A 55,821-nucleotide genomic window follows, 5' to 3' on the forward strand; every position below is an offset into this window, starting at 1 on the left:
AAGGGGATCTTTGACAGTGCCTGGTGGGACTCCTCAGAGGTTACTTCTTAAGAGCTATATTCAATTTGGCAAACTGTCATGCACGCCCGTCCTGTGCTGCCAAATGATCAGATGCCCAGCAACGCACTTTCCTTATTTGTTTCCCCAGGAGCCCCCACACTGCATTCCCTTGGGTTAGCGCCAGGGCTCATCCTTGGAGGCAGACTAGGGCAGTGGAGCCAAATTGAGAAGAGCCTTTATGCTGAGTCTCCATCATTGGGCCAATGCCCACCCAGCCAGCATGCAAGGGGATTATTATTAGAAGTTTGTGTGTTTGTCGTAGGGGAAAATATAGGAAAGGAAAGAGAAAATACATCTAGACTCCAGGCTGCAGAGATAAGATGGGGGATTAAGTGGGGTCTTGCTCTATGGACACTTTTGTCTTACAGCCTACCTTAACATCAATGTAGCTGATTTTCACACTATGAGTATAATTCACATCCTTATTCTTTAAAGAAATTATTTTAGGACTATGCTTTTAAAATTAAAATCTTTCTTTTTGAAGTCATTTGTATTGAGATATGATTTATATACGGTCTAGCTTATCCTTTATAGGTGATAATTACGGTTTTTTAAACTTCACTTCCTTTGTCCTATTTATGCACATATCCACCTAACCACAGGCTGCATTGCAGCTAAAGTTTCAAGAGCTTTGCTAAGTGTATGCAGTTCAATAGCCTCGTATATTTTAATGATGTAAAATCAGCATCTTATAGACTAGGCTAAATTTCCCTTTTGATAATTTTCTTCTCTCAGTTCTAGTTTGGTTTGTAAGAGCTCACACTTTTTAGGGGTACATTTTCTTATGTATTTCCTGGGAAAAAAAATAAACTACTAAAATTGGTCTAAGAAAATAGGCTCATAGAAAACGGACACTATAAATTTTTAAAATGAACTTTAGGTAACATTATAGCTTATAGATTTGCCAGCTTACTTCTTTTGTCATCTTGGTTCATGTCTCTCATTACTACATAAACAATATGGAAACATATATACAGAAGGATGTTATTCTAATGAGCCCATTGTATTTCTGATAGGCAGTTCATGGTCCACCTCCCTTCATTTGCAGCATTGTCCACCCCCTGATTGCTAGATTATTTTGATGTTACTTTCTATAAAATCTGAGTAGGATTCAATATGCTTGAGATGCAGTTTGAATTTTCAAGGTGTGGACAATTTCTTGTGGTTTAATAATGGTCTTAACCCTGCTGTCGCATCTCCAACTTCTAGAATGCAGATCTTCTACAAAGCCATGAAAGGATTTCCTGTATGTCTTTGCTCTTCCATATATATTGTAAAAGAATTCCTAAAACTCAGGGACACAGGGTCATACATATATTATTTTATGTTTTCAAACTAATGATATTAAGAAAAATCTTAATTTTGAAGCCTGAATGTGTATGTGTGTGTGTTTCCATACTTTCTCTCATATTGCTAGGCAAATAGCACAATCTTTGATGCCATTTTGGACAGTTTTGTTTCTTCTTTATTTCAATGTCATTTAGGTGGCCTTTAGACTCTATATATGAGCTTCAGAATCAGTTTATAGACCTGAAAAATCCTGTTGGATTTCAATTTGGATTAAGCTGTTTAAACAGAAAAAGGGGAAATGATGTGGGAGAATCTTCTGTTTGTGTTGATTTCATTTGTTAATAAAGAAACTACCTTGGCCAGCCCTTAGGTGGGTGGAGTAGACAGAACAGGAAGAAGGAAGTTAGGTAGATGGCTCAGACAGTCGCCATGCCTCTCCTCTCTGGGGCAGTCGCCATGAAGCCAGCCACCAGGACAGATGCGATGAAGCTCCAGCCCAAGATGGACATACGCTAGAATCTTCCCGGTAAGGCACCACTTCATGGTGCTACACAGATTATTAGATATGGGTTAATCAAGATGTGAGTAAGAGGCTGAAACTAATGGGCCAGGCAGTGTTTAAATGAATGCAGTTTGTGTGTTGATATTTCGCGTGTAAAGGTAGCCGGGCAGGAGCCAGGCGGCCGGGAGCCAGGTGGTGGGATGCAGCCCGCCGCTCCATCACTACATCCAAACTAAAGTATGTGTTTCAGAATCCTTTGCATACAAGGTAGGCAGGTGACACTGAGGTAACAAGATGCCAGCAGAAGTTGTTGTGCGGGGCTTCCAGAATGGCTTATTATAAAAAAAAAAAAGGGCAGACTTCATATAGTACCACAATCTGGGGGGGGGGGGGGCAACTTCCAGCAGCACAGGGCTTTGAGAGGAATTCATGGAGTCATCGTAAACTAGGCTTTTCTATCTGAGGGGGCTTTAAGAAAAGAAACACTCACACACTCTTTCAGTGGCTTCCTTCTTTATTCTTTGTTCTCACTTGTTCTTTCTCTGTTCTTCCTACTGTATACTTTTTTCCTACAGCTAATAGATCCCCCAAAAGTTTTTTCAGGCAACATAGGAATTGCAGTGTGGTTACAGTCTATTTTTCAAGTGAATGATTACAATGAATTAAAAAAAAAAACAGTAAAAACAAGCATGCTTTCCATATCCCTTACATAGTTAAACATTTTGCATACTATGGGTGGAAAACAAATTATCACAAGAACCCACATAAATTCATACCCAAGCAACTTGTTATAGATAAGCCATGTGGGAAAATAAGGTGTTCTTGTCAGGTCGTTTACTGGCAGGTTCATTTTGCAGTTACAAAGAAAAGGCCAATTACTCTTTTACTTATCTTTAAAAGTAATCTTATAAGGAGTCTTAAAGGAACCACAAACCTAAACATTTATATATGAAAAAGAATCAGTCAGCTATACTTTAAATCTTTAAGGTCATACCCAGTCATCAATAGTTTTTATATCAGGAGATTGAGGGCAGAAATGTGTATAAGGAATTAATCATCACCTTTGGTCATCAACCAATCCTAGCAAGAAAGGTACATCAGCCAATCAATGATAATTGGGATGCTTTGTTCTTGTTCTCTGACCTTAACGGATTTGGTGTTCAACTCTATGCTTTTCTAAAACTTCAGATTGTCCTTGTTGCAAGGGAGAGAGCCATTTGTTCATCCTGGCGCCCAGCTAGCTTAGCCCTGAAATAACCACATAGAAACTGTGTTTATTAAATCACTGGTTGGCCTATTAGCTCTAACATCTTATTGACTAACTCTTACACCTTTATTTAGGCCGTTTCTATTAATCTATGTATCACCACGTGGCAGTGGCTTACCAGGAAGAATTTAGCATGTCTGATTCAGGCTGCTCCATGGTGTCTCTCCCTTTCTCCACCTTTCTTTCTCCCAGCATTCAGTTCTGTCTCCCCACCTACCTAAGTTCTGCCCTATCAACTAAGCCAAGGAAGTTTCTTTATTCATTAACCAATGGAAGCAACACACAAACAGAAGAAAATCCTACACCAGTCTTCTTGGGTTTTTTGTTTTGTTTTTTAACCTTAAAACTATTTAACAAAAACATCTTAGTCTAACTTTGTTATTTTCAAAGCTTTGTTTCAGCTATGATGCACTCTGGAACCTGTAAACACATTTCCCAACATTAAGGTTAAAAGATTTTAAACTAGCTGGGCTACTGGGACACAACTTTTTTCTTAATTATTAACTTGAGTTACAATCTATGCAGCTCCTTAAGCTCCTTAGGTGAAATTCACAGACCCAGACTGTGAAACATACTTGCATTTGTTTTTATTCATCAAAACTTTGTATAAGCTATTATTATTATTATTGCTTTATACAGTACAGCTTAGAGAGGGGTCATATTCTCGACAATCCACATATAAAAATGTCCAGTAAAATGGGATGTTTCCAAGAGATATAAGCACATTATATTACAGGCAGTGGAGCTCTCCCCACTTCCACTCACACCGGAGAAAGAGAGCTGTAGCAAACATGTAAGGGCGCAGCAGAAGCAAAAGACATTCCATGTGTGCAGTTCCATGGTCTTGTCTAAACAAGATTAGCCCATTGGAGAATTTCCTCCTGGTGGGCTGACACCTGCTGCTCCTCTGGCATGGCCACTGGCAATGTAGCACCTTTTCTTTTCCCAGTGCCCTGTTTCCTGCTTAGAGTACTGGCCGGCCAAAGAAACTAGAAGAATCAAAAGAATTTCAGAGAGCTTAGCCTTGATAGTCCTGAGCTTAACTGTTCCAGAAAGCCATGAATTTCTTCTCTTATGCTTTCGTATCTTTTACACCCCTTGGCGAATTCCCTTATGGCTTCTTTGGTTGGTTGGTTTTGTGACAGGATCTCTTGTATACAAAGGCTGTCCCTAGACTTGATTGTAGCCAAGACTAGCCTTGAACTCCTAATCCTGGTACCTCTACCTCCTGAGTGCTGGCTGGGATTATGGGCATGTACTAGCTTTTGCTCTTAATCAGTTATAACATTTTTTAAAAAATTAATCTTTTGGATATTCAGTGCATCCTGTGCAAATATAATCACAATTTTTGTGTTATTCCTCTCTTAATTTATGCATTATTTTCCCTTCTTTTATTGTATTTTTTGTGACATTAAGAAAAATGTTGAGTATTATTAACGTATATTGTTGCAATAATACGCTATTACTATATTGTCTATTCAAACTTGTGACATATAAGAGGATGTATAAGAGTATCTTTACCTTGCTCTTGTCTTTATATTTATAAGATATTTTATATTACAAGTTTTATTTTTGAGTGACATAATAATAGTTGTAAACTTTCATGTGAAATAATATATCTTGAAGCATAGATATTCATTTATTGCATATTTGATCTTATCCAGTATAATATTTGTTATATATTTTATAGTTAGTTTGATAACAATTTTAATAACAAAATGAATGAAATAATTCAACTTCTAGGTATTCCCCCAAGAAATTAGATGCATGTTTTAAAATATTTATTTTAAATTGTGTGTGTGTGTGTCTGTCTGTCTGTCTGTCTGTCTGTCTGTCTGTCTGTGTCTATATCTATATGTGCATGTGAGTACAGGGTATGCAAGGAAGCCAGAAGAGAATGTTGACTGTCCTGGGCCTAGAGTTATAGACAGTTATGAGTCACCCAGGGTTGGTTCTGGGAACCAAACTCAGGTTCTCTTCAAGAGAAGTACATGCTCTTAAATTCTGAGCCATCTCATCTTCCCTTGAATATAAGTTGATACAAAGGTTTATGCTTGAAGATCACAAAAACACTATCCATCGTGGCCCACAGTGAAAATGGTCAAATACCCATCACCTAGCAGGTGTATAAACAAACTCTGGTATGTGTATTTGATGGGATGCTAGTTCTGTAGAAAGAGATGCAGTAGTGGCAGGTGCTGCAATGTAGATGAACCTCAAGGTTCTATAGTAAGTGAACAGAGCTAGACACAAAGGTTCCATATTTAATGATTCTGTTTACATAAAACGCAGCATAGGAATACTGCCATCTTTATTCTTTTTTAAAAGTCATTTTTATTTATATATATCAGTGTGTGTCTGTGTGACTGTGCACCATGGGAGTGTAATGCCTCTGGAGATGAGAAGGTGCTCATCCCCTGGAGCCAGAGTAGCAGGCAGGAGTAAACCTGCCAGTGTGAGTTCTAGGAACTGAACCCAGGTCCTGGAAAGGCAAGAAGTGCCCTTAGCTGATGAGCCATCTCCCCAGCTCCTCTTTACTATTTTGCCTCAAAAAATTATTATAAGATTTTTCCATAAAGTTAAATGTAACTATATTTTGCTTTCATTGCCTTACAGTATTATGTGATAAATATAATTATTTACTCATTCAACTGTGGATGAATTTTTGGCTATTGGGAATTTTTTTTTGCTAGAACTTCAATTTTGATTTAATTTGTTTGCCTTTATTATGTGACAAATAGCACCACTTGTGTGATGCTTAGAATTAGTTGAGATCCACTCTTTAATATCCTTAGTGAACTTTCACATGCATTGAATGTGATTCGTTGTAAGAATGCATAGAATTTGGCAGACTTAAACAACTGTATCCCCTTTCTGTAACATTCTTAAGGGACTGTCATTTAGAAGCTCTTCATGCTAATTTGAGATCTTCAACACTTAGCTCTTTGTACAGTTTTACCTTTTCTGGAAATTCACATAAATGAGATCCTGCAATGGAGCTGTTTATGTCTGACTCTTCTGTCCATGCTCCTGGTGCATCTCTCTTCGTTGCTGGGTAGTGGGCCCCTGTATAGAAAAGTCACACCTTGCCCTCTGTGGATTCTTCCCAGCACTGTGAATACACTCCAAGTTGCTGGGTGGCCATTTGTTTTCATGTCTCTTGGGTAGCTACCTGGGAGCTGAATCTCTGTATGTTCAACATTTCAGGAAACTGCCAAATTCTTTCCCACGGTGGCTGGACATTTGTCATTTCCTCCAGCAGTGAACAAGGGTTCTGATTTCATTCCCTGTCACTTGTCCTTGCTGTGCTTCCTTTGGTGGCGTCCAACCTACTGGGCGTAAAGTGACCTCTCACTGTGGCTCGAATCTGCATTTCCCAAATGAACAATGATTTGAATGTTTTTATCATGTGTCCATTTGCCTATTATACATACGTGTATATGTATTTGCAGTCACTACATAGTTAGCCTGTCATCTTCTTATTGTATCAGTTGCTGGTTCTTTATATGTGCTTTATCTATGAGTCATTTATCTGACAGATGATTAATGGATGGTCCCTTCCTATCTGTGGAAATGTTTTAATTTCTAAGTTAATAATAATAGTTTTTCAGTGAAGCTCAACTTGTCAATATTTTCTTTTATATTTTTGGAGTCAGATTTTCCAAATTTATGTAATGCAAAGTCATAAAAATCTTTCTTCTTTTTTCTTTTAGCTGTTTTGTACTTACAGTTCTTTCATTTGCAACTGAATCTTCTTTCTAGTTAACTTCTGCTTATGAGTTTATAGCTTAGTTTATTTCACCAGTGAATGGTTGGTGCCATTTGCTAAAATGTCCATCTTTCCTCAGCTGATGTGCCTTGGTATATGCTAAGTGTTTGGTGTATGTTTTCTTATTTAGAATGGAAATGATCTGCTTCTTTAATTTTAAATTTTATTTATTTTGTTTTATGTGTTTGATTGGCCTGCATGTATGTCTGTGAGCCTTGGGTGTGCGTGGTGCCCTGGAGCTGGAGTTTCAGGTGGTTCTGAGCCACTATGTGGGAATGGAACAGGGTTCTCCACTACAGCCGTCAGTATTTGAACCACTGAGCCAACTCCCTAGACCTAATGATCTGCTTCTTAGGTGAATACCTGTATGTATTTCTAAATTCCAGAAGCACTAAATACACAGCGAACACCAGCCTTGTGCTTGCCCGGCATCCAGTCCTCAGAATCACAGGATAGGTGTCAGCTTTTGTGTCTTTCGAGAAGTGTTGTAGGTAAATAAACAACACACGTATTCTCCCCCCAACACTGTGTACATATGAATAATATTTTGTGAGAGCTTTAGATGGTGCTTCAATTTTTTTCATGATTATCCACTGAGAAGGAAAAAACCTAATTAAATTAACAAAAATAATTAAAATCTAATTAGCTTTAATTAAGTTTAATTTCCATCTACATAAAGAAGTGAAGTTCTAAGGGTTAAGATTTAATTATATTCATTTAAATTTAAACTATCTTTGTAGAGAGAAATTAAATGCTAACTAATACAAGTTTCCAGGCAGTTGGACTTTGGAAGTAGGGCAGAAGACCAACTGTTATAACATTTGAGATTATTTTTATTCCACTTCCCTTCATGGGGTCAGCATCATTCTCAGTGAAATTATGTATATTAGGTATGTGGAGAGCATGTAATTTCCCTTATTCGTGCTATGAAGCTTTGTATTTACACTTTAAAAGATTTATTGTATGTGTGTGGATGTCTGCACAAGTGTCTGAGGTGTCTGTGGGGTTCAGTAGAGGGCGTTGGTGCCCCCAAAGCTGCTCTTATAGGTGGAAGAGCCAGCTGCCTGACATGAGTTCTGGGGATCTGAACTCTAATCCTCTAATACCTCAGCCACCTCCCAAGCCCCTGCATTTCCTTTTTATTATTATTTTTTTTATTTTTTTGAGGCAGGTTTATTCTGTAGCTTTGGAGCCTGTACTGGAACTAGCTCTTGTAGGCCAGGCTGGCCTCGAACTCACAGAGCTCTGCCTGCCTCTGCCTCCCAAGTGCTGGGATTAAAGGCTTGTGCCACCACCGCTCGGCCTGCATTTACTTTTAAAATTGTTACTTGTGTTACTGAAATTATACATGTCTTCATCTGGGGGTAGTTGGTGTGTTACTTTCTAGTGGGCATAAGTTTAAATTCTTCCGTATGTTATTGACAAATGTATTAGATTGGTTTATCTCAAAGGTATGTTAACCTTGTGGAAATTTCTGCTTGTTACCTCTGCCTGGTAGAGTGAATCCTTTAAAACTCAAGTATGGACTGTACTTGTTTTGTACTGTTTGGCCTTGAATTCTGTTTGCTCTGATGTCAATAGTGCTTTCTTTGCCTTTACACTTTGGTAGCACACATGCAAATTGGTTTTTCCCCTATCCATATTTTTAACCTTCCTGAGTTACTTTATTCTGCATCTAACTTTTAAGAGTCCAACTAGCTAGTATGGTTGGATCATAATAAAATACCCAAATCTTGAATAATTAGTATACTGATAAAAATAAAAGCTGCTAGGTATGGTGGCATTCTCTTTTAATCCCAGCACTTGGGAGGCAGAGCCGGGCACGTGTCTGTGAGTTTGAGGCCAGCCTGATCCACATAGAGAGTTCTAAGTCACCCAGGGCTACACAGTGAATTCCTGTCTCAGCAATAAATAAATGAGATAGCCAAGTAGTGAGTTAGAAAATCCATCATGAGATCCTAGTAGTGGGTCAATTTTAGGAATCAAATTGGCTTGTGTGTTTTAATGATTTATTAAGTGGTTAAAAACCAGTGTAACTGAACTGGTGTCATTTCCTATAATTCTATTCAGGCCACCAAACCTCTGTAAACCTGAGCCTGTTTATCTTTTAAAGAAGAAATTTGTTTTTGCTTTTCCACTCCATTTGAATATCAATTTATTTAGTAATACATGTAAAGTATTTTAAATAGTACTTGGCAGCATTGAATGTACTTACTAAACAGTGTATTTAAGGCTGTGTAAAGGAGGGGGTGTATCCTGTGGGTGATAATGGAGTATTGCTGCCGTGTTTTAAATAAGGAACTGACTTAGGGTTTGTTTTAGTCACAGCCGTGCCAGCAGCACCGAAGATGGATCAGAGGACCGAAACAGAGATGGAGGACCGACTTAAGAGCGAGTAGAGGACCCAAACTAAACCATCAGATTTCTGGGGAAGAAGAGAGAGATGCAATGTTCAAGTTGTAGACGTGACTGACCTCTCTGCTGGAGGAATAAAAATAATTCTAGGTTTCAGAAACCATTTGAATTGGTTCTGCTTGAAGATAAATAGAAATAAATGGAATTTCCTTGAGTCAAAAGAAATACTTCCCATGGGAAGAAAACAGACCTGGAAGTAGCAGACAAAAAGTAGAGAATTTTCTGGACGGAAAATTGCAATAATGAACTCAAAGAACACAAGCTTCCAGGAATAAGATTTTGCCATGTCAAAATAGATTTTTTTTAAAAATGTGGAGTTTAAACAGTATGAAATTACTGAAGACAGGTTGATCATTAGAACATGATTAGGCTTCTTGTATGTATGTTAAGTTAGTATGTGACAAGAGCGGCCATTTGTGTCACTGAGGGGAAAGAAAGGACAATTTAGTAAGCATGGTTGAAATTTACCAACGAAAGGAAAACAGTTTCTTCCTTGCTTGTTACTATTTCTAAAAGTCAGCTGTAAAAGATTTGAACTCTTAGACCTGAAAACAAAGAGAAAAGTGGTCAGAGCCGATGAGAGGGTGTATAGCTCATGCCTTGAGAGGAAAAGAGACCCCTTTTCCTTCAGGGCTAAGGATCAAGCTAGATCTGTTCACATAGCAGGCAAGCTGTGACCACTGTACTATATACCCAGCTCAGCAAGGTCTTTAATAGGGCAAAAATACCTTCTATTTATGAAACTGACACTCTCAAAAACTAAAACTTCTCATTGAGTAAAAAAAGGATTCATCAACAAATTGGAAGATAAATGGAAGCCTATTGGGGAAACTATTGCCAATGCTTATCAAATGGAGCATGTGTGCACTCATATTCAGAAACAAATCAAGAAGAAAGGGAGAATCATGTAAATAGAAAGCAGAGGTATAGGATAGAAAAGACGGTTCTCTGAACAGGAGAAACTAATGACTGGGAAATTAAAACATACCAACCTCAAGAGATGCAAGATGGAATGGATTCTAGAACACAAGGGTATTTGACCAATCAATCAGGTTGACAAAAAAAAAAAAAAAAAAAAAAAAAAAAAAAAAAAAAAAAAAAAAAGTAGCTAATGGTGGCATGTAGAGGGTGAAGTTTCATCTGCTGGAAACAAAGGTGGAATAAGACTGCCAGGGCGCTGAATCTTTGAAATCTGAAGTTACATAAGTCTATTTCTCATTTTCTCCTGGGAAAGGACATCATGGTTCTGGCCGTGTGTTTCTTCTAAACAGCAAACTTTGGGAGACAAATATCTCTTCAGTGACTTTGCACGTTTAATTAGGTGACCACCTGTTAAGCGAAGGCGCTGATGATGTGGTCAGTGGTTGGAACTGGACACTCATTTTAATCTGAGATTTGGACCGCCACGGCACATTTTCCACTGGTTCTCTGAGCTACAGTACTGAAAACCAAAAGCCCTGTAGATGGTCGTGAACCATGCAGGAGCTCTACTGGGTCTCTATGAGAAAACTACATCCAGAGATGTGTCTTGTGATGGAATAATCGTTGTATATCTAGCCCTTCTCCAGCACACAAATAACTCCTACATGGGTCCTGTGTGGCAGCTCTTTTAAGTCAGAAACTCTTCCAAGGTCTGGCACACATCCCTGTCCTTGCTATTCTTGCTAGTATCCACTTACAATTAAGCCCAGGGTAAGCGTCAAGTTACTGTCTCTAATGATCCTGATGCTCTGAGAGGCACTACCAGACATCAGCTTGCAATTCCTAAGATTCCCTCGGCCCCAAGAGTTCCTCTGTTTTTCTCCATCCGGCGAGTAAAAGTAGAGGGATTACTACCGTTCAGACATCTGTACGTGTTCTGGGACGGAAATGAAATGTTAGCTTGTCTTCCACCAAAGGAAACAACCTGCTTTTCAAAGGTCTCCTTGGCACAGATATGTTATTTAGCTCCGTCTGTGTTGGTGAATGTACCATTAGTTTGGTTTTGGGGGGGTTGGTGAGTAATATTCCATTGTGAGGATGTACAATATCTTGTCATCTTTTCTGTCAAACGTTGCTTGTTGTTCTATTGTTTTGTTTTAGCTGTGATACAGTCTTATATATTGCCCTGATATCTAGATAGACCTGAACTCAAAACTTGTAGACTTAAGTGATCTTAGTCTTCCCAGTAGCTGGGACTATATGCATGTACTACCATGATAAGCTTGTTCAAATATCCCTTTGCTGATGAATATTTCTATTACCTTTCTGTGGATATAGCTTTTGTTTCTCTTGCTTAAATAACAAGAAGTGGGATTTCTAGATAAAAGAGCTAGGAGTGTTTTTGTAAGGAATAAGCAAACTTTCTTTTTTAAAAAATAAACTTTTCCACCCTCCTAGCAAGCAGTGTCTGCAAGCTGTGGAGGCTCAGAAGCCAGTCGAGCATCTGCCAGGGTTAGTCTTTGTAAATTAGTCATTCCCTCAGGTTTGTGATGGAGTCTCCTAAGGATTTTGTTTCCCTGCACAAATATCTTTTAATATAGTTATTAGATCTTACAGTATCTTCTTCATGAATTGTCTCATTTGCCAAGTTTTGTTGGATTGTGTTCTTTTCATTGTTTTATATGGGGATTCTTTATCTGAAAGTCATCTATTAAATACATGTATAACATATATTTTCTCCCAGCCTGTGGCCTGCCATTTTTGTTTTCCCAACAGTGCCTGGATGATCTGTTCAGTGAGCTTTAAATTTTCTTTTAATATGATAGCTTTAATTAATCATATTTTTGTATTTTATATTTGTATGTGGTGTGTTATTCTAGATCTTTTGCTGTCAGCACAGAGATGTGCATCTGTGCTTCTTCTAGGTGGTTTGATATTTTTTTTAAGATTTGTGCTAAACCTATTATCTGTCTTGAAATAGTTCATCATTTTTATTCCCATATCCATATATGAGAATTGATTCAGCATTACTTTTTGTAAAATTTTTCTCTCTAGAGTGAGTTGGATCAAAAATTTAGTAAAGTATCATTTGACTGTATTGGTATTGGATGTATTTATAAAGCTCTCTATTTTGCTGCATTTGATTTTTTTTAATTTTAGTGTCTTTTTCTGTCAGTATGTACCTTGATGTATAATGTCAAATTTATCATGTAATTATTACAAAATGTCATCTTTATTTTTTTATAGTAGATAATTTTTAAAGCCCATCTTATCATCTATCCACAGGGCTCTTTGTATTTATCTTGTGGTGGCTGTTTATTATATTTCTATTTCACCATTCTTTTATGTTCAACCTATTTTTATTTTGGCACAAATCACCTTTATTTGGATCATGATTTTTTAAATCCAGACAGACAGCCTCTATCTCTTAATTGATTGTTTAATCCATTCACATTTAATGTGTTATTTAAATGCTTTTTTCTTGAGTGCTTCATAACATTTTTGTTTCTCTTTTTTTCTTTTGCTTTCTCTTGCACTGTCTTCTAATATAATTTTTTGTGTGATAATGTGAACTAAACAAGGATTCTATGTTGTGGGACAATGGTCTGTACTCTGTCACTTGTATTTTAAATAAATGCTGATCGGCCAGTAGCCATGCAGAAAGTATAGGCAGGGCGACCAGGCAGGAAGTAGAGGCAGGGCAATGAGAATTCTGGGAAGAGGGAAGTTTCAGTCCACAGCTGTCACCCAGAGCAAGCAAACTGTGTCTGCCTTGAAAAAAAAGGTACTAAGCCATGTAGCTAACACAGATAAGAATTATGGGCTAATATAAGTTGTAAGAGTTAATGAGAAGCCTGAACTTATAGGCTAACCATTTTATAATTAATGTAGACCTCCGTGTATTTCTTTGGGATGAATGGCTATGGGACCTTGGTCAACAGAATGGTGTGCCAATGTGGAGCTGACCAAATCCACTAAAACACCTGAGAGATCTTGGGAAGTTATTCTAGATAGAAAAGAATAGAGTTAAGCATGGCTTCTTGATAGCATCACTTTCTTGGGTGGGCTCTGCTCACTAGAGGCAAGAGCTCTCATTTAAGAGAGGCTTCCTGAGTCAGCTTTAGCTGCAAAACCTTGCAGCTCTTTTAAGAGGTCCTACCATGAAACACTTAAATGGTGTTGATGAAAAGCTGACTGAATACTTTTTGGTGGTGGCAGGGACCATAGAGTTGTGGCAATAAACATGGATCTGGCCAGTACCTCTGCCATAAGGCTAGACTCTCAGAAAAAAAGCTAAGGAATGGGCTGGATCCAGCTGTCAAAGCCATAGCTTTAATTCTAGCCATATCGCATAGCAAATTAAAAACTCATGTGGTCAGAAAAAGAGATATACAGTAAAGATAGATTCAAATACAAAGAAAAACTCTAAACAGTTTACTGTATGTTTAAAAATATATGTAGGCTTGAGAGGAAAAAAAGAATAAAGTCCTTAAAAGATAAAAAAAGAGAGTAGTTGGGTGTGGTGACACATACCTTTAATCCTAACACTTGGGAGGCAGAGGCAGGTGGATCTCTGTGTGCTCAAGGACAACCTGGACTACAGAGTGAAATCCAGGACAGCCAAAGATACATAGAGAAACCTTATCCCAAAAAGCCAGAAAATAAAAATAAAAATAAAAGAAATAGAGGTTAAAATAAAGCCACATAAAGATGAAAAATACACGGAGAGTCTAGATACTATATGTTATTGTGTGGTCTTTAAATTGTTTGATGACTGAGGAAGGAGCAAAAGCTGCTAAAAGACACTTGATTACAAATGCTGCTGGATATATATATATATATATATATATATATATATATATATTGCTTTGATTTTAAAATTTAAGTCAAAAGATACGTTACATTGGAGAAGAGATTTTGCTTTTATTTCTATGGGAAATGAGGGACTGTGGATTCATTCTGCATTAAGAAAAATCAGGTTTGATCAAGGAAGACCCCCTGAGAAATCTCTAAATGGCTCAGATGTCTGAGTTCTACATCCATAGCAGTACAAAGACTGCTGCCTGAGATGATTAAGCCTCACAGGATACTCCAGTCAGGACTTTATCATAATTCTAAATTTTCTTTAGGTTCCCATAAGATTATCAGCACCCCCAACCAGCAGGAAGTAGCCTGAAAAACTATGCCCACATTACCAAAAAATGGATTATGGATGTTTGCCTTGGTTTAGAATGTTGGTTACAAGACATTATGGATAATGGTCAGTAGAAAAGCTAAACAAAGGAGATTTGGTTCAGAGTTTTTGTTTAAAAAGAGGGGGGGTAGTGTTGTGGGTCAATGGTCTATACCCTGTCACTTGTATTTTAAATAAACACTGATTGATCAGTAGCTGGGCAGGAAATATGGGCAGGGTGACAAAAATTCTGGGAAGAGGGAAGTTTCAGTCCACAGTCATCATCCAGACAGAGAGGAAGCCAGACAGAGCAAGCAAGATGTGATTGCTTCGACAAAAAAGTTACCAAGCCACGTGGCTAACACAGACAAGAATTATGGGCTAATACAAGTTATAAGGGTTAATAAGAAACCTGAGCAAATAGGCCAAGCAGTTTATAATTAATGCTGACCTCTGTGTATGTCTTTGGGATGAACAGCTGTGGGACTGGGCAGGACAGAAACCTTGATCAACAATCCTGTACATGGAGGAAAATACTCTGTCATTGAGCTACATCTATAGTTTATAATATAATATTTTAACTTATTTAATGACTTTTTTATTCTTTGAATTTTATGTTAATTATCGCTTTGCAGTTTATGATACGTGCCTTAACTTATTGGCTTTAGATTTTTATTAGTTCAGTTCTTATAATAATGTTTAAGAGTATTTCTCATGCTGCTTTATTCTCTTCCCCCATTTTGTCATTTTATTTTTATATGTAATATATTGCTTAATGTTACAAACTCAGAAATACATTGTTAGAATTATTATTTTACTATTTGCATTCATTTCGTTGCTCAACACAGCTTTGCTCCTATAAGCCTCTTTTGTGCTATATTGCCAAGTGCATTACATTTATTTATGTTGCATGCATTTATGATATCCATTTGTGGTTACAGGTTTAATAATACATTACATGGGTAGTCTATTATAGTTTTTTATACGTAAGAAAGAGGAAGTAAGTATCATATCTATATAGTCTTTTAGGGAGTATGTAGGAGTGGTTGTGGGGGTGGGGATATTCACATATTTTGGAGGCCAAAGGAAAATGCCGGATATCCTGCTTTGTCAATCTCTGTCTTATTCTGTAGAAACATAATATTTCATTGAATCTGGAGGTAGGTTGGGGGTCAGAAAGCCCCAGTGATCTTCCTGTCTGTGAGCCACACAGCCCTGGAGTTACAGGTACATACAGCCAAGCTTTTTACATGGGTGCTGGGGATTTGAACTCGGCTCCTCATGCTTACACAGCAAGTGTTTTCCCCCTACACCATCTCCCTTAGCCCTTACAGTCTTTTTATTTGTGGGTGTGAGTTACCTTTTCTCTATTCAGTTTAAGATTTTCCTGGTATGGTGGTTGATTCCTGCTGACACTGGGAAGTTTTCCATTACGCTTTGGGTCTCTGGAACTTATTTAAACCTTAAGCTAGATCTTTGCAACCTTGCTGCGGTGAGAAAAAGAGGGTGGTGCCACTGGCTGTTTCCAGGGTTGAGGATCAAGTCTTCATTCCCTTCTGCTGGCACCAAGGGGGCCACTTTTTTTTTTTTTTACATTGGTAGTTGTCTTACTGCTGGGGAATGGCTCAAACGATAGTCATAATCTTCCTCTAGGTGGCTTCCGACAGGAGGTAAGAAGCTTGCTGCTCTCAGGTGATGGGCAGGAAGGGTCATAATGTTATTGCTACTGATGCCATGTGACCTGTTACTAACCAGGGGTGACGACCCCCATCTTGCCAGCTGGCCACATTGACAACACTCCACTGGCATAGAAGCACCTTTTTCCAATTTCATAAAGGTGAAATACAGGTTTTGCCTTGAACTTTTGTGGGAGTGGATGAGGTCATGCTTTTTGCTTCATTTGATTTGCACAGAATATTTTTTGGTTAAAAAAAAAAAAGTCTTCTGTTTTGCTAGGCTGCCCATTTCTTTGTCTTCTACCTATAGAAAATAGCTTCTGTTGGGGTTTATTCCCCACTATGCTTTCTCTACCCCCTTTTTTCAGGACCTATTGGTTGTCTGCTCCTTTAACAGCAAGACTAGGCATGAGATGAGAGGCAGAAAAGCCGATCCCGTAGCTAAGGACCTTTAAGCTCCATCTTCTCTCTGTCTGCTAGAATCTCCGTTAGTGTGAAGCGGATTATCTGGGGGTGTTAGTTGTACTTACTGGGAAAAACGGGTAAAGAAACAAATAAGTCCATCTCCTCAGAAGGGAAAGTTTTCCTTACTAAGTGTATGAGAGAGAGAGTTAAAATATTCTCCACTTTTAGGCTCATTGTTAGGTGATACGTGTATACTTGGAGCAGGACAGAAATGAAGCAAATCAAGGAGATAAGAAGTACCAAAGCCAAGGTAGAGGTGCCAGATTCTCCTGGAGTTGTAGGCCATTGGGAGCTGCCCGACCTGAGTGCAGGAAACTGAACTCAGGTCCTCTGCAAGAGCAGTGGAGGCCCGGAGCATCTCTCCAGTCCCAAGATTTTCTTAGCTGGTTAGCTGGTCACTTCAGATGAAGTGTTAATTGCAATGAGAACATTTGTATACACTGAGATTTCAATATATCCTGGGCTTTGCATGCACGCTGTCTTGGTTCAGGAAGCTGTAGCTATTTGGTAATGACCCAGGGTGATGAAAGAAAGGTAGAGTATCCTGCGTGCAGTCTGAAGTCATATGGTGTGGCTTTATTCTAGTAGACACAGAAAGGAGGCTGAAACCCACCCAGTCTGTGAGGAAGTTGAGGAAAAATCTTAACCAGAACAAATGTGATCTCTAAGCTTGCTGCTTTAAAGAGAGGCAGAAAAATCGACCTACATATAACAGAACCCACTCTTCACTCTGCTTAAGCAATCACTTACGTAGTCAGGAGACAGAATAATACGACTGTTGCCTAGGGCTTGGGGGTCAATAGGTTAACTCTACAGAGCTTAATTAAAATTTGATAATAAATGCCTACTCTACATCAGACATTTCATTAGTCTTCATCATGGCTGAGGTGAGGTATTCTTCATAATTATTTTTTAGGCTTTCAAAATTCTCGTCTGCTGAAGCAAGCTCCTCATTGCTAATTAGGTTTCCCAGGCAAAGGAAGAGGATTTCTCAAAGTGGCCTCCTCATTAGAAAGGGATATCTGCCACTGGAAAAAAGGAGAAATTGGCCTTTTCCTACCTTATTTTTTCAACATTCACCCAATAAAATCAAAAATTTGAGGTTTCAAGAAAGTATTAAAGAAAAAAAATCACTCAATGGCTATGATAAAACGCTCTTTTTTGAGAGTATGAAATGAATTCTCTTTATCTTTCCTCCTTAAAATGTGTAAGCTATTAAGAAAAGTCAAGTTCTGTCCAAAGGTCAACATGAGCATTCAACTAAGTGTGCTATCCATTCTTCTTGGAAGGGGAAGGGTTCTAAGGCGAAGGGTTTCTCCTGAGATGAAATAAAGCAGATATCCACAACGTAACCTAATGTTTTGAATATTGTGAAACTGACTTCTCTCGCACTTCCCCGCCTCATCTACATTGGCGTGGGAACCTGCATTAGCTCTGCTTTCTCATTCGTTCCACCTGGGTTGCCTCGAGTTAGGGCTCGCCTTCTGAACTGCCTTAACAGACTCCATCTTTTCTAGCCTCCTCATTCCTCACGCTGTACCATGATCAGAGCTAGTCAACTGTTTTCCTTGTGAAATCAGAGCCGTCTGATGCATGCCCTCATTCTTCAGTGCTGTGTGAGTGACCATGCCATTCACTGTCAGCCCCTCCTTTTCTGTGTCTGGCTTCACCTGCTGCCATTTGCCCATGATGTCTATGTCAAAATACTGTGGATCTCATACTTGTTTTTCTCTTACAGTGGTCGTCTCCTTTCCCCTATTACCTGATAAATGGCTGCTCATCTCTGAAGAAGGAGCTCACAGTCTCCTCTGAGATGTCTCTGTGGACTCCTGAGTATCCCTTTTCTCCTTGTCATGTTATCTTTAGACCTCTGTCTGCGAATGTATACCCTTCCGCATCTGTCTCAAGTATTTGTCCCCCACCCTCTCAGCTGAGTTCCTCAAAGATAGGGATAACTCATATCCTTGGTGACCATTTTTGTACCAGACACATACTCAATATTCAGTAAAGTTGGTTGAGTGGTATTCCTGTCTCTGCACATAGTAGGCACCCAACAAATGTTTAAGAAATAAGTTGGTCTCCAGAACATCCTGGAGTTTATCGTTAAAGGACAAATGAACCTTTTGATTGCAAAATTATCTGCAGATTTTATTTAGTTGATATACAGGATAGTGACAAAGAACGTCACATTTTGTGATTTCTTCTGTCACCTTTCAACAGAAGAATGGATTACTCTTCACTTATGACTTTGGTGTGGACCTCTCGGCTCTTCACCCGCAGCTTGTTGACCTGGGACTCGGCAATGTCGGCCCGCTCCTCAGCCTCCTCCAGCTCATGCTGGATCTTGCGGAACTTGGCCAGGTTGACGTTGGATTGTTCCTCCTGTGAATGGGAATGCATCGGAAAGAACAAGAGTTGACATTTCCTGCTTGCTAATTTGCCTTGTTGCTAAAAGAAGCTACAGGATTTGCTTCATGAATGGGAAAGTAAAAGGTCCTGTCATTTGGTTGCATTCTTATTTGGGGCAGAACCTCCCATGGATTTGACTACATAAATGAGTATGCTTGCAACCCCTTCCTTAGTCTCTTTCACTTGGCGCCTTTCCTGGCAAGCTGGGGATGTGAGAGTGAGGAACTATACAGAGGCCACAGAAGCAGGAATGTTATTCAGTCTTGTTTCTGCAAACCAAACTTTAAAGAGAGGACACAGCAGTGATATTGGGTACCGAGAGCCCCAAGGAACAGGGAAGCCCTTACTGAATGAGAAAGATTCATGTTTTATAAAGTTCAGAACTGGATTTAATCCTAATGTTAGGGAAGGCTTAGAATAATTCAGGCCCTCATTTGCATAGTCCCTGTGAATGCTGGGATCTTGGAATGTTCTAGATAGTGAGAATAGGGCAGTGGCGGGGCATTTCTGTGTTAACTCCTTTAAAGCGTTACTTGATGCAATCTCAGAGAAATAAACTAGAATGTCTAAAGCTCTAAGAATTTGCAGCAAAATCTTGGTTTTCCAAATAAATATTCATTTTCCAAATTAATTTGGGGCTCCTGGCCTGTTCATTGCCTTAGAAGAAAGTCCCTTGAATGAGAGGGACTTGGGTCCTTCACAGAACCGGACATGGTCCTGGAGCATTCCTTTCCTGTGGAGATACTCACCGCCTCCTCAGCTTGTCTCTTGTAGGCCTTCACTTTAGTCTGTAGCTTGTCCACCAAGTCCTGCAGCCTGAGCACATTCTTGCGGTCCTCCTCCGTCTGAAAGGCCCAGCAAACACAGAGTGTTGTCAGCTGACACTACCCTTCCATCTTTATTTTCCCAAACACGGGGGTTGGAGGGGCTGGCAGAGAAGGGAAGGCCAGTTACCTGGTAAGTGAGCTCCTTCACTCTTCTCTCGTGCTTGCGAAGACCCTTGACGGCTTCAACGTTACGCTTCTGCTCGTTTTCCACCTCGTTTTCCAGCTCTCTCACCTGGAAGAGAAGAGCGTGGGTAACAGTTTGCAAGTGGAGAGGAGCACGGTTAACATTTTGCCTGTGGCTGTTCACACGCTCAGGCTAGGAGCGGAAAGAGCAGGCCGGCACCCACCCTGGCCTCCAGTTTCTGGATCTGCTTCTTGCCACCCTTCAGCGCCAGCTGCTCAGCCTCGTCTAGACGGTGCTGCAGGTCCTTCACCGTCTGCTCCATGTTCTTCTTCATCCGCTCCAGGTGGGCGCTGGTGTCCTGCTCCTTCTTCAGCTCCTCCGCCATCATGGCGGCCTGGTGAGTGATAAAACGGAGTTAGGTAAGGGCTGACAAGGCCCAGCGGGATTCAGGTTCATCACCTCCGTCTTGCCCTCTGCTCACATCAGTGATGGCTTTCTTGGCCTTCTCTTCTGCGTTGCGGGCTTCCTGGACGATGTCCTCCATCTCTCCCTGGATTTGGGAAATGTCTGTCTCCAGCTTCTTCTTGGTGTTGATGAGGCTGGTGTTCTGTTGCAAATTAAAAAAAAAGAAATCTACATTTAATAACATTTATAACTAGTTATTAATACCTAAATTGCTGATAATTAGAAATGTTCAGAATAAAAACAAAATTAGAAGTCATTTCCAAGTTTGTGGCTTTTTCTACCTATTTCCCTGGTCCTAAAACATAAATGATTCCATGTAAAATTTAATCTCTAGTGCCAAAGGGATTTGTTATCCATGGAACTTGTAAACACAGAGTAAAATCTTCCTGCTCTAAACTGCTGTGTAGCACACAGCTGACGAAAATAACTTACCAGTTTTAGCTGCTCATCTGTATTGGTTGACTCTATGTCATAAGTTCATAAATAGCATCCTTATTGGTACAAAAGGTGGGCCAATAATGAATTCCCGTGCTTTTGGAAAGTTAACAGTATTTGAAAGAGCTAATTCTAGATAGTCATAATTAGTAAGAAAAGTGTTACATAAAATTAATTTGATTTTTAAAATTATAATATTGATTTGAACTTTTTCATAATTGCTGATTTTAGATAATTACAGTGTTCAAAATAGTCTGTTACATAGGTTTCTTATTTAAAAAGTAGAGGGCATGCATATTAACTAAAGACAAAAGTAATACATGCTCAGTAACCAGAGACAACCATTAATAACACTTTTGCTTACCCTTTTGAATGTTTTTTGTATACATTTTGCAAAAAAAAAAAGCTAGGTGATACCTCACCTTAATTTGCTTTCTTCTTTTACTGTTTTGTGGCTAGCTTTCAGAGGCAGTGAACGATTCATAAGGTCATTGCAAGGACATACCACCATTTACTTAACAAATGCACTGTAGAACACAAGTGGTAGCTAGCACTAATATGGCTCCAGGAATTTGAACCCAAGAGTTCTTTATAGATCCTGGGAGGTTAATTTTAGGTACATACATGATAATAAATATAGTGATGAGTTATTAGTTTTACATTTTTTTACTGTTTGCTGTGTAGAGTTTCAAAAGATAAGACAGCCACCAATGTTGTACGCGTTACTCCTCATGGGTGGTCTTCTGTGCTTCTTTATATAAGCTCCAGATCCTTCCAAGTCCACAAGTTCACCAGGCCTTGAGTGGACTTGTGAACTGTCTATGTCTCAGTACATACTTAGATCGTTCTGTACATTTCCGCAAATTCTGGGAAGGTATCCCTGCTTTTTAGTGATATTTTGTTTATGATTTAACAAATAAAGCTTGCCTGAAGATCAGAGTGAAAAGCCAGCCACACTAGTCAGTGACACAGGCCAGGCAGTAGTGGTACACACCTTTAATCCCAACAGCCACACTAATTAGCCACAGAGGCCGGGTCATGGTTGTGCATACCTTTAATCCCAGCACTTGAGAAGGATATAAGGCATGATGAGACAGAAACTCAATCTCTTTTCAGTCTGAAGACTTTGTAGAAATAAGTGCTCTCTAGTGGCTGATTGCTTTACTTCTCTGACCTTTCAGCTTGAACCCCAATATCTGTCTCTGGGTTTTTATTATCTGTGCTACAATAGCCAACATTACTTGTACATCTCGTGAACATCCCTGCAGACTGCCTTTAGCTTTAGGGAAGGCATTTGATAAGCCTGGTCCTAAACCTCACCTGAGTGTGCAGCAGCTGCACCCGCTCACTGGCGTCCAGAAGCTCCTGCTCCGCCACTCTCCTGCTCCTCTCTGTCTGCTCCAGGGATGCCCGCAGCTCCTCGATCTCAGCCTGCATTAGGTTCGCTCTGCGCTCAACCATGGCCAGCTGCTCTTTAAGGTCATCCTGGCCTCTGAGAGCATCATCCAGGTGCAGCTGAGTGTCCTGCACAGAAATAAGAGAAGCTCTGACTTGTGTTCCAGTTAAAGTGGATTCAGATTTAATATCATGCTCACACCTGGATCTTACTAACACAGAGCCTGATTCATTAGGGACATGGACAAGTACCATTAATGACATGATGTTTTAGTTCAGATCCCAAATCATAAAAACAATCATGGATAAATCTATGAAATTTTGTATCAGGAAAATATCCTTAAAAACCAGTTAACCTGATTACATTATTTTACATATTTAAGAAGGAAGTCCAGGAGCCAGAGTTGGTGGGTCATGCCTACGGTCCTCATACTAGGAAGGCTAAACAGTCATCACTCTGTCTCCACATACTTACCACTCATTTTGTCTCCGAGGACAAAGCAAATTCTCTCTTGGACCTTTCAGAGAGAATCTGGCATCTTCCCAACATACAATTTTTGTATCTTGCTACCACACTGCTCTGATGATTTATGACCCGTAATTTTCCTAAAATTTTAAGGCTTGAGCTCTACAGCAACACCTTGCCTGCCAGCACAGTGTGGCTTCACCCCAAGGTACCTTCAGCATTCCTTGTGTGTTCCTGAGGTTCCTGATCGCCTCCGCAGCCTGGCGGTTGGCGTGGTTCAGCTGGATTTCCATCTCATTCAGGTCGCCCTCCATCTTCTTCTTGATCCTCAGGGCATCGTTCCTGCTCCTGATCTCCGCGTCCAGTGTGCTCTGCATGGACTCCACGACTCTGAGGTGGTTTCTCTTCAGCTGATCTATTTCTTCATCTTTTTCAGCAATTTTGCGGTCAATCTCAGATTTCACCTGATTCAACTCAAGCTGGATGCGTAGAATTTTGCCCTCTTCATGTTCAAGAGATGCCTTAATAAAAGTGACATTTTGGTGACCTCGCTATGGTGACTTCTCAAAGAGCCATTGAGCCCCCTCCCCAGACTTTCACATATCTCAGCTTAGAGCACTGATTCTGCACCTGTGACGTATATATGACAGATTTTTTTTCCTTGATGACGAGCATTGTCCCCCTAAAGCCCACACAATGGTAGACTCAGCTGTCATTCTCTTTTTAGTCTGTTTATAATGGATAGCTGAGCAAACAAGGTATATACCTCTGCTTCCTCCAGAGAAGCCTGTAGTTCACTCTTTTCCTGATCAATCTGCTTCTTTATTTTCTCCAGCTCATGGATATGCTTCCCTCCCTCTGCGATCTGCTCAGTGAGGTCAGAAATCTCCTCTGTGGAAGAACAGATGAGAGGAAGAGGTGGGAATGGTGGCAACAAGGGAGGGTCCAGCCAGGGCTAAGGAGGATGGGGAAGGCTGGGACTCACGTTGCAGATTCTTGTTTTCTCTCTTCAGAGTCTCAAGTTGATCCAGAGACTCCTCGTAGGCATTCTTCACCTTGAACAGCTCGGTGCTGAGAGACCGGGACTCCTTCTGGGAGGCTTCAAGCTCAGCCTGAGTTTCCTCATACTTCTGTTTCCATTCGGCTAGGACCTACACGCACAACATCAGTTAAACTCTGAACCCAGCCATAACACCCTTCCTCCCAGGGGGGACACTTCACAGATCACGTGGACCACCTTGTCAAAGTTCCTTTGCTTCTTATCAAGTGCAGCGCAGGCAGCATTGGACCGCTCCACGTCAATCATGAGGTCCTCCACTTCATTCTGGAGCCGCTGCTTCGTCTTTTCAAGAGAAGCACACTTGGAATTCACAGCTTCTACGTGTTCCTCAGCATCCTGCAGACGCTGGGCCAGCTTCTTCCTGAGGAGGTAGTCAGTGTGAGTGACCAAGGGAAGAATTGATTACCACAGTAAACTCTGCCTAGCTGCTGATTAGGAAAGCATGTTTTCCCCTAAGACATTTTATTTCTGTGTGCCCACAGGTTTTCCCAGAATTACTTCTTAGAGTCCATTTTATCCCTTTCAGAACTCTGATTTCCCAGGTGAGTTTTTTTTCCATCTCAAGTGTTATCAAACATATCTACAAAACCAGAGAGAAGGAGGAAGCGGGAGGGCTCTGAAGCTGAATTAACCCTGACAGCTCAGTAGAGGATACATTTGCTCAATAATGTTGTGATTGAATGGGAGCCTAGACATTATACAGATGGTCCTCTTAATTATACAGATATGGAAATTGTGAAATTATTGATGATTCTTTGCTGCATGAATATTCTTTCCTATTTTTCCCTCACTTTTCCTTTGCTTTGGTTTCTTTCTGTCTAACTCATTGAAACCCATACTTGGCCTCCTCTAGCTCCTCTGTGCGCTGGATGGCATCCGTCTCGTATTTTGTCCTCCACTGGGCCACCTCGCTGTTGGCCTTGGACATGGCCCTCTGCAGCTCAGCCTTGGCCTCCTGCTCCTCCTCATACTGTTCCCGCAGCAGGTCACAGTCGTGGCGAGCTGACTGCAGGGCGTGGGCCAGCGCATTCTTGGCCTAAAAAAAAAAACCCCAAATTGTATGGTGTGGGCTTGTGTTCTGATTGCTGATAGCCTCTTTGTGGAGTGAGTAGTGTGGCAGGTTGCCCAGGTGAGCATCAGCTCAGGGCTCTCACCTTCGTCTCCTCCTCTAGCTGCCTCTTTAGTTCCTCGATTTGTTGTGTGAATGCTTGTTTGCCTCTGGAGAGCTGGGACACCATAGCATCTTTTTCATCCAGCTGTCGCGAATACTCACCTGAGAGGGAAAACATCAGCAACTGGATTCTTTTGTCTCAGCCAGGAGTGAGGCGGGATAGCATTGGACCCTCCTTACTTCACACAGTGTGAACAATGTCTCCAGAGTGTTAGGGCACTGCTCTCTTTGGTGTTTTAAGATTGAGGGAACAAAACTCATCTAAACTCAAGGCATAACTTTTGCCCCTTTGGTTAGAGCTTCGAGTCATGGCTCTGTAACCATCTTAGACCCTAAAGATGAAGGAGTAAGAAGTCATAAATGTGCACACACTGTACAAAGCATGAGTCTTGCTGCCCAAAGGGGCCCGACCTTCCATGCTTGCTATTCCAATGGCAGCAGCGCTCACGGACTGACCTGACTCTGTGTGTAAGCGCGCCTTCTGGGTCGACAGCTCGTTGATCAAGCGCTGCTGCTCCTCCTCCTTTGTCTTCACTTCGCTCAGCTGATCCTCCAGGGTGCGGCACATCTTCTCAAGGTTCCCCTGTGGCGGGAAGCAGGGCAAGGTGACACATGTCTACTCAGAAGGCTGAGATTTAGAGATCTGTAACTGTTTATGACAGGCACAGAATCTTATTTATGCTGCTGTCAAAGCCTCACACAGTGTTGGGGGAAGCAGCACAGGAGCTTCGGTTACTGACTAAGTGAATATGTGCACATCAAAACTGGGTTCCTCTCTTTGGGGAAACATGAACATTATTTATGGCCCACGTCATGAGGAGGGGACTTTTCCTTGTCATTGCATTATTACTGTTGTGGCCATAGCAACAAAGTTGAAGGTGATTTTGAAAAATAAGATGTATACACTTGAGGAATTCCATCCAGTACAGCAATGTCAATCAGAAAATCTCAGATTACATGCAGTGTGGCTGGCTAGAGTCACATACAGTATATAGTCACTTTCAAGTATTTCAGATAAATCAAGAAGTTAGGAAAGACCTTAGCTTTGGAGACAGTCTCCATATTACTAGCGAGGTCATCGATCTCCATCTTCAGCTCGCTCTTCTCCTTCTCCAGCTTCTGCTTGACCCGCTGCAGGTTGTCAATCTGCTCCCCAAGCTCAGCCACGCTGTCCGCGTGCTTCTTCCGAAGGGCGGCCGCTGTGGCTTCATGCTGCAGGGTGGCCTCCTCCAGGTCCCTGCGCATCTTCTGGAACTCAGCCTCTCTCTTCTTGTTCATCTCGATCTGGGCAGAAGTGGCTCCGCCAGCTTCCTCCAGCCTCTCGCTGATCTCCTCCAGTTCCCGGGAGAGGTCAGAGCGCTGCTTCTCTGCTTTGGCCCTGGAGGCCCTCTCTGCCTCGATTTCCTCCTCCAGCTCCTCAATGCGGGCCTGGGGGTGGCAGGAAGAACAGACTCAGCTTCTTGGGTCAGTCACGTTTCTCCTGATGAGTTAGACTGATGGAAGCCATTGACTTACCTGCAGCTCCTTGATCTTCTTCTGCAGCTGCATGCCGAGGGCCTGCTCATCTTCGATCTTGCTCTGCAGATTGCTCATCTCAAACTCTTTCCTAATTTAACAGCAATACATTAGCTTATGGTCAATTTTACTTTTAGTTTATGGTCAGTTTTACCCACAGCCTTATCTATGTATAATTGAATATTTTCATACTGCTGGCCTTAAAAGAGAGAGAAGTACTTATTTTGCAAGTCCGCAAAGTGCCATGTTAATGAAATGAAAAACCAAAGTTGTCATTGTTTTTTACCCCATGTGTCATTAAGCAATAATTGAGAAACATTTAAATACATGTTGCATCTGTGCTGACACAGTGAGAAGCCAGCCCTGAATTCTATCAAACTTACTTTTTAAGCTTCTCATCAAGTTGCTGTTTATCATTTTCTATGTCCATTGTGGATTCTTGGGCCAATTTGAGGTCCCCCTCAAGCTTCCTCTTCGCCCTCTCTAGGTCCATCCGAAGCTTCTTTTCCTGCTCCAGTGATCCTTCAAGCTAAATGATAAAGGATTTTGATTAGGCTCTCAAGCATTGACCCATATGTCATTAGTCAAATACTCAAGAAAAATCTTAAAAGAAAACAAACAGCCAGAAGACTCCAAGTCTGAATTTCAAGGCTCATGGAGACCACTGATGGCTTCGTCTCCCCACCGTTTCTTTCATCCCTTCTAAGGAGAAAGCTTATCTTTCATACTCACATCGTCCACTTGCTGTTCAAGCTTGGTTTTGGCTTTGGTCAGAGTGTTGACTTTGTCCTCCTCTGCCTGCAGGTCATCCAGGGTCTGCTGGTGGGCCTCTTGGAGGGCCTTCTTCTCCTTGGTCAGCTTGGCGATATTTTCGTCCAGGCCCGCCATCTCCTCCGTGAGGTTTTTCACCTTTAGATTTGAAGAGATGGTAGGAATGCTGATGAAAACGTGTCTTGATAAAGGACATGAGAATGTAACTTCTTAGGACAACATTAGCCTGACATGGAGAACAGCAGCCAGAAGCCTATATAGGCTGCATGACTGGATACAATGGGAGATAAAGGTAAACGCAAAACCATGTTATTATTGTAACTTTATCTTTCATGTTCTGGAATTTTAAGATTTAAGGTTCAGTACTAAATGAATACTTGTGAATGCTTTAAAGTGAATAATAAGTTTACCTTGTTTTCTGTGGCATGCTTCTCCTTCTCCACCTTGGCCAGGGTCAGCTCAAGGTCGTCGATGTCTTTCTTCAGCTCTGAGCACTCGTCCTCCAGCTTCCTCTTCTTGGCCGTCAGCTCGGCATTGATCTCCTCCTCGTCCTCCGCTCTCTCAGTTAGCTCCTTGATCTTGGCCTCCAGCTGGATTTTGGTTTTGATCAGCTGGTCACACCTTTCCTCTGCATCAGCCAAGCCATCTGCTTCCTAAGGGGAGGAATAGTGACTTTTCATTTGTATGGGTTCCTATCTGCAAATACACACTCATGGATGACTACAGCTGGTCAGTGGATAGGCCATTCAATTGCCAACGTAAAAATATTAAATGGACAAAATGCAAATATCTTTATCTGCTGATCAAACAGAATAACTCATTCCATAAGTATCCATGTATAGAAGGTAAAATCAGGAAAAAGTAGTTTTGTTGCAAAAATATATAATCTACTAGCCCTCAGTCCTTTTGGAAAAGCAATTTACTAATTCTCGGATTCGTTTTTTTTCCATATTCTAGTTATTCAACAATATTAATGAAAGAGAATATTCTAGTATAAGAGATGCTCCATACAGAAAGGAAAATGCCTAAAAGATATTTTCTTGACTTTATTCACTAGTGACCAGACTGTGAAAGAAACACAAATGAACACAAGCATCATGAATGTGTGTATAGGATACACATATGAACATAAGTATCATGTGTGTATATGTGTGTGTATGATGCATGTATAAACCTAAACATCATGGATGTGCATGTGTAGGAAGCACATATAATTTAAGCATCATGTATGTGTGTGTAGGATACAAATAGGAACATGAACATCATGGCTGTGTGTGTATAGGATTCACATATAAACATAAACATCATGGATGTGTATGTGTAGGAAGCACATATGAACATCTGCATCATGGATGTTTGTGTTTAGGATGCACATATGAACATCAGCATCATGGATGTTTGTGTGTAGGATGCACATATGAACATAAGCATCATAAGTGTGGCTTTGCAGTGTTGTTTCTTTGGGTCTGAATCTTAGTGTTTTTGAAAGGCAGGAAATCACAGCAGATTCCTGGATAGGAATCATTTACTCTGAAGCCTGGAATTGCTCGTACTCAGCTACATCCTGATTAGGCAATATCAAAGAGCTGTGTGCCACCTCCGCTACTCACAGCTTGAACTTGGAGCTGCAGGTCATTTTTTTCTTGCATCAGAGCTACCATCTTTTCTTCCAGTTCCTTCCTTTTGGCCTCTGACTTAGCCAGATCCTCTTTGGCTTTCTCGAAATCTTCCTTCATGGTGGCCATCTCCTTCTCGGTCTCTGCGCTCTTCAGCAGGGGTTTGATCTTGAAATACAGCTTCATCCAGGGCCAGTGCTTCACATTCATGAAGGCGCGGACGTTGTACTGGATGCAGAAGATGGACTCTCTGTGGAAGGAGAAAAAGAGATCCAAATGGGCAAAAATGTGACAAGTGACCATCACAGTTGCAACTGAGCTCAGTGATGAAAGTGGCTGTGTTCCTCACCTCCTCTCCATCATCTTTTTGAACTCCACCCTCATCAAATACCCTCTGCACATGGCTTGAGTGCGCGTGATGAGCTGAGCCAACTTATCATCTCGCATCTCCTCTAGAGTTCCCAACAGGCCAGCTTTAAAGAAAACCTTTGCAGAGAACAGTTAGACTTGTTATGGCCACCCACACACAAACTCTGAAAGTACTAAATGTATGTCAGCAATTTGGACCAGTGGTACCTTGGTGTGGCCAAATTTGTACTGGGTGTGGTCGATGTCAATAGAGCCTAGAAGCTTCTCGGAAGCCTTCTTGCTGTCGATGAATTGACCTTCTGGGATAGCACTTGCATTCAGAACTTTGTATCTGTTGAAGTGGAAAGCAAATTTAAAACATGACTTTTCTTTACCAAGAAATAAAAGACAGAACAGTAGTCACTACTCTTGAAAAGATGAGTCAATCAAAAAATGGCAAACCAAATGACATTTAAAATTTAACACTGCTCTATATAAGACATTGGAAGATGTGAAACAAACCTCTGCTTGAAGTCTGCATAGAGGATCCTGCTGGGGAAGCCCTTCCTACAGATGCGGATGCCTTCCAGCACACCGTTACACCTCAGCTGGTGCAGGACCAGTTCATGCTCCATGGCACCTGGAAAGGGGAATACAACTCTACAGCCATCTAAAGAGAAGCCACACTGAGGTTGCTCTGCGCATGAGAAGTGTCTTACCAGGGGTCTTAGTTTCATTGGGAATGAGGCAGCGGACAAAGTGGGGGTGGGTGCTCCTCAAGTTGGTCATCAGCTTATTTAAATTCTCCTATAAAGCCATATGGAGAGATTTAGAATAACTATTAGCGGTATCTTTCCTCTACCACATTCTAATGAGCTATCATCAAATCATGATGACCAAAAGGAAGCCTATGTCTGGAAGGTGGATTTCTAGAACACTCCTGATCATACAAAATAGTCCATTTCAGATTGTTTTTCTCAAACCCTGCCAACCATAAAACTCTTGTATTGAGACTTTGATCATATGGAGTAGATGTCTCGAACACAGTGGGTGTTTTTTAATGAGGGTTTGATTTTATGTAAAATCTCCTCACTACCAAGTCTTTTATATTTGAAACGTGAGGAAATATCTCACGCCTTCATTTTGTTAAAAAAAAATTCCTGAAGTATTTTTCAGATTGAAAAAATATACTACTACTTTTCTCCCACTTTTACCATAAGCATCCTTTAAAAATCTCTCATTAACTATAGTTTCATTATCTTCTAAGTGTAAGATTCTACTGTACCCTGAAAAGAGCGGACACCGTCTGGAAAGATGAACCCTTCTTCTTGCCACCTTTCTTTCCACCACCACCCTCTGAAAGACAGAAAGGAAAAAAATGGAGATTACTCGCTGCAGCCTTTGAGTCCTCTTGTGTGCACCTGTGACAGGATGGCCACGTTTCCCCAGGAGCCTGTGGCACTCAGTCCCTTTCTGCCTTCCAGAACTCATCTACCTTAGTTCTAGAGGAAGAGACAGTAACCACTGGCATGGTTATAGAGACCCAGGGAAGAACAAAGATGTGCACAACTTGGAAGATATGGGTGGGTGATGGGACTCCCTGACTCCATCCAGAACAGCAGTGTCTGCTTCGCTTCCTGCAGGATATGCTTAGAAGACAGTGGAGTAAGGTCCTGTCCATGCACACATCCCTTAGAACAGGCAGAGTTGCATGCTTGCTTCTAGGTAGTTGAACTAGGCTCATCAGCAGAGATGTGTAATTTCTATTTTCCCAGGTCCGCATGTTGTCATTTGTACATCGGGACTTCAGATACTTAAGGGAGGAAATACAACCTTATTCTGTTCACCTAGTGCTGTGGTCCTGATGAAGGGTTTCCTTATCTCCAATTTAGCTGGACCCTTGATGGAAGCAGTAGTTTTGATGTGGAAGAGCGGCTGGTACAATCAGCAGCAAATCACTGAACCTTCTAAATCCACTTTCTCACTGATAAGCAAGGCTGTGGACCGAACAGTTCCTGATGCCTATGTACCACCGTTGTTAATACACTTTCATTCCACTCACGTTGGCCTGAACTTTCAGAGTAGATTTTGCAACATTTGTTTCAGTGACTCTCAACCTTCCTAATGCTGTCACCCCTTAATACAGTTCCTCATGTTTTAGTGACTCCCAACCATAAAATTATTTTTACTGCTACTTCATAAGTGAAATTTTGCTACTGTCATGAATTGTAATGTAAGTATTTGTGTTCTGTGATGGTCTTAGATGACCTATATTGTCTCTGACAGATGGTGTATTTCTGTGTTGGAATTCTTAGAATGAGTTGATAGTATAAAAAATTACCTGCTTCAGCAGCTTGTCCTCCAGAAAATAGGAAAGCTAGAGTCTTCAAGCCAGATTTCTGGTACAGCCCCACCACAGTCTCATTCAGGGGGTCCTTGTTCTTGTCCAGCCAGCCAATAATGTTGTAGTCTACAGTGCCCGCATAGTGCACCAGCGAGAAGTGGGCTTCAGCCTTGCCTTTGGCTGGCTTGGGCTTCTGGAAGTTGTTGGACTTCCCAAGATGCTGTTCATACAGCTTGTTCTTGAAGGAGGTGTCTGTTGCCTTGGGGAACATGCACTCCTCTTCCAGGATGGAGAAGATGCCCATTGGCTAAGTATTAAAAAGGGGGAAGATAGTGATGAATCCTTTAGAAAAGAGTGTCAAAGTAGTTTGTGTGTTTGGCACAAACCTGAAAAGAAGGCATTCCAAAAGAAGAACTTGGAATTATGTATTAAACAGATGAGATCCTACTTATTACTCCCCTCTCCTAACAAAATATAACAGTTATCTTCTGAAGAATGCATAAGATATATGTTGCTAAAAGGCTTAGTTTAAAAGTTCATCTGTAGCATCTGGCAAATGTGTTCAATGAGTAAAATTAAGTTCTAAAAGTACCCTCTCAAGGCTCAGTTTTTATCCTGTGACTATATATACTCATATGTGTTCTGAATACTTCTTTCTCAAGGTGTAACATCCTTCACCACAACTCTAGACATGGGAAAGATGTGAAAAGGATAGACTATGTTCTGATGACCAAAAATGCAACTTCACCAAGAAGGAAGTGCATCTCCTTTTGCCTCATGAAAACTCTTTCTACTCCCAGCTTCACCTCCCATCTCTATGGACTTAAGCATTGATAATATGTTGGTTTTGTTCATGAAGCAGTTTGATTTTTCTGAGACAAATTTAATATGAAAGACTGAAAGCATTAGCATTGATGATGATATGAATTCACAAATTCATTCTCAAAAATCATTTTGATAATCCAGAAGTTGAAATACTAGTGAAGGAAATAGTTTTTCTTGGGACTGTATAGTTTTGTAGTTTTGGTAAACAGTGGAGCTAGTACATTACCAAATTAAGATATTTTCTTAACCTGTGCATCCTAGGGTTTTTTTCAAAATTTTATGAGTTTTGATCTGAATATTTGAAAATTTCCTAGCTGGCAATTGCATTTTATTTCTACTTTATCATTCTTTCAGGAGTTTCACATAGCTTCTTTCTTGGTACCATGACAAAATCCCAGTGTGTGTGTGTGTGTGTGTGTGTGTGTGTGTGTGTGTGTGTGTGTGAGAGAGAGAGAGAGAGAGAGAGAGAGAGAGAGAGAGACAGAGAGAGACAGAGAGACAGAGAGAGACAGAGAGAGAGACAGAGAGAGAGAGAGAGAGAGAGAGAGAGAGAGAGAGAGAGAGAGAGAGAGAGAGAGAGAGAGAGAGAGAGATGCTTGGAGGCCTATGGAGACCACTGAATCATCTCTCCAGTCCCAAGAACCCAACAGTTTTAAACAATGAAGTTGCTTAATGAGTTCTAGATAAATATGATACATCTGTTGCTCTAACCTAATTGGATTGATTTCCTTAATTACTAATTCCCTTAATTACTTAATGGGAAAAATCAGAGCTCATTCCCAGGGTAAGGTCAAATAGAAGTTTAGTGAATTTACTTGGTAGTAATCACAAGTAAGGAATGAATCGATGAATACAACATTACTGTCCAATCTTAACCATCTATGCACTGCCTTGTTATATAGTATACATGGGAGGATACATCATAGTCACACCAGGATTAATAACTGTATTTTCATCCCTTTCTTCTATACCAATTAAATCACATAAGAATAAAACTGAGAAAGAAAGAAGCCCATGGTATGTGCCTTTAATCCTAGCACTCAGAAAACAGATGGAGGAGGAGAATCTCTGTGAGTTTAAGGCTGGCCTAATTTTACATAGTAAGATCCAAGTCAGCAAGGGTTACATGGTGATGCCCTATGCCATTAAAAAACTCAGGAAGTGTGAGATTATAACAGTTGAAAATGTGAACTGGTTGAGCAGTGCTGCGGTACACCTTCAATCCCAGCACTCAGGAGGCAGAGGCAGGCAGATCTCTATGAGTCCAACGCCAGCCTGGCCTACAGAGCCAGTTCTAGGACAGCCAGGGCTACACAGGCAAATACTGTCTTGAAAAACCAGAGAAAGAGAGAATGTGAATCTGTGTTTTGTACGTGCATGCGTTAGAGTTGTTAGTAACAGATCACCTATGCCATTCTGAGGACACCTATGACACACAGGCACATCATCAGATATCACTAATTACTCTTTGAGAATTGGGATTGTCAGTAAACATAGTAAGAGAGACAATTTGTTGTTCCTGTTTTAAAGTCTGAAAAGTCACACAGACCTTCTCGATGAGCTCAATGCAGGCAGCCAGGTCCATCCCGAAGTCGATGAACTCCCACTCGATGCCTTCCTTCTTGTACTCCTCCTGCTCCAGCACGAACATGTGGTGGTTGAAGAACTGCTGCAGCTTCTCGTTGGTGAAGTTGATGCACAGCTGCTCCAAGGTGTTGAACTATGGGAAGACATTAATGTAGGAAATTGGTCATAAATTCCCTATTTGTATCTATGAGGCAGTTAATACATTTTCTTCAAATTTTGAGACATTTAGGGTTATTATATTGAAGAGGTAGGCCTTCAGAAAATCTCTTAAAGGATGTTATAATTCTAAATCGTTAAATCCTCAAATGTTTTTTCAAGGAACAATATGAAATCTTGCATATTGGGCAAAATGCTGTTAAATAGGAGATCTTTGAAACAGTCATTGAGGGTAATGTAAACAAGTGTTTCTATGGTGATGAGCTTGAATCCAAGATCAGTTTTTTTAAAGATTTATTTATTTATTTATTATGTATAAGGTATTCTCAGTACTCTGCCTGCAGGCCAGAAGAGGGCACCAGATCTCATTACAGATGGTTGTGAGCCACCATGTGGTTGCTGGGAATTGAACTCAGGACCTTTGGAAGAGCATGCCGTGTTCTTAACCACTGAGCCATCTCTCCAGCCCCCAAGATCAGTTTTGAATGAGTGTTCATGGTCCTTCTTTGAGACTCTAGTCCTGCAAATGTAGCATTCTCTCTGTTCCGTTCACACTCATTTCCTTGTTCAGATCCCTCCACCAACCCACATCAGCAGGAATTTGTGTGTTTTGTAGGTTGCATTTTGTAAAGAGTGTTTCCAGGGCTCCAGCAAGATCAGTCAAGTGACTGCCAATGTGTGTTTGCTAACTGGTTCATTACTCACATCAAAGATCTCAAAGCCAGCGATATCTAAGACGCCGATGAAGTATTGCCTGGGCTGCTTGGTGTCCAGCTGCTGGTTGATGCGGGTGACCATCCATAGGAACATCTTCTCATAGATGGCTTTGGCCAGGGCGCCCACAGAGTTGTACACCTTCAAGGAAAGTATTGGTCAGTTGAGTTGTTTGAGCTGGATACAGGGATGACCTTTTGAGTCCCAGTGGTTCAAGTGAATCAGGGGCTTAGATCACACTCACCTGCTGCACTGTCTGGCCTTTGGTGACGTACTCATTGCCGACCTTGACCCTGGGGTAGCACAGGGCTTTGAGCAGGTCAGCAGAGTTCAGACTTGTCAGATAGGCGGCCTTGTCAGCCACTGCAGGAAAGAACCAAGAACAGTGGAACTGACGGCGACTTGCACAACTTCATTGCAAATGATGAAGTTGGTGACAATGGATTTACACAAACAGTATGGTGCGAAGGTTGTGAATTCTGCCCAATTCTTTATGTCTGAAAAGCATGGCCACTCTTCAAAATAACTTTATTCTTTTTTTGTTTTGGTTTGGTTTGGTTTGGGTTTTCAAGATAAGGTTTCTCTGTAGCTTTGCCCCTGTCCTGGAACTAGCTCTTGTAGACCAGGCTGGCCTCGAACTCACAGAGATTCGCCAGCCTCTGCCTCCAGAGTACTGGGATTAAAGGTGCACCTGACTCAACTTTAGTTATTCTTATACTGTTAAGTTGTAACTTGGAGAGCCCATGCTCTGTGTGATATTTAAAATATAGCAAAAGTACACCATAGATAAAAATTTGAGAAACTCTAACCCAGGGGGGTAGGAAAGGGGTCAGAAGGAAATTGTGATTATTCACTGGAATAAAATGTGCTTTCATCAAAAAGCAAGTATTTTCTTATAAAAAGCGAATGAGGAATGACTAGGGGTGAAGATGTAACTCAGGACAAGGCCCTGGGCTCAGTATCACCACCATAACAAACACTCACACACACACACACACACACACACACACACACCCCACAGGGAAAAAAAACAGAACAGTAGAATGAACAGAAATAATAAAGCTCCTATATATTTGATCAATTATGTAAACTACCAATGTGTTATTTCCTCTCCCTAAAACTTCTGCCTTTCATTAGAAAGACAATACAATCAGGTCCCCACCTCTGAAAAAGGCTCATCTCAATGGTGACAGCAGGGTTGTTACCTTCCGTGCCATCTGGCTCAGCTTGCTCTTCCCTTTGCTTTTGCTTGAATTTCATGTTCCCATAGTGCATCACGGCACCTGTGAGCTTGTAAATGGCCACCTTTTCATCTGCGCTGAATCCCAGGATGTCCACAGCAGTCTGTTGAAAGAGTTGAATTAGTAACAGTCATTACAGTGGTCAGCTTGCTCAGGACACTAGGGGTCTGGCTCCCTGCTTCTCAGTTCCACTTTGCCTTATATCTGACAAATACCTTGATGGCTCAGAAGTCGAGTTCTTCCCCTCTGAGCCAATAGAAACATCATTTGAGCAATGCAGGTGCTAAGGACAGCATGTGAATTAGCCACACACTTTCTTGTCTTGTCTCCCAGGACATTTCTTCTTTTCCTATGTTGTCCTAACTTAGTGCTCAGCCCCAGCCTACCCTTCCACCTTGGTAGATATAGACAGTCCATCATGAGAATGGCAATGGCTCCCAGTTTCTCCACACGTTTCTCTGATAGCAGGTCACAGCTTGGCTGGCCTTGGGGTGCCTGGGCATGAACTTTACTGACCTTTCTCTACTCATTCAGTGAAGAAATATTTCTGAAGATAAATTTGTTATTTTATTGAAATGCTTTCTGTCTCCCACTCCCGTTGGGTTTTGGTTACTTTCTTGGCATGTTAGCCATGCTAAACACTGATGTGGCTTTTAGAGGGAGCAAACAGCGATGCAGGGACATGAAGGGTGTCTCTCCTGAGACTTCCTCCTTTCTTCTAGTTCTAGCTCACTTTCTTCTAGACTACCCAGTCTTAGAACTACATATTATTAACAAGGCCCTAGAGTGAGGTCGCTACATTTTTTAAAACCTGCCAGACTAGACAATGGGATATGTCTCAATTCCATGTCATTTTTGGAAATATGAACATAACAATATGTTACAGTGAATAAAATCTATATACGATAAAGGCATACACATAGGTTATTAACTTTTTTAAGAAAAATTATGTTTTAAGCATCCTTCAACTCTATCTTGATGGGATTGGGCTACCAGTGTTGAAAATATTAAAGTTAAGAATAATTAAAGATTGTGCAGAAATTGAAAGAAAGTATAACATGTATCAAATTTATGTATAAAGAAAATAAGTTCAAAATATGATAACCTTTAAAGAAAAGAGACAGAGAAGGAAAGATTCTATAGTTTCAGAAATAGATGTAGAAGTTCATGAAATACCCAAAAGAGTGTTTTTGAAGTAGTCAACTCATTTTTCCTAGTGATTAACAAGGGGTGTACTATTTGTAGGCATTTATTCAAAACGAAGTTGACCTTTATAGCTAACTATGAAGAACTTAACCTCATGTTCTGTTATAAAAAGTGGGAAAATATTATAGCTTTTCTGAGATTCCTGGGTACAGGGGCTGACATGTGCAAGTATTGAGCAAAAAGTGACCAGCACCATAAAGAGTACAAAAAAAGATCCAGCTCTTTGAGGGATGCCAGGTACCTAACATATACTGCAGATATTTGAAATGTAAATACATGCGGAGGATGGCGTTGAAATATTCTGTGATTTCTCTTCCAAGTGTAAGGAAGCCTGAACGATAACACTGTCTGACCCACTCGCTGCTGGTCCTTTTCACGCTGATGGGAGGAGAGCGCTGTGTACTGACAAGGGTCTTGCTAGCTCATTCCTCTTCTCTGTCACTTACATCTGTGGCCATCAGTTCCTCCTGGTCGTCGATGCTGGGCACTGTGATTTCACCTTGGCTGACGTAAGTGAAGTCGTATGGGTTGGTGGTGATCAGGAGCATTTCTGGACGCGTGGGGAAGAGAGTGAAGAGTTACCTTGGTCATCACCATGCTTCAGAGGGACAGCGTAGGCAGGATGGAGACTTTCTCAATGGGAACAAACCAAGATGCTCCTTACCAATGAGCTCTGGCTTCTTATTGGACATGATTTGGTAGAAGATGTGGTAGCTCCTCTCAGCCTTGAGCTGGAAGGTGACTCTGGACTTCTCCAGCAGATCTGAAAAGGCATAGTGGGCACGTTTTTACACGAACAAAAGCCAAACGTAGAAAATTCAGCTTTGAAATTCACACAGAAGAATCAAGGGTAAGGTTTTTCCAATACGAGTGCCCCCTCAGGAAAGATTCTTGGTCGCCGGTGTTTATTAACTCACAAGTTTCAATATCTGCAGAAGCCAGCTTGCCTGTGGCACCAAAATGGATCCTGATGAATTTACCCTTCAGAAGGCAAAAGAGGATTGATTAAAGCTAGACATTATTTCATTAACTATGGACCAAATACGTGGAAAATACATTAGCACAGTGTATGTAGACGTGTGGGGGTGATTCTCACATGAACAGGGCAGCCAAGAGACTTACAAAGCGGGAAGAGTTGTCGTTCCTCACAGTCTTGGCGTTGCCAAAGGCCTCCAGTAGGGGGTTGGCACTGATGATTTGATCTTCCAGGGTCCCCTTAAGACAAATGAAAGAGGTAGATAAAGCTTGAATTATCTGAGTTGTATATACTAAGACAATTTCCTATCTGTTTTCTGCCTTCCCTTGGTCACATCCTATCACTAGGAAAGGCTTTAGGAAAAGGGAGGGAACCCACATCAGTGAGGGAGACATGCCTGTGACATGGCTTGATTTCATTTGATGCCTCTCAGGCCCCCTTTTGCTTCAGAGAAATGGCTTCAGGCCTATAACTTGCTAACATATCATCTTGTTCACCCCCTCCTCACAAAACCCTTCCAAGGTTTATTTTCTAAACTCCAGCATGGTGGGCCTCTGGTTACTGCAATTTTGACACACCACAGCCACGCTGTGAAAAGCCTGTCTTCCCCTACCCTCCCTCAGAGGTCCATGCCCACCTGCATTTTGCCAGTGGGAGCCTCCTCCTTCTTCTTCTCCCCAGTGACTGCAATTGTCGCAAAGTACTGGATGACACGCTTGGTGTTCACAGTCTTCCCGGCCCCGGATTCTCCACTGTGAGGACCAAACGAGAAACCAGAAGATAAGGCAGGAGGCACAGCCCGAGCAGTCAAAATTCAGCAGACAGAAAGGCATGTTGTTTACGTACGTAATCAGGATGGACTGGTTCTCACGATCTGTGAAGGGAAGCCGTGGACATGTCAAATAAGCGAACGCACTGACGCTACTAAATTTGTGCTCTTCTTTTCACAAGTCTTAAGAACTAAGTGTAAAACGTGTGTTAATTATCACACTGCTGTTATCATTAATGTGAAGAACTGTGGATTACGAAATGGCCCAGTTCACTCTTTTACCAATGAGAATCATCCAAGAAGCAGCTGGCTTCACAGTTTCATGGCCCCTTCATTCACCTGGCTCGTACTTCAGAATCCTGTCATGTTTTAAATGTCCAGGCTGCTTTTTTTCCTATAGTGCTTGTGAAATTTAAAAGCTTCCTTTTTAAGTGAGATGAAACAATAGGTGTAATTAAGACATGGAGTTGATACCCAGTTTTGATTAACTTTGAACTGGGATTAGCATCAACAAATTTAGATTTCTAGCATAGAGGTATAAGCAAATTTCCCTATGCTTTTGTAATTGGTGCATCATACTCTAAATCAACTTTTCGGCTTCGTTCCTGGCTATCATCACATGTATGCAAAGATTTCCTCTTCAAGCTGCTGGCTATGCGTTGCCTCTGCTATGGCTTGGCACATGTTTTCTAGCGCTTGTAGATGTGATTATAGATACACTCACCTGTCAGCATGAACTGGTAGGCATTATCAGAGATGGAGAAGATGTGGGGCGGGGCCTCCTGTCGCTTTTTGCCTCGGTAGGCTGCCACCACCTCGGGGTTGTACACCGGCAGCCACTTGTAGGGGTTGACGGTGACGCAGAAGAGGCCAGAGTAGGTCTGTGAACAAAGACAAAGTTGCTCAATTAGAAATCACCTCATCGCTCCAACTTGGAAATAATGCTGTGTGAGCAGGGGGAGAGGAATTAAAGAAGTGCTGCTGATCCTCAAGAAGTTCCATTCATTGGTTGATCCCCTCGGCTCTCCAGCTATCGGATGCAGTACCAAGGCTCCAGATAGCCAGTGAGTGCAGTTAACCAGAGAGCTCTATGCATGTGCGTTTTCAAAGACACCCAAATTTGGATCACTGACATAATGAGGCATTTCAACAAGAAAACCTATATGGTTTTGATTAAATATGACAGGGACACTCACGTAGATCATCCAGGCTGCATAGCGCTCTTTGAGGTTGTACAGCACGGCGGGCTCGTGCAGGTGGGTCATCATGGCCATGTCCTCGATCTTGTCGTACTTGGGAGGGTTCATGGAGAAGACTTGGTCTTCCTTGACTGTGACAGTCTGTTAAGAATGGAAGGGTCCAGTTAATACGCCCTAAGTAGGAGAAAAAGATCGTTCCTGCTTCCCTCCCTTCCACCCTCTTGGTTTTACTCACAGCTCCTCCTTCGGTCTTGGCTGTCACCTTGCCCCCTTCCCTGCTCTGCACTGTTGCCTTCACATAGGACTCCTTAGGGTCCACCACGAACACGGATGACTTGGCATCGAAAGGCTTGTTCTGAGCCTCGATTCGCTCCTTTTCAGACTTTCGGAGGTAAGGAGCAGCCTCCCCGAAAACGGCCATCTCGGCGTCGGAACTCATGGCTGCGGGCTATTGGTGGGCAGCTCAGGGCCAGGTGCGCCTAGGGAAAGATATGGACATGAATGACAACCCTGGCCTGTGGGTTTCACCTTAATAGTCTTTGCAAGCTCTCTTCTTCCTCCTGTGGACTGTGCCAGGGAGCTAAGAGAAGACAAGAATACCTAAAAGCCCTGTGTTGGCAGTTTAATTTTAGTGACATCTGAAGCTTTTGCTCTTTCTTCTCTATTGTAAACCTCAGTGGAGAGATGTGGAGGGATGGATACCCATCCAACCACATCTGTCAGACTGTAAGTGTAGTGTGGGAGGTTTTTATGTATATGTGTTTCTTTTATTGATTAATGAATAAAGAAAATGCCTTGGCCTGTGATAGGACAGAGTAGAGCTAGGTAGGGGGGAAGGGGTACTAAACTGAATGCTGGGAGAAAGAAGGCAGAATCAGAGAAACGCCATGTAGCCACCAGAGGGGAAAGATGCAAGCTGCCAGCTGGAACCTTGCCAGTAGGCCACAAATCTCATGGTAAAATAGAAAATGATGGGAATGGGTTAATTCTAGATGTAGGAGCTAGCTAGCAATATGCTTAAGTGATTGGCCAAGCAGTGATTTAATTAATACAGTTTCTGTGTGGTTCTTTCTAGTCTGGGCAGCCAGGAACGAACAAGCAGCCTCCTATTACAAAAGTGTGTGCAGAATCTTTACTTCTGTGGGTTTTTTTGCTTATTTGTTTTTACCCCATTTCCTTTCCATACACATCTGTTCCATTTGTTTGTTTGTTTCACATTGGGGTGATAGAAAGAAATGGAAAATGATTTTTCTAACCTTATCATCTTAATGAATCTATTCTTAAAAATTCAAATATTGCTGAGTGTGGTGGTCCCTTAACCCCAGCACTTAGGAGGCAGAGGCAGGCAGACGTCTTTGACACCAGCCTGGTTTACATACTTCCAGGACAGACAGAGCTACATAAGAGAGAGATTCTGTCTCAAAAAAAAATTAACCATTTTCCTTTATCACAAATCATTAAAACCTAGTATAAAAACTATTGTTTGTATGAAAGAAGAAACATCTAAATTCAGGTTGACTATTTAATACACACAAACTCCCAGTAACAAACTATTAATTAAGGAAAGGAAAAAATAAGCATGATGGATATTAATAAAATGTTAGCCCAAGGCAAGCAGTAAACAACAAAAATCATCTTGTTCCAGGTCAACATCAAGTCCCTTCTCTCCATTTTTAAACTCTGCACAAGTTGTCATAGTTACCCAAGCAAAAACAGCTTCAAAGGATTAGTGGAGAAAAACAGGCCCCCCAGATGTTGACAAGCCTCCCGGCGGCCACATATTCATCTGCACTGCCCTGAGTCTGCACGATTTCAGCATCCGACCTGTTTCTGCCTGACCTTTTAGTGTGTTAGGCTTACAGCATCTCTCTCTCTCTCTCTCTCTCTCTCTCTCTCCTGCCTTCTGCTTTTGAAAATATCACATTTCTTATTTCTCTCCTGAGACGGATAACCAGGATGCAGCTTCAAGCCAAAACCAACAGACTTTAAAAAAAAAAAAAAAAAATGAAAAATCAACTGACAATTCCTGGTTAAAATAAAACAAAATTCCCTCTCTAACCAGAGTGGAAACCTCTGTGGAGTGGAGGAGGGGGTGGTACAGAGCATGTTGGCTGCTAGGGTCAATGATGACACCAACCTCAATCTTTTGTAGACTTTCCAGAAAGAGTCTTGGTCTTTTGTTATGCACAGTGAACTTCCTCTCAGTCTGGGGTCAGATATGAAGTTTCCCACACACAGTAACTTCGGATCTGTAAAAGCTTATGGTGGAACCATGAAAGCTGAGATGCCTTCTCAGGGGACAGAGACTGAAACCGTGGACGTTAGCTAGCTTCTCCTCTTCAAACTCTATTCTATAACATTGTTTCTATGTTTTTACATGAAGGATTTTTGAATCAGCTACACACTGTGCCATAACGGTTGCTGTTCAGCAGCAGGTTCTGGGACACAGAAAAGACATCATCCCTCTACTCATGTCTCAGCAGTCCTTGGTCACCTCTACATCACAAGTCATCAAGGAGCCTCTGACGTGGTGTGTGGTGTTGGGATCTGTCCACACATTAGCAATTGCCTCCAGTGTCAACAAGTAACATTTATTTCCTTGGAAGCAATATAGTCTCTACCTTTTTTTCCTACATTGTTATTACTTACTATGTTAAATATAAACTCACTTAAATCAATTATCTAATACATAGTAGGTTTTCTTTCTTCTATATGTTCTTCGTGATTTTAACCTTACATCTATCTGCTCTTGCACCCACCGAGTACTTTGATTTGGTGGAAGAGTCCTTGGCAGCCACTGGCTTAGATTCTAGACAGCAAAAGCCAGAGGGTCCTTAGCAGCTGACTTGAGTCTGCCCTTCTGATTTACTGATAAGGAAACTAAGGTTCAACAAGGTAAAGGGTCATCCAGGGTCATCCAGGATCACAGAGGTGGTAAGTGGCAGTGGCGAGCTAGGAGCCCAGCTATCTAAATCCAGGTCTGGTGTTAATTCCCTTGCAACACATGTGTTTGAAGACATGTAAAAGCTAGCTGGCTGACCCAGGGAGCTGGAATCAGTGAAAATCCCGGATTAACATCCAGAAATTTTGACTTCTGGAACAACACTTTTTTATTTTACCTTGTAGCCTCTTTTATTGGTTAAATTGTATAGCAGTTCACATTAAATATGAATGAGGGTTGCCTTCTTAATGAAGTCCCAGAAAAATGTAAAAGAGAAATTGTATAAAATCCTGTTTGAGTAAAGGCTTGAAAAGTCAAAGTTTTATGAGAAGCTGTTTTTAAAAGATCAGTTGTTCCTATACCCAATAATAAACGGGAAAATGAAATAGTCACTCATTAAAATGTAATACTAGACAGAGCCCTTTGTTCTTTGGAGGGTGATAAGAAATTGCTCTTACCTCTTGTGTTACCAGATGAAGAAGGAGACAGACTTGAGGCAGCAAGTACTGTTGAAAGAAAAAACAGAGATGCTGGGCATTTTCTTCTCCCTCCTATTCAATCACAAAATACTAGAACTACACTGTATGCAATATCTTTCTCGGGGATGTTGACAGCCAAGCTTGGGTAGGCACAGCGATCTCCCTTCAATGAAGATTCCCTCACATCAGGAGTGCACAGGTAGCCATATGCTCTGCCACGAATACATACCTTTAAGGATTTGAGGAAGGACGGGACACAGGCACCCCGGCTCCACTTTTATAGAGACTGTTCTGCAAACACAGCAGCCACCTCAGCTGTCCTAGCTGGGACCTACTTGGCAAAACCATTTTTGGCAATCTCTTTGCACAATATTCACTGACTGTGGCTGTGAATGGATATAATTAGAAATATTTCTTGTCACCTATAAATAATTTGACAGAGGATGATCTAGGGTTCTTTATAGGCATTTGATAGGGGATGGGGATCCAGGGCTTCGGATGCTGCTGCTCTGGCTTGGATGTTCTATCATTCATCACAGAATTCAAAGCCAGGTGCCTGCGTACTCTCGTGCCTATAAAGCTGTTTTGACAGGATGAGCCTGACGTGAGGAGAGTCAGGCTAATTGATCCGTTGGTGCTTAGAGCCATGAAGGAGTCTGGATTGAGCTTTAGATCTGACGCAGTGGCTGGAAGCACTGAGTGATGGATATTAAAAAGAAAATTCCTAGGCAAGGCCCAGGTTTTAGAAAGACGGGTGACAGATTCTTTTGAAGTCTGAAAGTCTAAACATGAAGGAGAAAGTGAAGTCTTAGGTTAGGCAGTGGTGGTGGGACAGAGAGTGAGCGAGGCAAGGTGGGGTTAAAATAGATAGAAACTCTACTCCCTTTCTGGAGGATTTGCATGAATGTCTCCCACTCAGGGGCAACAGGCTGCTGTGTGATACCACATGTATATTTCTACCCATCACGGAAGGAGCTACAAGCACAAGTTCCTAGGGCATGGCAAACGCTCCAGGCTAGCTGTACCTCCAGTGAGGTGGGTACAACATGCTTTTACTTAAGGTGGGAGGAAAGGCGCGCTATTCATCAAATTCTCCCATGGACAGAGAAGGTGCGTGGCCCCCACAAGTGCCCTTGAAAAGCAGAAATCGGATTTGGCTAACTTGATACAGGCACAGCTGTTGCCGAATATGACAGGAAATCTACTCACTCTGGCTGTCCCTGTGATCTGGTGAGGTATTTTCACCTGCTGTCTCTGGACTTAAATTGCTAATTCAGGAGATGGTCATTTTATAATCCTATTATGCAGAACTTGTCTTTCACGTGCCAGCAGGCTAAATCGTTTATACATTTAAATTACCTTTGCATGTAATGCTATAAAATAGGTCATCGGGCTATTCTTTTCGTTGTTGTTGCTTTTTAATCTTCATGGCAGCCCACACAAGTGAGTGCTTTACCCTAAGTATTAGGCTCTATGCCACCAAGACAAATTGTTCAGAGCTTCTAAGATTTTCACAAATCATTTCTTCCACCTCTTTTGGAAGTTTTCATCACTGTTATAGATAAAAATAACAATTTATTAGATCTATTTGGAGATGGAAGATGAGAGAAGAAACTTTGAGTGAGACCAAGGCAGAGTACACTAGTGGCTAAAGAGACTGACTACGGGACTAAGCATCAGACCTATAATCAGTTACGGTCTGGAGAACTCTGAAACACGGCAATGGCACAATAATGGCAACCAACCGGGACCACAATAGTAGACACCAGAGAACAGCATGGAGCACGGCCAGGGTGAAATGCTGGAGGATGGTAGAGACTACTCCTTTGGGCTTGCTTGTCTAAGGAGTGTCTAAGCAGAGAACGAGCTCCCTTGTACTCCCATGGTTCTTTAAGACTACATACATGTAGGAAGGACCACCTTAATCCAAAGTAGAGTATATTTTGGATGCACTGTTCAACAGCCCGATAAACACTTTTTGCTGGCAACTTTTCTCCCATTATCCTCACAAACAAGGAAATACAAGTTTCTGAGACTTTGTACTTTGTCTTTTGCAAACAAATCTGGGAGAAAGTTAACACTGTTTTAACCTTACATGGACATAGAAGTTAATTACATATTGTATATTATTGTGTTAAATTATATCATTATATGTGAACTGGAATACAGTCCCATTCCTGCTCGTACTTCTGTAGCCAATGCTCAGGACGGTGTCACTAGGGGGTGCTGAGGCACACATTCTTCCATTAGGGATTCAGGTTACAGTTGCACTGGGACTTCTGACTCTCCAAAGGAGTTAAAGCGGCTGTAAAGGACTTTAGGTGCTTAGGAAACGTCTAGTAAATAGGTTATTTTCTGTTTTTGTTTTAAGTTTTGTAACAGAGTTGAAACCTGGACCGGAGATATTCATAGCCTAGTTTCTGTAGTCTCCAGCCATGACAGCACGTCCATAAAATATCTTAAAATCCAGAAAATCCAATTGGCATTTGTTTTCTTTTAAATTACTCTGAGATCCCACTTCCACCACCATCACTGCTGGGAAGAGTTATATGTTCGTTCTTACGTCAGTCATTAATTTTAATCAACATACTTCTTCCAACACTTGGTATCTTGCCTTAGCTTTCAGTTTGCTGCCCCTTTCCCCATTCTGCCATTTAGGTGGACTCTGCGATCATATTATTTTTTTTAATCTGAGTTGCAAGATCATAGGCTTTCATAATTCTTCACACATGCTCCTATTGGATGAACCTTCCCTGATCCCTTCCCTCCCCCCTCCTTGTCACTCAACTTGATGTATTACTAGAATGTCCTCTTGCACATCCCAGAAGTTGACATTTCCAAAACCAGGAAGCAATAAATAAACTAAAACCACGATACACAGAACTATGAAAAATGCATGAGTCTGAAAGACAGAAATCTGTCAGGACTTGCGTTCTTGTGTTGCTGGATAGAAACGGGAAAATTCTATCTTGGTGGCAGAGCTTCATCGGGCTCCAACCCATGCAGTAGTTCCACTCACTCAGCCCTTCCCTTCCTCGCCTCTCTCCACCTTTCTTCTTCCACCATGTGAAGCAGGAGAAGCACCTGCTAGTGTTATAATTAACTCTGAGGCTCGGAGCTGAGGAAAACAAGTCTCAGAAGGGGAAGAATGGAATGCTTCAACTTTCTGTGACAACTGTGGTCTGTTTTATTCTTTATGGCCCTGCTGATTTTGGGGGGTGTGGTATCTAAAAGACTTAATCTTATTTCCTTCCTCATTGTCTGACATTTCAGACTCGAGGAATCATATGTTGTCCCCACTATTCAGGTAAACGTTGACAGTTAGTGTTTGAGAACCTAGTTTCCCTTGTATTAATGGACTGTAATGACAATAAGTCAGCAGATGATTTACAGCTGACAGCCCTTTAAATCCTCACCTGGTTTTTGCTAGTGAGACAACAAGGTTCTCTTTGTTGTTTTGCTCCAGGAGGAGGCCTTGGAGGTTAAAAGCTACAGCAATGTTTAGGATTTATTTTTCTCTTGAAGTTTGGATAGGGCATTAGGATACCTTTAATACAAAACAAAACCAAACCCAACATTTTGCCACTGGCACAACTGTTGGCCACTGGCTTCCCCCACAGAACTGGAAGAAGAGTGCACTCTAGCCCCAGTGGCAGGATACCCACGAGAAAGATCTGTGAAAAGACGGGATGCACTGAGAGGAGAAATGGAGCCAGGATTATTTTAGTTTTTATGTACCAGGTTTTTTGTGGGTATGTTGGGATTCTAAAATTTTTACTGGATAAATGGCAGCCAATTGGTTAACAATGTTAAAATGAAGACAATATGACAGATAAAAAAGCAATGTTCTTAAATATATGTTGCAATTAGGGAAAATTCAGAAACAGAATGTAGTTAAATGCAGCTACTTTTATTTAAACAAGTAAAACAGATGTCAATCTAAAATTTGGACTTGCCTGGAGTAACAGGACAGAGACAATGGATGTAACAGCTGAAGGGGAGAGGAGAATTAGGGCAGGACAGGAGAGAAAAGACAGGTTACAACCGAATGAGAGAGAAGATGTGGTAATTTAGGGAAGAAGAGAAAGAGGGCGTGAGTGCTCGAGAGAAGATGGAGAGATCAGTGGGGGTGAGAGATGAAACAATGCAGAAGGTGAGTAGGAGAGGCCAGATGGAATGACTGGACCACAGAGAGAAACACAGGACAGCAATTCAATAGGTGAGATAAAACCAAAGTGAACAGATCCCAAAACTGTACATCTAAGGCTTACATCTTAATGTGGCAGAAATAGTTCATCTATAGTTACAATGAACAATAGACCAAGAAACACATGACCAGGAGATAGGAACTCTTCTTTAATTTTTTTATTTTAATTGTGTGGGTACTTTGCCTGCATATGTATCTGTGTACCTTTGTGTGCTTAGTGCCCACAGAAATCATATGATGATATCAGATCATGAGATTGGAGTTAAAGATGGTTGTAGGCTGCAATGTGAGTGCTTGAACTTGAAATCAGGTCCTTTGGAAGAGCAATAATCAAGCCATCATCTCTATATCCTGAGTTCTGAACTATTCTTCAGAATATATTAAGATCTTAAAGAAATGTAATTCAAGCTGAGACTTTGAAGATGATTAAGCCTTAACTTCTGTCTTAGTTACTTTTCTATTGTGATAAACCCTGATGGTCAAGGTAATTTATTAAATAAAGTATTTAATTTGTCTAATGGTTTTTGAAGGTTAGAGTCCGTGACGGTGGAGGAAATGAACAGTTGAGAGCTCATATCTTGATCCTCAACTATGAGGCAGAGAGAACTAACTGGGAATCGCATTGGCTTTTGAAACCTCAAAGCCCACCCCTAGGGACACACTTCCTCCAACAAGGCCGTACCTCCTTATCCTTCCCAAACAGTTCTACCAGCTGGTGACTAAGCATTCAAATATATGAGCCCATTCCACCCATTCTTATTCAAGCAATCACAGCTTGTCAAAACACGAAGGGAAGAGATGGTAAAGGGTTCTTGAAGCCAAAGAAATCCATGGACCTTAGAGCAGCGGAGTCATAAAGTAGAAAGAAGAGTATCACCAGAGAAGTTTGTGAAACTGTCAAGGACCACCTTTGGGATTTTGTTCTTTTGTAAAGAGCAAAGGGATGTTTTTTAAACTAGAAAGTGACGCCATCAGATCTCTGGCTGCATGGGTGAATGTCTGAAACTTGGGATGGAAGCACAGGTATGTGGCACAGTAGAGAGTAAGGGGCAGTAGTTTGAAGAAGATGGCAGCAAAGATGGAAGTTCATGGTCTTCTAAAGTGTTTAGGAAGGACCTGCAGCTTGAATAAGAAATGTTCCCCCACAGGCATTTGAAGATGTCGTCTCTAGGGTGTGGCACTATTTGAGAGGTTACAGAACTTTTGGGGTGTGCAGGCTTGCTGAGCAAGTACAGCACTGGAGATGGGCTTTGTGAGTTTATGATCCAGCTCCACTTCCAACACACTCTGCTTTCTGATGTGTTGACTAAATGTGATTGGCCGGTTTCCTACTCCAGCTGCCTGCTGTCATGTGGTCCCCACTATTATGGACTCAACTCTCTGGAATCATAAGTCAAAACAGACTTTCTCCTTTAAGTTGATTCTGGCCATGGTATTTTTGGCACAGTAATAGAAAACTGACTAATATAGAACTTGATTTATTAGGTACAGGAAAAACTAAAAAGAAAAATATAAAGGTGTCAAGGTTGACCGCAGATTTTGAGCATGAGCAACTGTTGTCATCTACTGTGATGGGATATGGTATTAGATATAATTGTGTTTTGAAGAAAACAGAGGAAGGGCATGAATTCATTTTGTCTATTTCAGGTTTGGAGTGACTATTAGCAGAGATTGAGCCTGGATCTCAGAGGAAGAAAGAATTAGCCTTGAGATATAAATTCAGAGTTCATACAGCATAGATGGTACTAGAAGTCAAGAGAATGCATGAGATTATATAGGGAGAAAATGAAAGTGAAAGTGGAGGGGGCTTTGCAGCATCAGTTCTGTCCCGAGACATAGAAGGTGATGCCCACTACAACACAATGAAAGAATTTGGCTGTGTATGGTATTATAGTGTATCACTGTATATGGGGCTTATGCCACAAATTGCCCTAACTATAAAGACAGGAAGAAGCTTTCTTGGAGAATACATTTAAAACTGCTACTTAAAAGATACATTTCACCATGTGAAACTAAGAGCATTTAGCCAATACTTCTACTGAAAAGATAAGGCTAAATTCTACTCCTACAGGTTTGAGAGCAACCTACAGGGGTTATTACCCAAAACACATCTTATATATTTTCCCAATTTAGTCTTACTTTGTTCATTCTTCTGAATAGCAAGAGAGTGAATGTGAACCCTAGAAACAGGGCCTGGTTCAAATGGCTCAAATTCTTCACTTGTAGAAGGGAAAAGATATTATCATTTCACTGGGTTATTGTTTCATACTTTGATAAAGTATGAAGAGTACATGTCATATAGTAAGACTGTGTAGCAGAGCCGGGCGGTGGTGGCGCACGCCTTTAATCCCAGCACTCGGGAGGCAGAGGCAGGCGGATCTCTGAGTTCGAGGCTAGCCTGGTCTACAAGAGCTAGTTCCAGGACAGGCTCTAGAAACTACAGGGAAACCCTGTCTCGAAAAACCCAAAAAAAAAAAAAAAAGACTGTGTAGCAGCATTCACTCCCATACTTATTAGTCAGTAATCCCATATCAACCCATTAACCCATTAAATTATGTCATATTTATGATTTTTTTTTAAAATGGAAGGGCCTAAAATGTGATTAGAGTCCCTCACACTGAGTTTCCAGGAGCATCTGGAGATTTGGCAAAGGAAGATAAACTAACAAAGGAGAGAAAAGGGATGTCCAGAGATACAAAGATAACCAGGGAAGACTGGAGTCTTAGAAATAAGAGGAGCCAGGCAGTAGTGGTACCTTTAATCCCAGCATTTGGGAGGCAGAGACAGGTGGATCTCTGTGAGTTCAAAACCAGCCTGGTCTATCTTGGTGAGAAAAGTCGAGTTAATTAAAGATAAATTGTTTGGCTCAGAATAAGAAATTATTCAGATCATAAAGACATCATTGAAAGAGAGCAGAGGGAGCAAAAGCTAGGAAAGCAGGAGTCGAGGAGTAGGGGAAGATAAGAAGATAAACACGCTATCTTGTTCATAGGTACTTAGATGGGAAAGCTGAGAAAATAGACAGCAGTTGGAGGAGATTAAGAACAAAGAATTCAAAAGAATTCAGTAAATTCAAGGAGATCTGGAGAAAAAAATGAAAAAAAAATACTCCACTGCACAAAATTCCCAGGAAGGTTGGAAGGGCGATGTTAGTACCAAGTAGAGGAGGTGGCTCTAATTCGAAGGAGAGACTTCCTTATATGAAGGAAGAACGCGGCAGTAGAAATGTGAGATAATTCCCACTTCCTGGCATTCATTTTCATCTTTATCATTTTAAGATATTTTATTGATAACAGTTATTGACATACAAAGTTTACAATGTGATGATTTTTATATATAAAGTATATTATATATAATGTATGTCACCATCGATTACCACAACCTAGTCAATATGTGTATCATCACACAAGCTGCACCTCAACTCTTGAGAACATGGTCATCTCATAAGCGAGAGCTTTATACCTTCTCACTATCATTTTTTTCATTTCTCCTAACTTTTTGCCACAGGAAATCGCCACTATATTCTCTGCTTCTATGAGTTTGGCTTTTTAGAGTCTACATAGAAGTGAGATCATGCCATGTGTGTTTGATCTATTTGACTTAGCATAATTTTCTGTCTTCAACCACTGTGGCTACAAATGACAAGGTCTACTTTTTAACGACTTAGTGATATTGCATTGTATGTTCTAGAGCAGTGCTTCTTAAATTTTTCCCCTTTTCACCAATAAGTGTTTACACAACACTAAATATCCAGGTATATAAAACAGGTATACAATTCAAACATATACTGTCAAAACAGTTTATGCCACTGCTACCACACTGTACATACATTTACATTGTGTGTCTGTTAACAAGTTACTGCACCTGTAGCTATTTTAAATACTTTTATATTTTAACTTATTCTAGAATTAAACGTTATTTAATCATTGCACTGTATTCAGGTGGAAAGCAGCTGCTCACACCTCTAACCTCATCACTGGAGAGGTTGACACAGGATAGTTACGAGCTTGGCAGGGCCAACCTGGGCTACAGTATGAGACTCCCCCCCCCATCTCATATACAAACATATACAAACATACACAAACACAAGCAGACAATATTAGGGTGTTCCGAATGACTGCGTATTTACCTTAAACAGTGAGTTTATGATTCTGTGTCTCCATGTTGTGACTTAGAGTTCTTTAATTTTAATGTGAAGTTCTCTCTCCATTATTTCTTGAAAGATAGCTCTTACAGTGATGAATTTTTCAACTCTTATCTGTGTACAAATGCTTAAAAAAAGAAGAGGAAAGAAAAGTCTTTCCTTCCACTCAGTTCTGAAGGATGGTGTTTCTGTGTACAGCATTCTTGCCTGGTGGTTCTTTTAGAACTCTGAGTATGTGATTCCCTGTGCCTCTGGTTTGTGGAGAAACTCTCTGTTAGCCTCCTACAGGTCCCCAAAAGAAAAGTCATTTCTCTCCTGCCACTTTTAAAATTGTTGGCAATCTGATCATAACGTGTCTTAAAGTTTCCTTTGGGTTACCATTTTCTTGAGGTCCTTCAGTTTTCATGGTGCTGGGTCTTCATCTCGCCAAATATCCAGTATTTCTTTAAATTAACTTTCTGTTCTCTTTTCTCATTCTTCTCTTTCTGGCACTCCTATGACTCACATATTTATATTCTTGATGGTGTTTCATAATCCCATATGCTTTCTTTATTCCTTTTTCCCTTTTTCTCTTATAAATGCTGGTCTTAGAGTTCACCAGTTTTTCTTTTGCGTGACTGAGTTTAATGTTGAGATTAGGTCTTTTAATTCTGTTCTTGTGTTTTGAGGTAACTCCACCAGAGAACACACACAAACATTCATGATACAAAAAAAAAAAAAAAAAAAAAAAAAAGTCTTTATCACTGACCGGTGACTTCATGGGAAACTTGCCCAAATCATGCAAGACCCCATCCTCATGGTTCTTTGTATTTTATATACAAAAACACGTTCCAGTTGACACACTTTGGTTAGCAAGAATAGTTAAAGAGAATCAAAACTGCAGAAGTCAAAAAGCAAGGTTATTCTTTGATGGATTCGGTCTTTGTTCCCATTTTTGCTGGTATTAGAGCCTATATGTGGGGTTTTAGGTCAGATTGGTACCTCTAACATGGCATCGGTTGGGCTAAGATCTGGAGCTGGTTACATTGTATGCTCAGCCTCTGGATTTTTCTTTTGTTCTTTTTCATTGTTCCTTTTTTAAATTAAGATCTTTATTTTGTTTATAAATTGTTGTCCCAATTTTGTTTAGTTGCCTGTCTCTCAATTTTAAAATGTTCCGTTTTATTGTTTCTTTAAGGTGATTATTTGATTCTTTTTCAGGGTGTTCATTGATTTCCATTTCTCTGGTTGATTAATGGAGCTTTATGTATTCCTTTCCTAGTGTTGCCCTTGCCTGGTCATTATCTGTGTAATATAAACATTAGTGTCTGCACACATAAAAGAACAAACATAAGTTTAAATCTTTACACATGGGCAAGACCTTACCCTGTTGTACCCCAGAGTTCATGAGGTTTGCCTCAAGGTTTGTCCTGGATTCCATGACTGCTTTGGGATCTGTAATGTGATCTGCAGTTGACAGTTCTATTAACAAGGTCTCAAGGAGATGTGAGTGCTGTCTCTGGGTGGACCGACTAGCCTCTGGGAACCTTGGTCAACAGGACTGATAGTTCTGAGTTCACAGATAATAGAACTGTTGCTAACAGATATGTTTTGGGAGTCCTTATAACGGCTCTTCTGGACCACTGAGTAGTTAGTTTCCTAAGAATGCAGCACCAGCATTAGATACAGCATAGAAGGTCTGCAACTGAAACAGGGCTGTTTGGGGTTCATAACAGAAGATGGGATCTACATGCCTGCTTCTACAGGCAAAGGTAGGTGTATCTTCTATGGATCACTGGATGCTTAGACTGTAGCTCAGAGGTGCTGAGGCTCAATTGCAGTGGTATTATAGTATCCATGGCTAGAACTTATGTTATTGAGACTGTTCTACCTGCATCACTTAGCATATATTTCTGGAAGCAGGACCAAAGTCAGATGAAGCTGTAGCCCAGTACAGAGGGGATATAAATGCTTCTGGCATTTGGCCAGAAATGGTTCTGGGCTTATGGCAATGTTAGTGATCCTGCCGCTGAATGTGCCCCCCCTTTTGAACTGGCCCTCTTAGGTTTAGATTCCATCAGGGTTTCACTTCCTATGGGCATCCCATAGTATCTCTAAAACATTAATTGCTGTGTAGAGACAAGACTGGGACACTTCTATTTTCTAGCATCCTGATCTATTTTTTCCCTTTTACACAGACTCAGAGATTATTTGTTGAGGTCAAAGAGAAAAACAGAGTTTGAAGGAGACTGGAGATTTTAAATAAGGAGCAATTTTAAAAGGCATCTAACAAGCTTACTAAATAACACTAGCACTGAGGGGATGGTATTCGTGAGTTTAAAGTGGCACTATTTTCTATCAAACGTGGAGAAGGCAACCACAGGAGTTAGCACAATAGCGGTCTTTCTACTTGGGTATAATTGGGAGAGGGATAGAAAATAGCAAAGGAGTTTAGGCACGTGCCAACAAAGTGATCATAAAGGCTGAGTTATGAATATTTGCTTACTTGGGAAGACAAAGATAAAAAGGCATTTGGTGAATATGGCGATATGGGAAAGTATAAATGCCAGGGAGTCCAATGGAGGTGAAGAACGGCTATGCTTTGGAACTGTCCAACAAACAAGCTATGGATTCCGGGGCAAGATGCTTGACTGGTGACTTTGAAGACTGAGAAGTTCTGCTGGCATGTCCAGAGTGAAAAGGGGAGACTAGAGGAGGAGGTAACAGAAGTAGGAGTCGGTGTGTTGGGTGACTTACCCATCAGACACGGGAGTCTCATGGGGATGTGTGCTAAGAATTGAGTGGGGAGGGAAGGCAGGTGCCCAATCTTTACTGAAGGAAAAGCCAGTGGATGGTAGCAATGGAACTGTGGTACAGGTAAACAGCATGAGCCTCGAGGAAGGAAGAGCTAGAGGGGGGAAGCTGCACTGGGAGGTTGTATTTATATGTTTATGTAACAATAGCAATTTAAAAGCAGAGGCCATGAATTCGATCTTTAAAAATAATACAGGATACACGTCTTAAGACAGTAGTCCTCCAACCCAAAACATAGCACTAGTAATTGATGGAGTTATTATTTCTAGCTAAAGACAAAGGAGAAGACTGAAGAGAGGAAGAGGAGAAAGGGAGAGGGGAGGGGAGGGGTAGGAAGGGAGAGAGAGACATGGAGAGAAACACAGAGAGAGAGAGAGAGAGATGGAAGAGGTGGGGGGGAGAACACATGCAGATTTCAACTTAAGCTTGTGGGTAGGTTAGTGTCAACAGTATGGAGACGTCCTGTGTTTTCCAACACTGTCAGGATTAGGTGAAGGTTCGGCTAACATTTACCAGCACAGCCAGATCCTTTGCTCCCTTCCTGCCTCTCTGGTAACATCTGCCCACTTACCCATCCATTTTTTTGCCCCAGTAAGTCAAGAGCTAGATGAAATGGCAATGCGATTATGACATTAAGTATTAACCTTTGGCAGAGAATTGGATGGCAAGGACTGTTAAAACTGCTTTGTCAATTATTTTAAGCCCTAGCTTAATATTTAGCATTATAATTATCCATTGGCTCCAAATAGAGGTTCATGTCAACCTAGAGAGCATCTTCTAGGAGCCGAGGTCTAGAGCTGCTGCACAATTTAACCAGCTGGGCAATGAGGTTAAAAATGTTTAATTGTACGCTGTTCCTTTTTAACTGGTTATATTTTGTTCTCAAAAGACCTTGGGTATATTTCTAATGAAGACATCTGCTATTTTGTTTATTCACTATCTGCTAAAATTGGCCTAAATAGAAGGCCTGTGCTTATTTCGGTACAGGTAGTGTTGTGGTGGTTACAGTAGCGACAATAGCAATTGTCATTGTGCTATGGAAAGCATCTCTTTTTTTCTGCAATATTTAGGCATTTGAGACTTTCAACCAAAATTTCAG

The 55,821-nt window shown here is 41.1% G+C and overlaps 1 protein-coding gene across 4 annotated transcripts; it reads right to left on the reverse strand.

Annotated features, from left to right (window-relative positions):
• Positions 1 to 18,768: 18,768 nt before the first annotated feature.
• LOC119813651 (myosin-4) lies at positions 18,769 to 40,597 on the reverse strand. 4 transcript variants are annotated; one of them, XM_038329047.1, is made up of 39 exons: positions 40,394 to 40,597; positions 40,156 to 40,299; positions 39,684 to 39,840; positions 39,037 to 39,064; positions 38,828 to 38,942; positions 38,337 to 38,429; positions 38,132 to 38,195; positions 37,879 to 37,977; positions 37,661 to 37,764; positions 35,973 to 36,111; positions 35,012 to 35,130; positions 34,759 to 34,908; positions 33,860 to 34,030; positions 31,483 to 31,792; positions 31,101 to 31,108; positions 30,427 to 30,495; positions 29,861 to 29,948; positions 29,664 to 29,781; positions 29,370 to 29,493; positions 29,143 to 29,279; positions 28,788 to 29,043; positions 27,588 to 27,830; positions 27,139 to 27,315; positions 26,790 to 26,935; positions 26,407 to 26,497; positions 25,930 to 26,319; positions 25,348 to 25,474; positions 24,875 to 24,993; positions 24,560 to 24,756; positions 23,898 to 24,081; positions 23,646 to 23,811; positions 23,427 to 23,551; positions 22,873 to 23,181; positions 22,120 to 22,323; positions 20,381 to 20,506; positions 20,123 to 20,293; positions 19,903 to 20,007; positions 19,698 to 19,793; positions 18,769 to 18,921 (listed from the first exon to the last, which is right to left on the reverse strand). In XM_038329047.1, the coding sequence occupies exons 1-39, from the start codon at positions 40,595 to 40,597 to the stop codon at positions 18,769 to 18,771; spliced, it is 5,826 nt and encodes a 1,941-aa protein (XP_038184975.1). The 4 variants fall into 4 exon arrangements, with proteins under 4 accessions (XP_038184975.1, XP_038184977.1, XP_038184978.1 ...); XM_038329049.1 differs by lacking the exon at positions 31,101 to 31,108 and having other exon boundaries at positions 30,427 to 30,497; positions 38,337 to 38,433; positions 38,835 to 38,942; XM_038329050.1 differs by lacking the exon at positions 31,101 to 31,108 and having other exon boundaries at positions 31,487 to 31,792.
• Between the last annotated feature and the right edge of the window lie 15,224 nt (positions 40,598 to 55,821).

This window comes from Arvicola amphibius, chromosome 4 (genome assembly GCF_903992535.2).
Source record: "Arvicola amphibius chromosome 4, mArvAmp1.2, whole genome shotgun sequence".
In the NCBI taxonomy this organism is placed as follows: domain Eukaryota; kingdom Metazoa; phylum Chordata; class Mammalia; order Rodentia; family Cricetidae; genus Arvicola; species Arvicola amphibius.

Coding starts and splice junctions, on each gene's coding strand:
- LOC119813651 (XM_038329047.1), bottom strand. CDS start 40,597: ATGAGTTCCGACGCCGAGATGGCCGTTTTCGGGGAGGCTGCTCCTTAC. Junction 39,841..40,155: donor ATGCAGCCTGGATGATCTAC/GTGAGTGTCCCT, acceptor CTTTGTTCACAG/ACCTACTCTGGCCTCTTCTG. Junction 37,765..37,878: donor TAAGAAGCCAGAGCTCATTG/GTAAGGAGCATC, acceptor CCACGCGTCCAG/AAATGCTCCTGATCACCACC.